Here is a 62548-nt window from a genome sequence, read left to right on the forward strand (position 1 = left end):
ACTAGTTCCAGGAGCAGGGTCGGTGTGTGTGTGCATACGTGTGTAGCCGTGTGTACTGGAGGCTCTTGTGTGTGTGTGTGTGTGTGTGTGTGTGTGTGCGTGTGTACTGGTGGCTCTTTGGTTCAAGCAGGAGTGTGTGCGTGTAACCCCGTGTCCTGAGCGCTAATGGGTTGTTCAAAAATGGGGGGCGGGTTGTAGCCGGGTGTACTGGGGGGCTGTTCAGCTGTGCGCTGAAGGGACGCGTACGCGTGTGCCTTCAGCTGTATACACAGGGCGGGGGGGCGGGGCGCTCGTCGGTTGCGCGGGGCGTGCCGGGGGCGGGGCGGGGCGAGGGGATCCCGCCCCTGAGCGCGGGCAGGGGGCGGGGCGGCACGGGCGGTGCCGGCGGCGCTGCCCCCGCGGGCGGGCGGGCCGGGCTGCGGCGGGGCTGGGCCGGGCTCGGTGTCGGTGCGAGCGGCGGGCGCGGAGCAGCGATGAGCGGGGCGGCAGCGGCGGGGGGCTGCGGCGGCGGGAAGAGCGAGAAGCGGGACGAGGCGCAGGCGCTGGCCCGCAGCTGTGCGGGGCGCCCCGACTTCCAGCCGTGCGACGGGCTGTCGCTCTGCGCCACGCACAGCCACGGCCGCTGCTTCCGCCTGCATTGGTGTTGCCACCTCGGCTGGTGCCACTGTGAGTGAGGGGCGCGGGGCGGGTGGGGGGTGCCGCGGGCCCCTCCCTGCCCCCAGCCCATGCCTGTCCGCCCAACGCCCCCCCGGCCGAGCCCATGGGGACGGGGACACCCCTCCCACCGCCCAAGGCAGGACCGTCCCTCTGCCACCTCCTCACCTGGCACAGGACTACACCCGCCTGCAGAGAAGCAGGGCTGCCAGGGACCTCGACCCCCTCCCCCAGGAAATCCTCGTCCAACCTGTCACTAAAACTACAGGGGCAGCCCTGTCACAGCCCCCCGAGTGGAAGAGAAGTGGGGCTGGGAGCCTGCATCCAGTGCAGCCCCCTGCCCAAGGCAGGATCAGCCCCATCCAAACCATCCCAGGAAATCCTTGGCAAGCCTCTTGCTAGGGCTACACCGGCAACCCTGTTGTAGGATCATAGAGAAGTCAGGCTGGAAGGGACCCCCACAGCTTCCATCCAACCCCTTGCCTGCGGCAGGACCTTGCCTATCCAGACCATCCCAGGCAAATCCTCATTTAACCTGTTCCTAAAACTATGCAGGCAACCCTGCTGTAGAATCGGAGAAGTCAGGCTAGAAGAGACCTCCCAGAGCTTGCATCCAGTCCAGCCCCTGCCTCAGGCAGGATCATCCCTATACAAATCTGTCATCTAAACTCTCTACAAGACTACCAGCAACCTTGACACAGCACAGCCCTAACACCTGGACCTGCCACAGAGAAAGCAGGGGAACAAGCTGCAAAGCTGGTTGAACGCAGCCCATATTAAGCATGCACAGAGAGCACCCAGCACAAAGCTGAGGTCCGCGCCTGTTGCCAGTGGGAGCCTGCCATAGCAGTAGGTGTGCACAGCCCCTCTGAATAAGACACAGTAGTACCCTGTGTGCTCCATCACCCTCAATGTCAACTTTTTCCAGTCATGGTGAACCACTATGTCAAGACCGCGGCAAGCTTCCCAGAAGGAGTTCGCCAACAAGTGAATGAATACCTTGAGTTGGACTGGTGCCTTCTGTCTGTGGAAAGCACCCTTGCTCTTATTTTAGGTTTTTGGCAGGATAATGTTGGGGTGCAGGGAGGTTGAATGTTGAGGAAAGGTGCCCCTTGGGGTCAAATGACTACTTTGCCATTCCTCCCCACCCTTGTTTTGATTGATGTAGCTGGTGCTTTTTCCCCTAGCACCTGCCTCTACACAAGGCTAGTCAAAAAGTTAATTTCACAGCAAGCTGTGATCATTCTTGTATCCTCAGCCAGGAAAAAAAAACCTATCACTGTTCTGGTCCTCCAGACCTGCAAATAGGTTTTTCTTACACCTACAGGAAATAGAGTAGGCTCATGACCCAGCTTATGCTATTAAAAGCCACTTTTGTGTTTTGCAGGGGGATTCATGATAGCTGTTTTCCTTTATCTAGCAACGTCTTGATATTTTCTTGCTTGGTACCATTGTGTACGTGATCCTCCTTTCCCTGAAACTACTAATGGGATCAGCCTCTTGGTCACGGCAAAACTGTTTCTCCTTCTGAGAACCTGTCTTATCAGAGAAATGTTGCAGGTTTCAGCTGTCATTCTGAAGGATTGTTTTTTCTCACAGTGGTTGTGCCCATGAGGGTTGATAAATTGCAGCATAAAAACCTTACCATTTGTCTGTAGCAGCGCTTCAGCTGCAGGCATTTTTCTAAATGGAGTAGCAAAAAAGTGGCCATCCTGAGAAGTATAGGCAATGGCTCCAGAAACAGATGTCTTCCTATAAACAACCTTTCAATTTCAAATTTGTCTTATGAAATCCAAGTGTTGTGGTCTGGACAAATGGTATTTTATTTTTTCTGGCTGTATATTTGCAGGATTTGTAATATTCTGATGATTATTCAGATCAGCATCTTTGGCATTTTCCAAATCTCTTTTGCTGAATGAACTTTAGTTAGCATTCCTCCTGTGCAGTTAGTTGTGCTATCCTCCTCCCCGACTCCTTCAAGTTGTCTTTTCCCATCCAGTTCTTATTTTTGGCTTGGTTTGAATGCTTTGGCTTTTTCTGCCCGTCATTGGCTCTCTCTTTTCTCTGCAGTAGGAATCCTTGGGATATTCAGTGGCATCTTAACACGCTAGTGTATGGAAATAAAGATTGAGCACTTGTGGGTTGGGAGCAATGTGAAGGCATTTCACTTTCCAGTGACAAGGGCTGGAGGTATCTTGCTGGCTTTCTCCCTCGAATTGTGGGCCTCGTTGTTTAATCTTCCTCTGTGGGACTCGGCTGCAGTTGAATGGAGGGCAAAAATCTTATTGGTGTTTTATGTGCCAGTGCTCACTAAAATCTTAATTTTTGGAAACTAGGCATGGTGCTGTAGAGGTTGGGATGGCAGAACATGTTGCTCTGCTATCACCATGGAGCAGAGTAGTGGTGCTGAAACAGAGGTGCGAGAGAGGTGATCTAGCAATGGCTCAGAGGTAACATGGAACAGGAGTGAATACTGGGTGATGCAGTGGGCACACGTGTGGGCACAGACGCTTCTCAAGTCTGTGTTGAAGCTGCTTGGGTTGCAGGGGAAAGCAGTTCTCTTGGCATTGGTAGCTGGCTGTGTATTTCCCCCCCCCTCATGTTTGCCTCATTCTTTTACGGGTTTTTTTTTTTTAGGCATATTTATCTAATCACCCTGAAGATCTGAGCTTGACATCTTGGCTAAGGTGATCACTGATCATGCACTATTAGGGTCATTATTATTTTACTCTTTACAAACAACACCTATGTAATTAAAGATACCTTGTACTAAGGAGTGGCTTGTATTTGGCAAAATGTCCATCGCAAGATGTAGTCAGAGGTTAGTTTTTAAATCAATATATAGGCACAGTATATTCTGAATCTGTGGTTTTTCATCGAACACACTAGTGAGCAACTGTATTGACAGAATTCTAGTTAGTGATGCCTACATCTATAGAGTGTCTTTTTTACCTTTTTTTAAAATATTTTCTAAATAAAGGTTTTATTTGAGCTATGCACTTTTAAAGTGAAGGATTCAAAGTATTTGTCAGTAAAAAAACCCAAAAACAAAATCCTACCATTATAATCAAAGGTTGAAACCCCCTCCCAACACATCCTTCATGTAGTTGTGCTTTTAGGAGTGTCTGACCAGACGCACACACTTGCAATATTCAAACTACTGACATATCTAAGCAATTAATTAATATGTATGGTGTATTAATTATATGTGGTAGTTTCATGCATCTTTAAGGACTGGACTTTTCAAACAAAATGTCTATAAGATCGCAAGTCAAAATAATACTATACTGCATTTATTTAGTGCTTTTCTGAAATCTCAGCAGGCCACAGCGTTGGATAAGAAACTAGAGGGTTGAGATGTTAAGTAACTAGACCAAATTGTCACAGAAAGTAAGTTACTGAGATGCGAACAATAGTTACAGCCTGAAATGAGAATGCCATGTCAAGGCTCACTCGAACATTGCTGCCTGCTCAGAGATGTCTCCTCTGCTCGTATTTGTTGCTCAACGTGATGTGTACCCCACTGTTCACAAAGTTGCTGCTTGGATTTGTTCTCCATGAGGGATGCCTATTTTAAAATCTCTGCTCCAAGAGTGGGGGGGTGGTGTTATATTTCCCCATCCATCCCATCCCATACAAAACTCTCATTTATTTCAAAATGTCTTGTTTCAGTTGGGCAAGTATTTAAAATTAAATATTGTAATATCTTATCATATACTTAGGGTCTGTATCATCATGTGTCTGGACAGGCAACCTTAATCTTATGTCCCCTAATTTTTGAGTGACAAACTTTGCAATCTTAAGTATTTATTTATTTATTTTTAAAACTGCCTTTCTTTTTTTCAACCTAACTTGCAAGTTAGGAACACTCTGGGCAGACAGATCGCATCATGTAGAACCATTTCACCTTTACGTGGGTAACCAGTAAAAGACCCTGAAGCTAAGTCGTGCCCAGAGGGATAGCTGTGACACTCCCTGGTGGATCCGCGACTGTACCTGCTCTGCCACAGGGCACCTTGATGGTATAATAATAAATAGGGGGGCTGCCCACAGGCTCTAGGCTTATATACCTCCAGCCTGAACCCTCTTCCGGTCAGGTGAGTCCCTCATTAGCTCCCCCCTGACACCTGTAAGCAGCCTCTCTTAAAGCAGCAACATCCCAGTGCCTTGCAACAGATCCTTAGATCCAGAGCAGAAATCTTTACCGCTTGGCTTAAACGACTGACTGGTGGTAGTAGTCAATGGTAGCAGTAGTAAGCTGTGATGGTCTACCTGGACCACCCCAGAGGGGTGGAGCAAAGGAATTTTTGCTGGTGATTTTCAGTTATATTCAGACAGTAGAGAAATATTGTTCCCTGGGAAGTGAGGTACAATTCCAGGTTGTGGACTGGAGTGTGTCTGGTGCAGTGATTCTCAACCAGGGTACCATAACACCCTGGGGCACCTTGCGAGCCTTTCAGTGGTGCCTCATGTTGCCATGCAATGTTAGCACTGCTAGCTGTGCAGACATGATTCACAAGAGAAACTCAGAAATTTCAACTTGGAGTCCATAGTATTAAAAACATTCTGGCCTGCTGTGGTCTTGTCAGGCCAGGTCTCTCTTGGTCTGCTATATGGTACCATGCCAACAACTAAACTGGGAGCCCCCACCTCTGTTAGCCTGGGTGAGGAGGGTGTGTGGACACCCAGTAGGACTAAAAACAAGACCTGTCAAAGGGCAGATGAGCTCTCTGGGAGCTAACGGCCTTCCGTACCTGGAGAGGAGATGGATGCCACCAGGTCACTGCCTGAAGAATCACCAGTGATTCAAAGCAACTCAGCTAACCTAGGGGGGTTGTTAAGCATCTAAGGTGCCCCAGCAGTCACAGCAGCCTCAGGATTGACTTGACTTGGCTTGTGGACTGTTTGAGTTCTTTCCAACAGAAGAATTGCTCTATTATTTTTCCAGAGTCAAAAAATGAGTGAAAACTAAGCTGGCATTTTCCAAGGGGTGCCTTGAGCCTAAAAGGGTTGAGAACCTTTGGTCTAGTGGTTACAAACTCTTCTGCCATGGCCCCCCCACCCCTTCTGATCCTGTTCCCAGCATGGTACTGTCATTTTATCTTTCTGCTCCTTGTGCTTTTCATCCTTCTGCATTTGAATTGAGCAACTGTCTCCTCTTCTGTGCTACTTGAGTGGGAGCAGGGAGCATGACGGGGAGGGAGAGAAGGGGCCGCATTGACGATACTAGCCTTCCCACCATTACTGTTCCTTCCCATGGCCAGGAAGACCAGTTTCAGGAAACATCCTGCTCAGTCCCTGCAGCACTGGAATGGGGCATGCTTGATCACTCTGTGGAAATGATGTAGAGGAGCTGTGTGACAAAGTGACATACCTAGACCATATGGAATCGCACAGAATCGAGCTGCCAGCTTGCAACTAACTTCTGCTTAGGATCATAAAAGGTCTGTCCTGGTAATGCCACCTGCCCTTCCCCATGTCCAGAGTGGATTAATTTAAAGCAAAGAGATTTAAATTACCATTTCTAATCATGATTTAAATCAGCTAGTAAGGAAGCTTTTATCTAAAAAATAGGTTTTATTTTTGTTCATGTTTGTACTTTTAAGCTATTTTCCTAAAGAAACGTTGGTTCTCATTAATAGGTAACTGTTAAACCACATTCATTTTTACTGAAAATTGCCTTTAGTGTAATTTAGCACTTCTTGCTGGTTAGGATTTTGCACAATATGCGCATTTATTTAGGCAGTTGCAGCTTTTCTTCAGATCAAATGTTACTTTTTGTATTATGTTAGAAAATTGTGAATGATAAACTGTTTTCCTAATTTTTTTATTTGTGGGTTTTAACAAGCTGTACTTGGATGGAAATTGAAATTTAACTGCAAATGCAGAAGGAATAGCATTTTAAAGGTGCTTATTTGTATATCACATCAAGTGTTTTGGATACTTAAGAAAGAAGTTATCAAAAAATGCTTTACCTTTAAAACTAACTAGTTGTTGTCATTATCGTTATTGAATTGAACAGATTATTTTTGCTTACCATGTCTTCCAAGATTTTAGAAGCAGTGGACATAGCATCTTGTACTTGTTTTCTTCCTTCAATCTAAGAATAAAAAATAAGATTGTCTACTTCAGCTTCCAGTCATTTTTTAAACTTTGATGAGCCAGTGATTGAATACAATGAAAGGATGAACATATATATTCTGTCGGACTTGAAGACCCTAAAACCCAGAATCTGTCTTTCTCGCCCCTGCAGAAGAATTTAGTGGTATCAAATGCTGATTTACTATTTCAGCAAACTGTATTTTAAGGTGCTAACACTTTGACTCCCCCCGTTCACTGCGTGATTTCATTTAAAAGACTGACCACAGATACAGTGGGGATATAACTTTTGATGGAACTTAAACTATTATAATAAAAATGTAATGTAGGTCTTAATGTAGATTGCATCCATTTCAAAATTAATTTTAATAGATTTTTTTCTCAAGTTTGAAAGCCTGAATCTCAAATTCCAGCTTTTTCCCTTGTTCTTAGAAATAGCCCAACTATTTTTTGTGAAAAATCAACAAACAAATTCAACTTGAGGCTGTCCTTGCCATGGTAGATTTCAGCCTGAGTTGCTTGTTTTCAGTTGTTTATAAATTTTGCCAATCTTAAAATAAAACAAGTTAAGCAACCTTAAATTATTGCTACTAGATGCAGCCATACTTGGAGAGATTTTTTTTTTCAAGAACGTGTGGCTGAAATGTTTCAGCTGTAGAAGGCATGACCTATAGAAGGTCTGTTACTTAACAGAGAGCGCAAATAACAGATTATGTAAGTAATATGCGGATTATGCATATTTAGTATCGCCTTTGCTTCAGTGTTTATAGAAAAAGGTAAAACCACATTCTTAACAAAATTAATTTCAACAAGCAGATGGGAGCTCGGGCTAGAATAGGGAAAAGCTATTTAGATAAAATATCTATTCAAGTTAGCAGGGCCTGATGAAATTTACCCTAGACTACTTGAGGAATGGCTTGCAGTTACTTCTGAACCATTAGAAACTCAGCTTTAAGAACTTGTGGATGATGGGAAATGCCCCAGGGGACCTGAGAAAGACAAACATAGTATGTGTCCTCAAAAAAAAGGAAAAAGGGGATCCAGGAAGTTAGAGCAATCAGCTGAATTTTGAGCCCCAAAAGGTCTTTGTAAATTTGTTTGAATAATTTTTTCCAGAATGTAAGGATGATGCAATGATGATAAGAACAGCTAACATTAATTTTTCAAAAATAGAACACATCAAACCATTCTAACTTCCTTTTTTGACAGGGCAGCTGACCTAGTGGAAAGTAGTACATGTGATGTATCTTGACGTAAGCATTTTGACACTGTCCCACATGACATCCTTATCAGCCAGTTGGGTCGTAAGGTCTAGCTGTAATTACCGTAGCGCAGGGTTCCAAGTGGAATTTTGACAGGGTCTATCCTGGGCCTAAGTCTATTCAATTAATGACTTGAATGAGGAAATAGAGCATATACACACAAGTCTGCAGATTACACAGAAGTGGGAGGGAGTTGCAAGCCCCTGAATGACAGGACTAGAATTTGAAATGATCTTTACAAGTTAGAAAGATCATCTAAGATAACCAAGATGAAACCCAATGAAGACAAGTGCAGAGAAGCACACTTGAGGGGATAAAAATCCTCTGAGCAAATACAAAATGGTGAATAACTGGCTAAGCAAAAGTACTGTAGAAACATATGCGGGTTATAATCTATCACAAATTATATCAATCCACAAATCGATGGTGTTGTCAAAATATGCCATATTTTAGTGGGATGTATTGAGGGCGTCTGTCACATGGTCAGATTTCAGGTGGAATATTAGGTGCAGCTTTGTTACCATGTTTCAAGAGGGAGGTAGATGGTTTGTAGGGATTCCAGAGAAAACCAACAAGAATGATAACAACTTTAAAAAATGTGGACCATGAGGAGAGGCTGAAAGATCTGGGTTTGTTGCGAGAGAGATGAATATAGCCTTCTGCTTTGTACAAGATTGTTTTGAAGAGGATGGTGATTACTTGTTCCCTGGGTGAAGGACAATATAAAAATCAGCTTGGTTTTCAGCAAAGATGATTTAGTTTAGATATGAGGAGACACTTTCTAACAATAAAAGTAGTAAAATATAGGAACAACTTTCCTTGTATGCATGTGTGTGGAATCCTCTTCACTGGAGGTCTTAAAAACTGGTTATACAAATATCCATTGGACATAATCTAGGTATATATGAACCTGCCTCATATATGGGCATCTCCTGTGCAGCCTGCAGGCCAAAAAGGTTGGGCACTGCTGGACTAAATGATTTCTCGAGGTTCCTTCCAGAGCAACGTTCCAGTGAGTCTGGAGACAGACTGATTGTTTTCCCCTACCCCCACCTATGTATTCTCCCCAGATAATGATCTTTATAGTAATCTAAACCTGCAAATACTTTGTTACTTTTCTTTCTAGAGAATGAGGCAACTTTGGGGTTTAATTCCAATTTGAAACAATAATTTAAAAAAAATTGCTTGCATAGCTTACAACTTTAGTTCATTTGAAACTGGATTTTATTAGACTTCTTATTTAAATTTTTTAACACAATTTTTAGTGCTAAGAATCTATCTTGCACTGCCAGCACAGTGCTCAAAATGGATTTGGGGAGCTGTGGCATATAATGGAGAGCTGTCTGAATCTTTAAAGAGAGGAAGGCACGTCTGCATTTGTTAGCAGGTTATACAGGGTGACTTAAAAAAATCCTTTTCGTATCTGATTCCTGGGACTATTAAACTTATTGCTGGATACGTGAAGGCTTTGGTTGATGAAAGCTCCTTTGAAATACTATTTTCTGTTACTGACACGCTCTCTCACCTGGGGCAACTCACTTAAAATGTACTTATACTCTGAAAAACAACATTACCATAATCAATAGGTTTATTCCCCGTGTGTTCAGAATCTTTATCTGCTTGCATTAGTGACAAAAATAATTTAGCATTGTGGAACCAGTTGGCTATAGAAATAATTGTTATAGAATGTACAAAAAACCCGATTCCCACAATACCACTTTTCTTAGTGTCTTTTTGGCTAGAATTGTACTCTAAGTTCTAGCTGGAAATATGTATGGTTTCCCAGCTCTAAACTGTAAGTGATAGCTGGCTTGCAACATTATAGATTATTTAATACCTGTAAAGCCTTCAGATCTTATATGAACAGTGCTATATAGCTGCAAAATATAACCGTTTGCAAGCTGAAAAGGTCCTTCAGGGGCTAGTCAGATTACTTGGAGTTTCATACATTTTAAGGAAGGTGCAACTAGTAATATGATCACCCAGTCTGGTCATAAACATAACCCAAGTGACAGAACTTGATAAAGTGGAAGAAATTATTCTTTCCTATCATGGAACTGAACGAAGTAGAGTCTACTAACTTGTAGATATACTAAAATGAATTGCAAATTAATAGTCTAAGGGACTTTATCCCTTGGCTAATCTGTTCTAATGGTTAAATACCTCTGTTATTTAAAAGTTAAATTTTCATTCCTAGTTTTTCAAACTTCATTTTTCAAATCTCTGGGTCTCCTTAAGCCCATTTTTTCTGTGTCTAAGAGCTTCCCCAAATAAATATCTTCTCCCTGTTTACATGCTTAAAAATTCTAGTCACCTCTTCCCCTTTGATATTCCAAGCACTATGATTGGCTAGTCTGACCACCTGCAAGGAATTTCATGGGATAATTTCTGTTTGAGCAAGAGCATATCTTTTTACAAAGCTATTCCCAGGCTTGACTGCAAGATTTCAAAGGATGGAGAATCTACCATACTCCTAAATTATTCCAATAGTTAATAGGGGTGTAGGTTGTAGCAGTGCTGGTCTAAGGACATAGGCAGACAAGGTTGTTTGGGTGATTCTGGTATTTTTTATTAGACCAACTTAAATAGTTGGAAAAAAAATTTTAAGAAGCTTTCGAGTTCAAAAACGCTTTGTCAGGCTGAGGGAGTTTCAGCAGTTAGTGTGTGCTCTTCTTGGATGGAATGAAAAGCAAAGCAGCCAACTATTTAAGTTGGCCTAATAAAAGATATTAGATTCACCCAAAGAACCTTGTTTCTAATAGTTAATTATGCTCCTGTTAAAAATTTTACTTATTTCTAGTCTGAATTTGTTTGGCTTCAACTTAAAGCCATTGGATCATGTTATGCTTTTCTCTGCTACACAATCTTCTCCTCACAGTCTTAAAGGCCATTGCCAGGTGCCTCTTAATCTTCCTTTTTGTGAGCTAAATAGATTTTGTTCCTTTACTGTCACTGTACGTTAGATTTTCCATACCCCAGGCCATTGTAGTTTTTCTTTGAAGTCTCTCCAATATTTCAACATAACATCCTTTTTAAATGTGGACATAGACCTGCACACCTTCTTCCAGCAATTTTGCTAATACCATCCAGAAAGTGGTGGACCCCTTACTTGGAGGAAGGATTAGGTAGTGCCTCATGGCAGAGGTATAGCTGTGCTGTGAGGTCATATGGACGGAACTGATCTTTTTGAGGCAAGGGAGGGGTATCATCTCTGTGACACGACTGGGATGCACTCACTTTCAACACTGTCCTTGAGCTCCAAACCTCTCTCACTACCATCTGCTGCTTGACCACCAAGAACAAGCTGAGATTTGCCATTGGGCCAATTTTTTAGTCCCACGAACCTCAGTAGCACCTGTCTCTTACTAGCTCTAGCAGAGGAGATTTTGCCAGCTTAAAGAATCATGCCCATGTCTGGCTTGTGTCAAATTAATATGGGCCCTCACTCCCATGGAGTGACTAGATGGAATTGTCACCTGCTCTTAAATCACACTTGTCACAGACAATCAGGTATAAGAAAAATTGCAAAAGGATTTATTACATAAAGAAGAAAAATTATAAAAATGGCAACCATATATTGAGACTGAAATATGAGAACCATCCTCCCCTCAACTCCCTCATAGGAATTAGTTATCATCATCATTTCCCTTAAAATGCAGCTTGTGCCTCTGACCTGTGTAAGAGGTTTCTGCAAGCAGCCTTTCAGCTTGCACTGTCCAGCTTTTGTAAGTTGGGGGACTAAGTCATCCAAAGCCCATGGATCCTTAGACAGTTATTTTCCTCTCAAGGCATGCCTTAAGCATCCAACTGTATCCATTCATCCACATTCTTCTCTTCAGTTTTGGGAGGCATGCAGATAACATCCTCCCCCAGGTGCGTATCTGTTTGACAGATCAGATATTATTCATCATCCAGTTACATCTAGAAAACATTGACATCCATTCAGACATATAGACAGCTAATCCAATATTCTTAGCTATCAATTATTCCAGAGAGCTATAGTCAGTCACTTACTCTCTCCAGTGATGAGAAACATGGGACTTGAATTAGACTTCTTTCCAGCTAATTCTTTCCTTTGAAATCTAAATCACCATTAGCAGGGACAGGATTCAGTTTACATATGCACCCATTTTCTTGGTTGACCAAATGAAGAGTCATCTCATATGCAAATTCTCAGAGTTTACTTTTCTTCAACCAGGTAGGCATTGTTTGTTCCTCTTAGGTGTGAATAGCTGTGGTTCAGCTTGAAGCTTAAACAGTAATTGACTAGCTAATAAAAATATATTATACATTGTGCATACTCTGCGGGTGTGGGGAGATCAGTGGATGTGGTATACCTTGACTTCAGCAAGGCTTTTGTTATGGTCTCCCACAACATTGTCACAGGCAAACTAAGGAAGTATGAGCTGGATGAACAGACTATAAGGTGGATAGAAAACTGGCTGGATCTCTGGGCACAAAGGGTAATAATCAGTGGCTCAATGTCTAGTTGGCAGTCAGGATTGAGTGGAGTGTCCCATGGGTTGCTCCTGGAGCTGGTTTTGTTCAGTAATTTCATCACTGACCTGGAAGATAGGATGGAGTACACGGTCAGCAAGTTTGCAGATGACACCAAGCTGGGGGGAAGAGTAAATACACTGGAGGGTAGGGGTAGGATTCAGAGAGATCTCGACAAATTGGAGGATTGGACCAAGAGAAATCAATCTCATGAGTTTCAACAAGGACAAGTGCAAAGTCCTGCACTTAGGATGGAACGGCGTGGGGTCTGACTGGCTGTGCAGCAGCTCTGCAGAAGAGGACCTGGGGGTTAAAGTGGAGAAGAAGATGAATATGAGCCAGCAGTGTGCCCTTATTGCAAAGAAGGCTAATGGCATACTGGGCTGCATTGGTAGGGGTGCTGCCAACAGATCGAGGGAAGTGATTCTTCCTCTCTTATATAGCACTGGTGAGGCCCCACCTGGATTATTGTGTTCAGTTTTGTGCCCCCCACTACAGAAAGGATGTGGACTAATTGGAGAGAGTCCAATGAAGGGTAATAAAAATTGTTAGGGAGCTGGGGCACATTACTTGTGAGGAGAGGCTGAGGGAACTAAGCTTTTTTTAGAGAAGTGAAGACTGGGAAGAGATTTAATAGCAGCCTTTAACTACCTGATGGGTGGTTCCAAAAAGGATAGAGCTAGGCTGTTCTCAGTGATGGCAGATGACAGGACAAGGAGCAATGGTCTCAAGTTGCAGCAAAGGAAGTTTAGGTTAGATATTAGGAAAAACTTCCCTACTAGGAGGGTTGTAAAGTACTGGAACAGGTTATCCAGAGAGGTGATGCACTTTCTATCCTTGAAGAGTTTTAAGAACCAGCTGGACAAAGCCTTGGCTGGGATGATCTAGTTGGTGCTGGTACTGTTTGAGCATGGGGTTGGACTAGATCAGGGGTAGGCAACTCCCCAGCACAGGTACCAGAGCATGGTACGCAAAAGCATTTTGTTTGGCATGCAGTAGGGCACAGGGATGTTTTTCCCCTGCACACCGTCAGCAGTCAGGTGGGAAGTGAATTAAGTCTGTTGGTTGAGTGGTGGGATGGGTGCCCAGTGAAACAGTAAAGGAAGAGTGGTTGACTGTATGGCAAATGCAAGCAGCTCCTATTCTCTACAGTTCAAACAGTGTGGTAATAAGTGCTAAATGCAAATTGGGAATTTCTCAAAGGCCCGAGTCATCATCTTCTGTAATCATTCACAGTCAAGGATGATAGTCTTCCATGATTATCTGATCTGTGGGTACGCCTAGGTATTCACTAATGTGCCTTAGATACTGCACATTTAGTTTAGTTAGTACTTTACTAAGCAAGTACTAAATGCTCAGTAACTAGAGTTACTGTGCAGTAGTGCCAACACACATTTAGTTTTGTGATGCTTACTGCGCATTAACCTAATAACACAGTAGGCTATTAGCACAGTTTTTTAACTGCCATACTACTGTGCAGTGTTATTAGCCTAATACGCAGTAAATGTTTCATGTAGATGCACCCTGCATATCCAAACTGATGAGACCTATCCAGGATTGATAGACCCTACTGCAGACCTGAGTAAAGGCTGTGTGAGTGTGTACCTTAGAGGTCTTGGTTTTCTTCATTTTGGAAGTCTGAATGCCAGGCTCCTAAAAGGTGTGAAGTACAGAAGAGCAACTTTAAACCCATGTTAAACGTGTCTTTTAGTCAACAAATACTTTAGTTTTTCTGAGCAGAAAGAAGAATGCTATTTACTGGAACTAGGCACTATTTGCTTAGAGCAGTGAAGTGTGTCTGTAGCCGAGATGCTGCTGTGGTGGGTGAAGATAAAGGACACTGGTGGTTTCTTGAGTGCTTCTCTTGTTCCTGTATGCTTGGGGAACTATAGCGTTTTGGCTGTGGTTTGAAGTGTTTGAGTGCATAGTGGCTTACAGGAGCAGTGAGTGGTATGACAGCCTTAGTTGGTGCCCCAGAATCTTGACCATGTGGGGATTACAGTGATTTTAAGCAATCAGAACCCCTGGTGTTAGTCTCCTTCTCCACTCTTAACTGAATCCCACAATACAGGCACCCAACTGTCACCGTTTCCTGCCCTTGCTCCCCTTCCCACATCACATGGAACACCTTGCATGCAGGCCATGCATTTCCTTGGGACCTAGTTTCAGGTATCACTTGGAGTAATAACCATGTCCCTCTGGCCCCTCCAGGTTTCCCTGTCCCTACCTAGCCAGGTCCCCTTGCCTATGTCAGCAGGCCTCCCCTACTTCCAGACAGTTCTCCCAGCACACAGTGATGTCACAAGCCTTTTTACATATGTTGCTTTATAAAAAGCTTAAATTTTCCTCTGCTTCCCCTTGCCCCCTTATTATGATCCCTTCCCTCCTACCCCTTGCCTGGAGCATACATGGCTGAGACAGAGACACTCACCAGCTTCTCCCTTCCTCCAAATAGCAAGGCTTCCTATAACAGGGGGCCTTCTCAGGGTGACTTCCCTGTGGCCCACCCACCTGTTTTTGGGCTAAGTGCCTGCCTTCTTGCCCACCATGCCTTGTTGGTAATTGATTAATTACTGTTAGTTGAGCAGGAGGCTGCCCATTTCTTGCCCCGATGCCAGAGGGCGCTATCTGCAGCTTGGTTCCTCCCCTGCACCAGAGCCCAAGCCTCGCAGATGGCATCCAGATGTTTTCACAATTGGCAGCCCCACACTGGGCCCCGTAATCCTAGTGTTGAGCCCCTCTATGATCCCTCCATTCCAGTGGCCTAATCTGCCTTCATCCTGGGCAACATAGCTCCCTGAGCTGCTTCCCCTTTGGGTGTGGTCTCCCCAGGGCCTTTGGCTCACTAGCCTTGGCCTCGCCTCCAGGCCAGTTGGGACCCCAAGCCCTCAGGTCTTGGGCATCCCTCGTAGTGGGCCCCCGGCCCTTCAACCCTTCTGGCCCTGGCCCCAGCATGGGCCAGTCAGGGGAAGTCCAGACAGGAGTGAGTCTGTGGCCTTTTCACCCTCCTTCTCTGGGGGTCCACCCTCCAGACCCTACAAAGGGGTAACCCACCCAGTTGTGTGAACTGGGATTAAGGCACCCCAACCTGCCTTTCACCAGGGTGATAACTGGCCTGACATTTACTGGGGGCTCCTGCACCACTGGGAGCCCCACCAGGCTACCCACTCCCAGCAGGGTGCAGTTTTAGGTCATACCCAGGACCAGGAGCCTCCTGACCACCCTACAGCTCCTCCCTTACCTCCAGTTGATATCAACAGCTCTACAACTAGGCAATGTTGTTACCTGGCCTCCCAGCAGCAAACTGACCTGTTTATATGGGCAGCCCTAGGTTCAAAATGGCTGCCCTCATCAGGCACCTGGTGGCTGCTGCCTTCAGGCCCTTAAAGTGGCGGCACAAGCAGTGCCCTGCCACACTCCCACACAGATGAAGGAGAGGATGCAATGCCTCCATGAAGGAAGTGGCCACCAGATCCTGGTCTACTTGGAGGAAGAGAGACAGGGGCTCAGACCAACCTTGGGAGTCGCAGGTTTCCCAGGTCCTGACACTGATGTGGGGGTGATTCGCACACCACTCCTCATTTGCCCTTAGGTTCTTCCCAGCCCGAGGACCCAAACTCCTCTCCCTCCACTCTGCTTTCTCTTAATCCCACTCCCCTCCCAGCACACATTCACATGTGTAATTTATTTTCTTTTCAAAAGCTCGCCGAGAGCCTTCCAAACTTCCTTTTGTGCTCAGATTACTTTCTTTCCTGTACCTTTTTTTTGATGGAGGCAGATTGTTGCAACGTATGTCTCTTTTTTCAGATTTCTGCCAAGGGTTGGATTCAACCTGATGCTGGCTTCTGTGCATCCCTTTAAGCTACATAGCTTATGTGAAAACTTGCAGACTACCAAGGCTTTTGGCTCATCTGTCTGTGCACTCACTGTTTAGCTTATAAGCATTTGGCTTCAAGGACAGGCACAGGCTTCATTTATTTATTTATTTTGTTCCAAATACCATTTTCAGTGTTGCTTCCCTGAATGAATGGTGCATACCAGGTGCTGTCTAGGGGGGAAAGTCAAGCTACAAAACCATTTGGGGCACAGTCAGGGCTCTAGGTTTGGTTACCAAGTGTGTGAGACATGCTTGGTAGAATTTATCAGCTTTAAGCAAAGCTGATTGTGGGGAGGTGAGCTTCAAGGTTTCAAGGGACCTGCTCATTGGACCCCCAGCATTAGTTTGCTAGCCCAAAAGACAGGCCAAATGTCAAAGCCGTGTGGGTAAGCATGTGGTTTTCAGAGCACTCAGGGAAGTTGGCCGCTTAAAGAGGAAAGGTTTCTCAGCCTTAGTTACAGCTGAGCTGGCATTCCACTATCATGACTTCATATTCAACTCTAATAAATTGCATGTTTGGATGCACCCAGCTTAGCATCCAGATTGTGGTAGCATGGGTCTTTCCTTCTTTACCACCCCATAAGACATGTCAAATGCAGACTTGTTTTCTCTGTTTTCGTCTAGATCATTGCTAGTGTTGCCGTATTTACTCAAATCTAAGATGATCCTGAATTTAAGATGACCCCCACCAACAATTAGATTCTATATATGGAAAATTTCTAATTTTGTTATAATTTTTCAGGTATAGGATGATAATCTTAAGTATCAGAGAGTTTTCTTAAATTTGTACCCCCCCACCTTGCCCTCTGCCCCTTCTGCTTCTTCCCCCCTGCAGCCTTCCTGTCTGCTTGCCATCTATATATGGAAAATTTCTAATTTTGTTATAATTTTTAAGGTATAGGATGATAATCTTAAGTATCAGAGAGTTTTCTTAAATTTGTACCCCCCCACCTTGCCCTCTGCCCCTTCTGCTTCTTCCCCCCTGCAGCCTTCCTGTCTGCTTGCCATCTGCTCCGCAAGCCCAGCTCCCCACAGCCTCTGCCGTTTCCCTCCCAATCCTCCTGTCTCTGCCTTTTCCCCACCTGACTACCCAGTTTCTGCCTCTCCGCCCATCCTCCCTTTACTGTCAGACGCTGCTTAGGCTCTGTTCCTTCCTGGAGCATGGCACATAGAAGCATAGCCCCTGCCGGCCGTGCATCAGTGTCAGCTTTGATGGGCTGGGTAGAGGTTGGAGTTCCACGTGCTTCATGCCAGGGAGGGAATCCAGCCTGAGCTGGAGCCAAGCTGCACCTGACAGTAAGGGAGGGAGGGGGCCAGGGGCTCAGAAGCTGCAGAGGGAGTGTGGAGTTGCGGGGCAGGAGGCTGCTGTAGGTTCGGCCCCAACCTGGGTTCAGAGTCAGAGCTGCAGCAGCTGCCTGCCACCGCCCTTGCTTTGTACGGAAATCTGAGACAAGCCCCGCCCCCAAGCTGGTGGTGGTGGGAGGGAGGACACCTCATCTTAGATTTGAGTAAATATGGTAACGTGAGCCCAGGTTATCTGATCTGTGCAGAGTAACACCCTACATCTAAGGGGGATTTTCCACTCACACTTGCTTTGTGAGATCTATCAGTTTGGCAAGTTTTAATTCATTTAATGTGTTGCGCTAACTGGTATTAGAGTATGCTAAATTTTAATGAGACTGCTATGCCATCTACTAACTGCCTGACAGAATTCCTAGTGTATTATGCCTTTATCAGCTAACCTTATTGTTTGTGTTATTGCAAGACCTATGTTCCATAAAACCAGACTGATTGGCACCAATTATGCTGCCATTCTTTACCCAATTTCATCTTGTATCTGCCTTCATCCAGGATCAATGTCAGGTTCACCAGTCTGTAGCTATTAAGGTCATCCGCCTTACCTTTTTGAACTACTGATACAACAGCCAGATTAAGGTCACATCACTCATGCCAGCTAGCTGTCTGGGGAGTTGACAATGTTCAGTACAGAAAATGGTGAAAGTAGGACGTAACAATTGGGGGTGAAAGCTCTGAAATCTGCTTTGGGTTAGTCGTAGGAACTTTAACATATCAGAAGGGAAAAGGAGGGGCTGGGTTTTGTTCTACAACAACAGCAATCATAGCAAGCACTTATATAATACGTTTTTTATTAGAGATCAGGGCTGGCCAACTTCTAAGTAGCCAGGGACCACAGCCCTAGGTTGGGCTCCAGGCCATGCACCCACATGGCCCCAGGTTCACCCTCAAGTGAGCAGGCTGGGGTGTTCCACATCACACTTCCCCATCCCCTTGGGCAGGTGCAGGAAGCAGAGGAGAGAGGGGGAACCTGGAGATTCAGTCTGCTATTGCAGCCGGAGCAATGTGGGGAGTGGTGGCAGCTGAGTGTGAGCCCAGGGGTCATAACTTAACCCCTCATGATCCATGTGCAGCCAGAAGGCCATCAGTTGGACAGCCCTGCTGGAGATCATTAATGCAATATTGGTCAAAATCACCAAGCCACGTGCTGCGCTGGCTGGGGTTTCACATTCACAGATGGGGTTCTAATAGATCCCTGCTCCTCATTAAGATAATAGGCAGGAGCAACCATAAATTTCTAGCCCCAGGATAAGTTGGAATAGCAAGCGGGAGTTCTGAAGCCAAATGCTGGCATGATGACCCAGAGCTGGCGGCTTCTGCATGAGGTCTGGCAGATTGGCAGGAAGCACTCGGCAGTTGGCAGAAGACTTGCAGAGATGGCATTCTGCCAACAAAGATAGACTGGGTTTGTAGGAATGCCAGCAATTCGAACTGGGTGACGCGTCTCCAGGCACCTCGAGGGAGTGCAGCTTCTGTGAAGGAGTCTGCATACATTTCCTTACAGTCAGTGCATTTCCTGCAGTTCCCCATTTGTGAGAATGTCTGCCCCTCTGCTGGTGACAGCCCTCTCCCAGTCTCCAGAGCAAAGTGCTTCACTCCCTGCCTCCCCATGTCCACATTGCAGCTGGTGTAAGCTATCAGCAGAAGTGGATGAGCTGGTTCCCAATATGGAGCCCTTATGCAATGCCTCCCATGCTGCTTGGGCCATGGTGAGTTACTGCACGTGCCCCATCTCCCATGTGCTCTCAGAAGCTGCTGGGTTTCCCTTTTCTTCTGTATCCTGCACACCAGCATTTTTTAAAATACAATATATATTTTCTTTACAAAAACAGCCTTGTGCACCACTCAGAGTGCGAGAAGCCTCTGAGGCTATTGCTCGCTGCTGTCCCTTCTGCAGAACTAATGGGGTAGCTGCAGGTGTGCTACTGGGCCTTCATTTCTTTCACAGCCTCCAGCTCTGGCACATCATCCACCTGAGGCTGAGATGCAGCCTTACAGAGAATGCAGCAAGCAATCGGTGTGCAAAGGTTTTATAGCTGTAGAGTAGAGTCTCATGTGTCTGAGGGAACCATCTTAGCGCTGTAGGACGCCAGAGGTCCCTGCTAAGGGCTCAGAGAACTGCTGAGCCCTTTGGGAAACCAGGGTCTGGCTATGATGGCTGGAAGTCCAAGATGGCAGCGGCGGTGGGAGAGGACCTGCTTCTTTTTCCTTTAACAGGACAGTGGTCATTTAACTAGAACAGGGGTTGGCAGTGTATGGGCCATGGGCCCAATCCATCCTTTGGAGCTGCTGAGTCTGGCCTACAGAGCTGTGCAGCTGTGTCTGTGCTATGGCTAGGTAATGGGTAGGTGGAAGCTATGCTTGCACTGCTGCCATTTCTCCTGGTTTCTGCTCTCCAGCAGCAGCACAGGCACAGCTTCCATCTGATGGGGAACTGAGTTGGCACTGGGCAGCTTCCAGCTGTGCCCACACTGCCCCTGGTGGGTGGGGAGCTGGGGAGAAGGGACAGCAGCAGCCTAGGCAGGTCCCAGCTGCCTGATCCCAGCACAGCTTCTCACCAGCTGGAAGCTGCACTTATGCCCCAGCCAGGGAGCAGGGGCCTGGGAAAAGTAGTAATGGCACAGCTTCCAGCCACAGGCAAACCCCTCTTGCTGCAAACACACCGGCAAAGCCACCTGACCCACGCCAGTCTGGAGCCAGGTGGTTCCAACTTCAAAAGGTTGCTGGCCTTATTAAGCAGAGGCAGTGTTTTAAAGTGCACACGTCATGCCAGTGATGTTACCTGGAGCCTACTCCAGTGGAGCTCTGTGCTAGAGTACCTGCGACTGCCACAGACATGGCCATCATGGCAAGACTCTGGTGATGGTCCATGATGACTGCTGCAGCATTCATACTGCCATGATGTTCATGCAGAAATAGTGTTGGAGGCCTGCAGTACTTGTCCTTGGTGTTTTTAAAGGTCTTTGTGCCATGCCCAGGTTGGAAACAAAATGGGCAGTGGTACCAAAGTCCCTCATGACCATCTGCTGAGTTTGCCTGTCTCTGGGAAAGGGGACATATTCCCTGAACTTGTTGACCAGAGCCTACTGGAAGCAGTCAACCTGCCAGGACTTTTTTACTTAAATTCGTAGCAGCTCTGGTTGAGGAGACAAATAGAGATACTAAACCTTAATACCCCATATGATGTGTCTGAGGTCAGGATGCAGTGTCTTTCAGAATCCTACCCTAAATGAACAGGGGGTAAAGCGAAGACAGCTTGAGATTCCTTTGCTGATCTGCTTATCACAAAATTCCAGATGCTTCAAAATCTACAAGAAAAGCAGTCTTGTCATTTATGATCTAAAACATCTCGGTGTTTCACAAGCAGAGTCCTTGGGCTTCTGGGCCAGATGGGGTTTTGGGGATTTGCTTGTCAAATGAGTATAAAAGGAGGGAGCTGCAAAATGCCTGCATTTTAATTCTGACACAGAAATCAGAGCAACTCACAGGCTCTGAAAGACTTGACTAACTAGATGGGGAATTTTCAGGACAAGCACTCTCAATTGGATGTTTTCTGGAAAGGTGCCTGGTCTTAGTTGGAAAATGATCTGGAAAGGATGAATGAACAAAGTCCTTGGGGATTAAAGCATGCAAAGATTTCACATGATAGGCATTTGACTATGACTCCTATTTCAGGTGGTCTCTCTGGAAGTACTGGAACTGCAGGAACATTCAAAGCAGTGATTATGAGCAGTATACAGGACCCTAGCAGACAGGGGAGGGCTGATTTTCCAGCTGCTATCACAGAAGTGCTTGTAAAGGTAATTTGCTGCTCAGGCAACACAAAAGGAGCTTCTCTCTTCATATTGACTTTGCACATCTATAGCTCACTTCACTGGTGGGCATACAAACAGAATAAAGAATAGCATCTTTTCTTCTACTTTAAACTATAACTCCTAGGGCTAATAGTGGTCTCCTTTTTTTCTGTAACAAACCTTTTGATCTCCATTTGCCATTCTGCATTGGAAGTTATCTCTCAGCTGCTTTGAAAGTTTTTGTTTTGGTCCCAAAATAACCATCTGAACAAAATGCTAAATCTGTCTAGCTGAAAGATGACCCAAATATGCAGATTTTGCCCAGCCCCAGAGGAATATTGATGAATTAAAAAAAACAAAAAACCCTTCTGGCATGAGCTTTGGAATCTTTATCCAAACTTAAAATATTATGTTTGAATCCTAGTAAGTCTGTTGTTTTATACAAGTCCAAATATTGTTGCATAAGACTGGACAGTAAACAGGCTTTACATTCAAATCAGCTACTGCATACATCTCTTGCAGAGCTAATTCTTCTGTGTCAAAGACAGTAGTGAATAGAAATCATTCTGCTTCTTCTTCCAAACTTCCTGAGAAAGGGAGCCTTATGCACCAAAATGCTGCTTACTAGCCAAAATCTGTTATTTACCTTGCATGAAAATGAAGCTACATTATTTGATCTTTCCCTGCCAGATAGGAACACCAACTCACAAAAACTGTCGCCCTTTGCCTTTCATTCAGTGGTTTGTTGGAAATGGGCTTTAAGAGATCTTGAAAAACTACTTATCCCTTGTGTATCTGCAGTTAAAAAATGAAAAAGCTGTTTTAATGTGTCCAGTCTATAGGACAGGCAGGCACCATTTCTTGTTGGATAATCTGAAGAAAAATCGGAGGGCTGTGGAGTGTGGATTTGCCAAGAGGCAGTGTGCACTTCTATATCCTGGAGTGAACTTTAAATTATTCAGGCAGAAGGCAGAGCAAGGTGGCACCTTAGAGATGAGCTGGTTCAGAGAGGCATACACTTTTGGAGATGACAGCCAACTTCAGCGCTTATGCAAATATATGCTGCTATGAACCAGTTAATCTCTGTAGGTGCAAGCACACATGACAATTGAACCTTTCCATAATTGTGTGAAGTGCTGGGGGGGCATGGTGAGGGGCCGTGGTTACGTAGGGAGTTAGGACACTGCTGATTGTTAGAAAGATCACTTTGATAGAACAAGCAGTGCAAGGGGGCTCATTGATTTAAAAAAAATAGACAAAAGCGGGGCGTAGAGTTGAATTCTGGCAGTGTGCCAGAGTGGCCAGTTGCAGCAGTTTGTTGGGGGGAGTGAGGAGCTATGCAGTGTGGGACGCCTGGAGGACCAACCAGACCTGTGTCCCAGAACACTTGATGGCCACACAAAGCACTAAACCAGCTCACAGTGAACAGGTTCAAAAAAGTAGGAAGAGCACACACCAACTGCTGAAACTTCCTTAGCCTGACGAAGGGTTTTTGAACCTGAAAGCTTGCTTAATAATTGTTTTCCAACTATTTAAGTTGGTCTAATAAAAGATATCAGATTCACGCAAAGAACCTTGTCTGCTTTTCAAGGTACACTTTTGAAATGGCCCAGGGAAGTGTAAACCAGTTTAACAGGCTCAGTTTAGTTTGTTTATTTATTATTCAGTTTAACAGACTAGTGTGTCTAGTCTGCATCCAAGTTAAACCTTTCTAAGTGTTGTGGATGTCCATTCCCTAGGGCAGCGATGTTCACTGGCCCCATGGGTGGGATAAGTGGTATAGGGTTGACCTGCGGACTGGGGCCAGATCCAGCACACCAGGGCCCTATTGCTGCTTGCTAGGTTGGGTCCAAGCTCTGGTCCTGGCCCCACATGCCAGATTGGGCCTCATCTGTAGGGAGCCCCTCAGGCTGGATGACTGGCTCTCCCATGGGCTGGAGATTGAGCACCACTGCCCTAAAGTGCTACCCTTCCCTGCCCTGCCTTCTGCCTGACTTCAGACTAACAGGGCTAACTACCTCTTTGTTTTAGGAAGTTTTAGAAATATTAACTGATGGAGACAGAGCCCATGCATCTAGAAAGGACTTGGAAGTGCAAAAGCCATGCTTCTAGCAAAAGACCCTGTACGCCACCCTGGAGAGAGGCATCAGGGAAAGCAGCTGATATGGTACAGCTGGGGAAGTATGTGACTCCCCGCTACTGCAACCTGCTGATTTAGACATGTGATTGCTATTTTGCCCCAGTGTCGCTTCTGGCACATAGACGCAGGAGCGGACGATTTCCTCATGCCCTGACACATCCTGCCATCTCTGAGTCTTGTCGTCCGTTGGAAGCTTTGTGGGTGTTAAACTGCAGCTACAGGGCATGTCATAGTTGGACATGTGCCACAAAGCGCTCTGCACTGACAAAGAAACAGCTGGGAGTCTTGAGGCCATTGTCCTCCAGGCTTCTGTCTCTGAGGCCCGCAGAACTGACTTTGCTTTAGACTGACAGGAAGCACTGTGGGGGGCTTTTCAGTGCTCACCGGAGGATCTGACAGTCTTGGCAACATCAGCTCTACCTGTAAAGACCACCCAGAAATGCAACAAAACAGAATTGGGTTTGCCCATGAGGGACAATTTCTTAACGTGTTTTAATTTAATTTCCCCTATTTTTGAAATGCTGACTTCAGGCTTAAGTATTAATACAATCTTCTGATGTAACACAGGTAAGATTGTACTACTATTTTGCGGGTTTTTTGCCTCTTCTGAAAGATGAAATGCATGTTAACAAGCTTAGCAGCTGTAATTCTGAAAAGGGGATTAGAAATAATATTTCTGATACTAATACATATTCTGAGTTCATCTAAATTCATGTAGGAAAGTGCTACTGCTGTATCTGTTTTCAGCATAGGCTAAAAATGTGACTGAGCTGTAGTAGTTATATGTAGTAGCCCATTTTTATAGCATTTCCTTCCATTGCCTTCATTAACGTATCTTATTCACAGGTTACAAAATACACATTCTCACTACCTTTATTTACATTCTTGATCTAACCAAAAATAATGCCAGTGAAACAATCAGGCCTTATATTGCAAAAGATGGCTGTAAGTACATTGAGAATGCATGGTAGGTTTATGTTCCTGGTGTTTTTGCCAATACTCCAGTTTGTTTAGCGTACTCATACATTTAAGTAAATCCTAAAAAATAATTTTTAAATCTTTCTTGTGTGGCAACTGGAACTTGCTTTTAGTGTATCCACTCTCTTATTTAGGCAGCTTAAAAGGTGCTAATGTCTGTATAATGAAATGTTTTATTTTTCATGGAGATTACATTCACAACCCCAGAGCTAAGTGGGTTTAACATAGGATGAACAGTTGATTGCTTTAAGGTTTTCCTTGGCTTCTTTTCTTGAATTTGGAATTTATTTGTGGCTGTCACATGTTTGTTGGCATACCTATCAAACAACCCTCGATATCTACACAAAAATTAGTCGAGTTCAGCTTAAGCATATGTGGTGGCAAGCTTTTTTTGTGAACAAAATATTTTGGGGATAATTGTTGTGCACATGGAATTATTTGTCAAAGCCAAACATTTTAAACGTCGTGCAGAGGCTGGAGTTTCCTACAGAGAAATGCACAAAGAATGACAGCTCTTTCCAATGGGTAGTCTAGTAGAGGCCCCTCGGAAGGCTGGCTTGCCCCAGACTCAGAGTTGGGGATGGTAGACAGGCAGGTGCTAGCAAGCTGCATACCTGTGGGTAGAATTAGATACCAGGTACTGTTAGATAACTTAACTTTTTATTTCTTGTTCTTGTCGTTGTATGTCAGGGATGCTGTGTGCAACATGTGACCGTTTCATAGCAATGGTTGTTGAGCACTGATACTGTTGGCATGACACCCAGCATTTGTTGGGCTGCTGTGAGAGTCTGTTTGTGTTGTCTGCTCCTTGTCATGGTCCATCTGGATAGTCAGTTTATGCTCGCTTTTGGATTTTAAGGGATGCCAGGACTCACTGTATGCTCGCAGCACTTCTAAAAAGGTCCGGACTGCTTTTCTGTCAATACAAGTGAGACAAGGGAGGAAAAGAGAGACACGTATACAGGGAAAGGTGTGTGTTCTGATTTCTTTCCACCATTAGGTGAAAGTGCAGAGAAGCACCAAGACACTTTGCCCTCCTCTCAGGCTCTCCAAGCAGGTACCAATAATCATACCTAAGATGTAGGCAGCTGCCTTACTTTATTCCCAGAATAACAGCCCCTCAGTAGCACAGCAGCAGTAGCAGGAAGCAAGCCATCTGATTGTGATGAATTGTGGATGATTGTGTATGTGGATGAATTCACTACAGCAGTGCTAGGTGCAATCTACTTTATAAGACTAGCTAGCTGAGCTCCTGCGTCTTCTGTGCTCGGACTATGGGCTGCTATTCTAACGTGGGCGCTTTGTGATTTACGGTGTGCAGTGTTCAAACAATGCTGTTTTTGGTGCTGTTGCTGCTGTTTATTGATATGTTGAGCTGGCAGTATGGCCATATTTCATGACTTTTTCTGTTTCAAATGATAATACTAGGGCAGTGGGTGTTTCTTTGTATTCTTCGGGCTCTCCTTTGGAAGTATTTTCATGGCCGTTTTTGATCCTGGGTCCTTGCAAGTGGGAGGTTTTTGGTATGTTGCATTTGTGTTCTCTGCAGTAGAAATGTGTTTTGACAACGTCATTATGTTTTTTCAAAGAGCTGTTTGGGAGGCTTTGGCAATATTTCATACAGTTTATCAGACTCTTTCAGAGGTACGCACTTTAACTAACATTTTAATTATAGCGCTTCCTCCTAGACCCCCAGTAACCCACTATACCTAAGTGCAGACATTCAGGGCAGTTAGGAGGAAGTTAAATCAGGTTCAAAATGACCACCCACTGTAAGGTAAGTCGGGATGGGGGGACTAGTGGGGATGTTGGGGGGACTGAGAGGAAAGCAGGTTTGGTGGGGATTGGGGGTCGATGGGGGAATGGGGGGCAGATGGCATACACAGGGGGGTTCCTGGGTGTCCAGAAGGGTTTGGTGGGATCGGGGGCTTGGGGGGGTTTGGGGGGCAGGGGCTATTTCAGTGCCCCCCTCCCCCCCCCCCCCGGCAAACTTATCTTCCCATCCCTCTTCCCCCTAACCCCCACTGGGAATTAATTGCTTGTCTCCTGGCAGCAGCAAATGCTGATAAATCTGGCACCCAAAGCAGTGTGGAGGATGGGGGCTTGGGGAAGGTGGCTGGTCTGCAGCAAGCAGAGGAGAGCGAGGGGTCAGTGGATTAAAAATAGCCTGGTGCTAAGCAGGGGGTTTGAAAAGTGCAGCCCCAGGACTGGGGCTGGTGAGTAGGCTTTCCCGTTCCTGGGACTGCAGACAGCTGTACAGAAGTCCCATGCTGTGGTCTAACCTAGATCAAAACTGCCACTTGACTAGATCTAATCTGAGACTACATTGATCCAGGTCTATCTCAGACCGGGGTTCTGCAATTTTTATATTGGTCTGTGTGCATGGAACATCTCTACAGTTACGTGTTTAGACTGATTTCTGATCACAAACCAGGCCCAAGTGTAAGGTCTGCACCGGGGCAAGCTAAGTTATATAGGGTGGCTGTTTTGAACCCTGATTTAACCTCCTGTTAACCCCCACCTGAAATGTCTGCACCTAGCCTATGACTCCAGTCTTTCTATAACTAACTTGGTATAAAACTGAGACTGCCACGTTCAGAGAGCCTCACACCACTTGTCACCCACATCAGTTGGAGATCCACTTGAATCTATGTGGCCCCTCAGGCCAGCATGGTTAACACCTGACAATTTTTAGAGCCAGTGGCACACTTGGGACTGATGTGGCAATTATCATGCGCTAGCCAGCTTTCTCCCCCCCAGCCTTGAAGACCGGGTACAGTTGAATCACCTGGGGACACAGCACTTGGCACAAGCCTGGAGCAGATCTCAAGCTCCTACATCTGGATCTATAGCAAGCTCTGATGCTGTGTCTCCATTCCACGCTGGTCCGGGGGGGTGTTACTGTGTTGACAACTAATGCACTCTTACAGGCTGATAGTCAGTGTTCCTCCTCATCTTCTAGCCTCCAAAAATATGCCATTGATTTATCTTATCACTGGCTTAAACCCTAGTGTAATTTGAAGTCATTTTTATTCTAGGTGGGTTTTCTCTGGAAAGCTAGATAGCCTTTCAGTCCCAGGGCATAGATGCCGCTTTTTGTTTGCTGTCCTATTATGTAGGATACGGAAAGGCTTAGTTCCTAGGTGGCTACCAAAATATGGAGCCAGATTTATCAAGGGCTTAACATCCAGCATGCTCAGCTGTTCTGCAGACCCATGTGTAAGGATGACAAGGGCAGGTATCTCAAGCTGTAGCTCATGGCCCTTCTCCAGATCTGCACAAAAATAAAGTTATGGATAAAGTGACAGCTACAAAGCAGACCCTCCATGGAGCTACTTTCTCTTCCATGATGAAGTAGTGCCAGAGGCTCCTTCAATAGGTTCAACAGGAAAATTCTGCTTTCTCTTTCTGGTAGTGTCACTCCCCAGCCCAGTTTGATAAACCTTACTTTGTAAGATACATTGGTAAATGAGCAGATTTTGAGTTTCTGGTAGACTAGGGCTCTTAGAACATCAGTCCAGCACTATTTTTTTATATCAACCAAGGTGACAGCATGCTTGATCACAGCTGAATGTGCCCACACCATCCACGCACAAGACAGAGAGTTTCTTTCAGATGTGAGCTGCAGCCAGGTGCGTTTGCAATTCCTCTCATTTCAGCAATGCTTACTTCTCTGTTGTGATGGAAGTAGCTGTGCAGACCATCTGCCAGTTCTGCACAGGGTCTGAAAGCCTGTGTTTGGCAGTGGGGTTTCTGGGCACCTTTTGTGCCTTCAAGGCATTAGAAAAGACCCTGCTAGCCCATATGGACAGAGTTCTAACTAACCTATTTTGAATTTTTTCATACAGTAAATAGCGTTCAAAAACATGTGTTAACTACTTTTCTTGTATATTCCTCTTGCTATAGTGCCAGGTTCCTATTCATCTGTACACAAAACACTCTGACTTCCTTGTCATCTGCTAAAGGGTAATTAGTTATTTCCAAACATACACACATACTAAATCACAATGGTATTTACTTTTGATAACTGGTTAGCACTGGTCAAACTAGCAGAGGCTCACAGAACATTGGATACTCTTCAGCTTTTCTTTACTCAACAAGTCATAGATTATTTTGCAGAATTATCTTTGATTTTTGGCAGCAAGTACATGTGAATGCACAAAGTAAACATTTTTGACTGATTCTTTCACTTCATCACATCCCCGTTAGCTGTATATAATGAACACTCTGACTTTTTAGTAAGAAGGCAGGGTAGATATTCACCTTTATAGGCAGAAATTTGCTCTAAGCATTTATCTCTAAAATCATAGGTTTCTCACACAGCAAGCCAGAGTGTGCATGGTATGTACTTGGAAGTTTTGCAATACTTTTTTCTTTCATCCTTCTGAGTGTCAAAAATCATTTGTTGCTGTGTCTTGATGTGATATGCACAATACATCTCTCCAAAGCTGTAAATGGCTAACTGCTCATAATTAGTCATTCATGGATTATTTGTCATCAGTCATAACTACATCCAACCCAGTGCCCTTGGAGTGACAAATTACCCAGGTTTTACTGTAATTGCATTAAGATCTGATAATGTTCATAGTTGGCTTCTCTGAAGCTGTCTGAATAACTCCTTTGGTCCTGGTAGTAGGCAGTTATTTGATGAACACTTCTTAAATTGATGTTTAATGTAAAGGTGTCCTATGGCTTAAAGGTCAAGGAATTTATGCTTATCATTTCCTTTGTATTCATGCCTAAAAGCCATGTGCTGAGTTTTGTATGTTATTTGACAGTGTACTTTTATAGAGGGTTTGATTTGCTTTGCGGAATTCCAATTTTTTAAATTAATTAATTGTTTGTTTACAGATATGGAATAGCTTTGGGTAAACCTATGAAGGATAGTGTGTGAACTCTTATTGTAAGAGACTGGAGAGTAAAAACAAATGTTGAAAAAGGAAGAGTCTGAAGTCATGGGGCTGTAATTTTAAAATCTCAACAGACGGGCAGCTCCAAAATTCACTTATATTCACTGTATGCATGCATGTTCGAAACCTTGGCAAGGGATGCCATGTGCTGTGATGTATAAACGTTCAGCAAGTGCTGCTTCTTTTTTTCTCAGCCTTGTTGCATCAGGGTCTGCTATAGCTGGAGAAAAGGGCATTATTTCTTTTATTTGGTAACATCTTGAATTGTGAAATGTTAGGAAAATGGTGCAGTATTTGCGCTAAAGTTTTAGGTGTGATCAGTGGAATACTCTATTTCCTTGTATGAGACGCAGCCCCAAGTAAGACACTCAACTTGTTTAGCTGGAATGAAGAAAAAAAAATCTTTCCTTTTTTGCAGAGAAAACACAGGCAGCTGCAATAAGGGTGGAGGAGGGGATCCTGTGGCTGTTCTGTTAACTCCCTAGTTGCAGTAGTCACTACTGACTATTCACTTGGCTCAACAAGAAGGGCTGGGCAGTTTGGCTCTAGCAGGATCAATTCTCTGCTGACTTGGCAGGTGCTACTGACTTTCCACCTGGCTAAATAAGAGGGTACAGGCAGCTTGGGTCTCATGTGATCAGGCCTTCTGCTTCCTGTATTTCCTTGTTTAAGATGCACATCCCAATTTCCAGTAGTTATTGGGGAATATACATGTCGTATGTGAGTAAATATGGTATTGTACCATGCTGGTCTAGTACAAAGGTTTTGTAGAGTTTGCAGATGCATTGCATTAATGAAGTTGCTTACTCGGCACAAGGAGTATAATTTTCAAAAGCACCATGGTCCCTTCTCTAATTAGCTCAGGCCTAGTGTCCATATCATAGAGTGGCTTCATTAGCTACTTGAATGTCAATGCACACTTGCCTTAGCCCATACCTCTTTATGGATCAGTTAGGTAGGACGCAGAGTAGTGCCGCACTTGGGGTACAGATCGTTGTGTGTTGACAAAACATGGGTTATACTCAGGTAAGAACTGAAGACATGCGATGAAGACATGTCCTGAGCCTCAGTGACTTTTGGGGGCCCTCCATCACTTAAGCTTCAAAATCATGTGGGTGAAGCTTTTGCAAAATGCCAAAGACTTTCTGAAAAACCAAACATTATATTTCACCAGCATACCCCCGACACATCTGTTCACAGGGAGCTCTACACACCTCCTTACACACAAACAGATTTCCCATTAATAGAGCACACAGTTTAATATCCTCATAATCTTTAGGCATTTTCTAAATTGCAGTGTAGTTCACGTTGTTCTAGTCTTGTCTTATCATTAAGAAAATCCTTAGAGCTAGTCTTCTGAGAGGCCGTGAATTAGGGAGTTACTCTGAGAAACCCAACGGCTGAAAGGCAGGTTTTCATATGCATGCCACGTTATCGACTGTCAAAGGTAAATTGCAATGCTGGGACCAATACAAGTAGAGAAGAGAATGTTTAAGCAGCACCTCTGCTTATTTCATGGTTAGATTACTCCAAATTAGCAACAGAAATTGCTGCTGTGTATGTTGTGGGGGGGTAAGGTTGGTGGGGGGAAGGATGCCTATAGACTGCTCAATTAACAAACAGATCAGTAAAAGCCTGACCTACTGGCTTAATTCCAGTGGGGTTTTGTTGAGTAATTTTTCTGCGTGTGCAGAAGTAACTGCTGTGATATGCCTTCCAATAGCGCTTGCACGCAATTTCAGTAATATAGCCAGAGAGGGCATGCGTGCTTTTATTAAACATAATGATTTAAAAAAATCTTATGTGCTTGTGTGACCTCAAAATGCAAAATGTGAGCCTGACAGTGAAACGTGTTAACCTATTGGGTCTGCTTAAAATCATAGAGAGGTAGGGGCTGGAAGGGACCTCTGGAGGTCATCTAATACAGGCCCCTGCTCAAGGCAGGATCGTCCATGTCCAAACCACCTTATACATCCTTGTCTGGACCTTCTGGGCATACTACATACAGCACCTAGTTTTCCTCCCAGGAATTTGTGAACAAAGTGGAAAGAGGGTTAGAGGGACTTCAGTACTGCTGCGCCTGCTAGAGAGTGAGGTTTATTTTATGTTTTCTGGGGACATTTGTATGTCTGTTTTGGAATGAGTTGCACTGTCTATTAAAAGTATCTTTTGTGAAAGTAAATGGTTCTGTAAAGGTACTAAGAGCACATGAGGGGCACCCATGTTATGCATCTAAATAACTGCATTAAGAAAACAGTTATCCTCCCGTCCAGATCCTTAGAGAGTCCTCATCGCAGTATGCAAGTGCCATGTTATTTGCAGTTACAGTCTAATATTACAGGCTCGAAATCAGCACACTCGCACTGCAAATCATTGCTGCTGCCATGGTATTTTTCAAGGTGCCCTCCTGGGCTGTGGTGGAATCCTCCCCCCTCCTGCTGGCTTGTTCAGAGAGCTCTCATGACTGTCCAGAAGCCAAAAGGCCCAGGCAATAGCATTCCTGTAGAGGCAATGTGCAGTGGATGCTGCCTCTGCATCTTTCCGTCTTCCTGCCTGCACAGACCCTGCAGGCAGCCAGGCAAGGAGCCCTTTGGAACTGGTTTCTTTGCAGAATTTGCAAGCCTGCATCTTGAAATCCTGTTTACCCATTGTACCAGTTGGGCTTAGCACTCACAAAGACCCGTTCAGGAAATGTCCCCTTGTACTAAAGACCCTGTTAGCATTTTCCACTAGCTCTGTTGGCGCCTCTGTTTCTGCTGGCCTTGTTACAGTCCCATAGATCTTGAAGTACAGCTGTTTAAAATGGGGGCAAGACTAATTGTCCGATATCCAGAGGTACTAAAGCGCCCTTGGTCTGCATTAAACTTGATGGAAGCTCCAGCTGCTCCATGTTCCCAAACATCAGGCTGTATTAACAAAATTGCATGTTGGGCTGCAGTTTAAATTCCACACCAGAAGGCTTCTTATAGGACATATGGCAATGGTATTTTTCAATCGGGAGGGAAACTGCAGAATGGAGTGGTCATTTTTGTACTCTGCTCTGCTTAATAACGTTGCTGCATGATCTCCTTTACTTTTAAGAAGCATCCTGTTAAAATATGAGGCCTGTAACGAGGTGCTAATAATCTTGCCACCAATAGTGGCTGATTTGGTCATTTATAGGTACAACTTTTCACCGCTTTTTTTTTCTTTGCTTGGAATAAAAGTTAGCATTAGGATAATTAGTCTGTTAGTTGTTTCTCTTTTTAAATGCTACCAATTTTTTGAATGACTCTACCCTCCAGTTATGAACATTGAATGTTATAAGCATTGTATGCTCAACAGTGATACTCTTCGCTTATTTTTTTCACTTAGCTTGGTCAACAGGAAAAGAAAGGTCATGCTTGTATTCTGTGTCAAATTTACTAGAAAGGTCTGAGTCTGCAGCATTGCCAGGGTCTGGTCACACAAGCTGCCTTCAGTTCAAGACAGTCAAGATAACATCTAGTTATATGTTGTGAAGTCCTTTTGCAGAAGCCATGTCTATCAACCCTGGCCTCAGGCCCTGTTTCTTCATCGTGAAACCTTCAGGGGGGCTGGGTCCCAAGGGCACCTTCCATTAGGCACACAGTTAGTTGTCTCTATTTAATGCTGCTTAATAAGGCAGTGTGTTGCCATTCCATTGGAAACAGCATGTTTCAGCAGGGCCTTTCTCCAATGCCAGTGACTGTTTGTGGAGAAGGTTGATTTTAATTTATAAACCCAGCATATTCTGTCCTTGCTGCATATGAGCACATATTTTGTCCCCTAACACATGAGCAGCATGACCATCATGTATGGGGTAACCCCATATAGAAGGGAGTCTCTGCAAATGTCCAGGCATAGGCAGATGCAGGAGATAGCTGCATCTCTCTCCCAGTGCCTCACGCTTGCTGTCTGACTTGGGCTAAATTTGGGCAGACTCAGCAGTCCAGGTTCAAGTGGCAGCTCATAGCGAGTCTCCAGATGGAGGGCTGAGATATGATTTGCCTTAAAATGAAGATAGAACTGAGAATGAATGTGAAAAAAGAAAGAAATCCCCAACCCCAAGGAAAAAGAGAGAGCTCTTCTGCAAGCGTGTTTGACACAGACATAAATCTGGGGAATGAATTTATAGGAGGAGGGCAGTGAGAGGCAGAGCAAGTGCAGCAAGGCGCTTGCTGGAGCAGAGGAAAAACTAAAATTATTGAAAGGGTAGAAAATACAGTGGGAGGAAGAAGAGGCAATGAAATAAAAGGAGAGCATTTGTGGGAGGAATGCCATGCTCCGTGAAGAGCCAAGGATGATGCACTGCACTTTTAATAAAGATTTTTCCAAAAGAGGAGGTAAAGAAAGAGTATACAGAAAGAGAGCTCAGATGGGAGCAAAACCCAGGGCCCATGGTTTGTTTATATCAAAGTAATTAAAAATCTATTCCCCTGAATGTTGTTGGTGGGAAAGGTCCTGTTTTAAGGCATCTTAGAGGCAGGGTGGGGGTATTAAAAAGAGCATGCAGTCATGATATACTTTCTCTCTGCTCCTGACAGCAGAGCATGGGCCACAGTCTCGCCCAGGGCAGGGTCTGTCACATGCAGTTTTCTTGTTCCAGCAGGAAAATAGCCATCCTTTTCCTTTTTGAAAGCAGCGTGCAGTGGAGCTGCCCTCAGTACCATACCAGACAGATGAAGTTGTTAACACAAATGGAGGTACCATCCCAGAGTGTTCGGGAGATGTACATGTACGCGTAGTGCACAGCACCACAGCATAAAGACACTTCTCGATGAAGCTCTAGACTATCTTTCCAGCCACACACAGCAAGTTTTCATGAGCCGTGAAGTGGCTTCTTCCTCTGCCGTGTGTCCTGCATGGAAGCTCTCATGTCAGCAAACCTCCATTCAGCCCCTAGGTAAAAGTTATCATTCCTGTCAAAGGAATATTTCTGGTAGCAATTAACTCAGCTAGAAGAGTGTCAGAGCCGGGAGCATTGTCAATAGAGCAGTCACAGTCTGTTTCATTAATACAGAACATGAGTAGTTTGTGCTGAAGCAGTTTGGGCTGCTACACAAACCACCTATCTGGGGCTACGTTAAATTGCACTAGCAAAGAAATGAACAACTCAGCCACCTGCCTGCATGGGTCCTGTCCTCCTCCTCCCACGGGCACAGTCCACCATATACCACAGACCAGACACCATGACTCTGCCCTTCCCTGCACGCTGCCTTTTCCCAGCACTAGTCACTATGCAGGGGAGGCTTGGTGCTCTGGGGCATTGGCAGGGAGTACTTTGGTACAGGAGTTGATGGAAAACCAGCATCCCAGCACAATTCAGGTTGCAGCGTGTTGTCTGGTGTGTATCGGTTGTGGCTGTAAAGCTGTCTGTCTGCAGGTGGAGGGGAATGGACTGCTCCATGGATTAACTGTCAGGCATTTTGTGTGGAGCAACCTGAACTGTTTCACAATGAACAGCAGTTTTCCATGCATTTAATTTTTCACACGTTTTAAAGCTTAAGCCGGGCGAGGTGAACGCGTGAAGGAGTTGAAATGCAGCTGGTGTCTTATCAGCGGTGCACAAATGCACCTCTGTTGTGGGATTAAAGTCTGGCTGAGAAAAGTAGCATGTGGTGGAGATCTCCAATGTTGTGTGTTCGTGGCTGGTTGCACACTTTAAGGTGTAACATAACACAGCTAAAAAATTGTCCTGAGTCTGAATGGAAAACCCTGCCTCTCTTACCTCATCTCAGCATTCCCCTCTCGGCCAGCTTGGGACAGTCGTGTACAGTTTAGTCAGCCACGGATGAGCTTCAGCCACAACCAAGTTTCAAAAACTTCATAGGACAAGCCTCAGATTTTAAGTGCTTTTTAGTATGCAAGCTGAACTACAGCGCCAGTTTGGGACTTCACCACAACCCTGCTGGTGCAGGGTTGAAACAGTGAATTCTGTATTCCACTGAATGTAGGAATTGCATTTTTTTGGTCCAAAACGTGCATGTCCACAAGGGAAGACCAAGCACATTAGATACAGGCTATGCATTTGACTTGCAGATCTACATCTTTTAGGTATGCAGAAGTGACAAGGGTCCCAGTGGGCCATTTGCTGTGTGTTCACCTGGCCTAGTATTTGTTTTTGTACAAACCATTAATGTTACAGCACGGCTGTGCCACATGGGTCCACATCATTTTTGTTCTCCTCAGCCATGGAGAGGTTTGACATTGCCAAAGCATATAGAGGAAGAGGCTCAGTCCACAGAAGAGCCAAGGAGTGGCTGTAATTCAGGGGCAAAGCTTGTGTACCACTGGACCATGTCAGTGCCCCATGCAGCGCCATATAGTACCCCTGTGCCCCCAGCCATGCGGTCAGGTGGGGTCAGGCAGCAGAAGACAGAAGGGAAGAGGAGTGCGGAGACTCCAGTAGCAACAGCTGCCAGCGGTGGGGGGAACGGTGCTCGGACTGGGAGCCCAGGGGCCACGTGCAGCCCCCAGGCCCTCAGTTGAACAGCCCTGCAGTAACTGAGTAAAAGTAGACAATGAATGTGTAAAAAGATAAATAGTTAAAAAGCCAGGTGCTGAGGAAAAACATATCTCGGTAAGGGTTTGCTTCAACTCTAAGCACAGTGGAAAAGCTACTTTGTGATTCAGTGGCAGTTGACTCAGCTCCGTGTCCTTGATAATGGAACTGGTGGATGTGGCCTTTGAGAGAGAAGAGAAATGAGGTTTTGCCTGATTTCTTTCCTATGAAAAGACTGTACCCACCAGTCCCAAAAAGCTGCAATGGTTGGAAGATTTTATCTTCACTAAGTTGAAGGTTATCCCATTTAAAATTCCAATCAGTTTTTCTTCGCAAAGGCACACAGCAGGGCTGGTTACATTTCCATTCATTATTGAGATTAAGGAGTTTAACTTCTATTATTTTGTTATTGCAGCTTTTGTCCATAATTCATTCTTCAACCCTCCTTCTGGGCATCCCCCTTTTTAGCACATCCACCCTGATGGATCGGTCCAGCTGCTGCGATTGGTGCCTTGATTTTTTTTAATGGTAACCAATCATAAAAAAAAAACCCCAATCTTTTCATATTGTTTTTCTTGTTTTATTTTAAACACATCTTCAGTGGGTGCCTAAAACATAACTACTGGCTTCTTTTTTTTCTTTTTTAAATAAAAGATAGCATTTTTTTGCTTTTTAAAGGGAAGCTAGAGGTGGCACTGACAGTGGCAGAAATCAGTTAAGGCACAAGCTTTTTAAATTATTTTTTGTTGCGTATGATGCTTGTTCAGGGCTGCAAACCTTTTGTTGAGAGCCTTTCTTGCTCACCATTGTGCTGTGCTTTATGGCTCGCCCTTGGAATGTTTGAACATATTTTCAGCTCCTCTGAGGTCAAACAACTCAGCTGGTAATCCTCTGTTCATAGAATAGCCACTGTTTTCCTCTCCTCCGAAATTAGTGCCAGCGCGGCAGTTTTCAGAGACACGTTGTGAATTATGCCATCGCTAGCAACCTGCAGCAGCAAACAGCAGATCCCTCAGACAACACCTGATCTCTCCCCACCCCCATTTTGATATCTCAGCTTTTCTGCCAGAAGAGTAATTTTAGACTCTCTTTCAGAGAATCACAGACAATGAGGGTTGGAAGGGACCTCAGGAGGTCACATCTAGTCCAGCCCCCTGCAGGATCATCCCCAGCTAGATCATCCCAGGCAAGGCTTTGTCTAGCTGGGTCTTAAAAACCTCCAAGGATGGAGAGTCCACCACCTCTCTGGGTAGCCTGTTCCAGTGTTTTACTACCCTCCTTGTGAGAGAGTTGCATCTAACCTAAGCTTCCCTTATGGGAATTTTTCAATGTGCATCTAGAAAAGTGGGCTTTCCCGGTTTAAAATGCAAACAGAAATTCTAGACTTTCTCCTTGTGTTTATGCTCCGATTACATGTCATAATATATAATGATGTACCATCAAGTGCACACTCCTTCTGATTCCATTCAAGTCCAAAGACTCCAAGTCCCAGCACTATAATTTGAATACGCTAGGTTTGGTCTCTTACCCACAGATGTTGCATTTGCTAAACTTAAGGTTCACAGTATATTTTCCATGGATTTTTCCCTACTTGGCCACCAGTGTGTATAGTGCTGAAGACATTCTTCCATCTAACATCTATGCATTTGTTCAAGTGGCAGTGATTGTTTTTCCCATGCAAACTAAATGTTCCAGCTTGCTCTAAGTGGTATTATATACTCTTCAAATTTACTCTTAGTGACCCAGGGCTAAAAGCCTCCTCTTCTTTCCCCTCACTAGCTCCTATGACCCTCTCCACCAGTAGCAGCCATTTAAAAAAAATGTAAGTGAAAAATGAGCTCCCGTTTCATCATTTCGTCATGTTCATTTAAAAATTTTCCCTTCACCAAGGCTTTCCCCAAGCATGCCTCCTGGCGTCTAGGCCTACTTCAAGGACTGGATTCGATGTCACTGTTAAAAAGTGTTTTTCTTGCTCTTCATTTTGTATAAAAGAGCAAGCAGAGGCACCTCAAATATGTGACTAAATATGGCATGAATGTCAGGGTTTCAAACATCGGGGTTTGGTTCCAAATATGCAGCCTCATTGGGGCTTGTGTACTGAGTGTTACCAAAAGCTACCACAGCCAGTGGCCCGGGTGTGCCTCCCCCGGGGCCCGAGGGGGGCCAGCTGGGAGGTGGCTGTTCTGGTCCCTACTTAGGAAGACGGAGGCAAAGAAATCGTTAAACATGTTAGCTTTGCCGTCTGGTGTGACGACCAAGTTTCCCATCTCGTCCTGCAAGGGCCCCACATTACCCGGGACCTTCTTTTTACCCCCTACGTATTTAAAAAAGGACTTCTTATTGTCCTTAATCTGGGAAGCTAGTCCCAGTTCCATCTCTGCCTTGGCCTTCCTAACTACCCGCCTACATCCCCGAGCAACTACAGAATAGTCCTCCCTGGTGAAGACCCCTTCTTTCCATTGGGTGTAAGCCTCCTTTTTAGCAAGGAGACATTCCCAGATGCTTTTGGTGAGCCATGGAGGCTTGTGTGCTCTCCTGCTCCCTTTGATCCTCGTTGGGATTACCTTCCTTTGGGCTTGGAGGATCGTCTCCTTAAGGAGCGACCACTCTCCTTGGACACCTGGCTCCCCTCCCCTCCAGGACCTCAGCACTTCTCCAACTATCCTCCTTAGCTCGTTGAAGTCTGCCCTCCTAAAATCTAGGGCCGCTGCCTTACTGCATGCCTTTGCCACCTTGCGCTGGATGGTGAATTCCAGCAGGTGGTGATCGCTGTCGCCCAGGTGGTCGAGCACCCGCAGCCCCCTCACCAGGTCATCACCTGTGGCCAGCACTAGGTCCAACAAGGCGTCTCCCCTGGTGGGGCTGTGCACCTCCTGGGTTAGATGGAGGTCCTGCACTCTGGCTAAGAACCTACGTGAGCGGTCAGACCTGGCTGACTGCTCTTCCCAGCAGATGTCTGGGAAGTTCAGGGCCCCCATGACTACCACATCCTTAGCCTTCACTACCTCTGTGAGCTGACCCAAGAATTCCTGGTCAAGCTCTTCTCCCTGGTTGGGAGGTCTGTAGTAGACTCCCACCATTAAGTTTCTCTCCCCTCAACTGCCTAGTACTCTAACCCAAAGCACTTCAGAGTGCCCCTCCCCTGGCTCCTTGCTAATTGATGAGGATGTGTATTCCTCCTTAATATAGAGTGCCACGCCCCCACCTCTCTTTCCTATCCTGTCCCTCCTGTACAGCCTGTAGCCCTTGACATTGATCGCCCAGTCATGTGTTGAGTCCCACCACGTTTCCGTGATCCCCACTATGTCTGGGCTGGTGTCAGCCAGCAGGAGGGTGAGTTCCTCCTGCTTGTTGCCCATACTACGAGGGTTTGTGTAGAGGCATTTGAGGCCTCCTGTGGATGTGTGTACTGACCCCCTAGTCCCAGCGTTACCCTGGCCCCTGTCTCTTACCTGTTCGTTCGTTTCGCTCGTTGGGCTGGGCTGGGCTGTAGTTGTGGGTGCTGTTTGGTCTGGCAGTCTGATGTTTCCTCCGCCCTTGTCTTCCCCTTCCCCCGATGAGTTGGGCTGGTGCAGACTTACAAGAGGCCAAGCTCTTCTTGGAGCTCTTCAGGACCTCCCTCCTGTTCTGGCTGCCACAAGAGTTTGCTAGAAACATAGGACCTGTTAGGCCAGAACTAAACTGTCCCACGACTCCTCTGCCCCAAAGCACTGTAAAGACTAAGAGCCCTGTTCTGCTTGTATGTACTATATTTAATTGTACCTTAATGGCAGTTAACTCTAATGGAGTACAACAAATGTAACAAAGTAGTAGGGACCATCAGATGTGGAGGGTGCTGACCATTTCTCTTAAAATAGAAATTGGCAAATGAAGGGGGTGGTTTCTTTGCTTTCCAGCCAGCTCTCATGAAATTGGAGGAAAAATATTTTCCCAGTGTATCTGAATTTCACTGGATTTTTTCCAACCACACATTTAGTATTTGACTGAAAAAAGTATTTGACTGAAGTGTTCAGTGAATACAAGTGAAATGAATCCAACCTATTTGCCAAATGCTGTCTCGCCAGACCTCCTTTTTGCAGCTTTCCTACTTTTTCTCCTATTTTGGCTTTGCTCAGCCTTCTCTGTCCTGTAACAGAACTCAATGGCCTCATTCAGACGAGTGCGGATGTGCGGTATGTGGAACTGCAGACCTGTCTACAGCGCCACATGCTGAATCTGCAGGCATTCCCCATGCTGCTACCTTTCAGCATTGGGGGGCGGGGGGGGAGGTTGACCCCAGGAGATCCTGGGGTCAAAAAAAGCCACACCTTAAAATGGCAGCAGCATATGCTGCTCAAAACCAGAGCCTGGCCTCCCGAAGCCATGCCCGGCTGCAGGAGCATTGTGACCACAGCTCCCCAAGCCCACCAGGACTCCAGGTAAGCCTGCTGGGGCCCCAGCCTCCCTTACCACACTCAGGGTAACTTGCCATGCACTAGAGGGCACATGGCATAGGCATTCCCCAGGGACAAGTAGCAGCAGCACAAGGTGTGCCGCTGCTTCTTGTCCCTGGGGAACCAGACATCCATGCTCATGTGGATGCAGCCAATGTGTCCATTTCCCTGAACTGTCTTCTATGTTTCTTTTTGGGTAATTTTTCCCCTTTCCCTTCCCCTGTACTGTGTTCCTTTTCCCTTTCTTTCTATTTCTTTCTCTTGGTTTTTTTCCTCCCGCTGCTCCCTGTCTGCAGCACACCTCTTTTTATTACTGATTCCTTCAGTGACTCCCTCTCTCTCCTTCCTACTCCTCAGATCCACCCATAGGAATAGAAAATTCTACCTAACACATAATAATCAAAAGCATAGCCTGAGTCAGTAAACAGCAAAAAGGAAAATTAGAATAACATTCAGCAAGACTCAGAAATCCAAGTAAGGGAAGGGATGTCAGGAGGGACAGAAAGGCCAAGCTTTCTGGTGGAACATAGAAATCATTGAGGCAAGTTGTCTCGTGGTTTAGGATATATTCCAACTTTGTGTATTCCTTATCAGAGCAGACAGAGCTTGGTCAGAAAGAATATTCCTACCTTAATTTCAGCGTAACTCCTTTGGTGACAGAGAAGCCCTTCCCAGAAGGCTTTATTTTATGTTTGACATAAATCTATTGTGGCAGGTATGTCCCTTCACCATCATGCAACCCAGCTCATTAACGCACAGAGAAACTGGCAGAGACTTTTTAGTCTCTTGCATAGAAAGATGGTGGCATCTGAAGTATTCCACCTTTGTTATTTTAATGTATTTTCTGCTCTTGTCAAAGATTTTTTGATTTTTAAGGAATCCTACTAAAATGTGATACCCAAGCCACAGACAGACATGCTGCTCGAGTACCTTTGAGGCACTCCAATCTGCAAAGGTACAGGTGGGCACAGCCAAAGAACCATTTAGAAGATGGCCCTTGTAAGATGAGGAACATATCTGAAGGATTTCCTGAAATATCAGCACCCTTCAGTCATCCTCCAGCATCCTACAATGCTCTGCTCCCAAGTCTGTCTGGGGGCGAAGGAGAGGGTTGCCTCTCCTTTCTACTCAGCTGTCCTCAGGAGCAGAGGCATGCAGGAATTGCATGCATCCCCGTAGCTGGAGAGCAGTGCCACTGCATGCCTTCATGGCCATTTTGAAGTGCTGACGGTCACGGGGAAGGGGAGAGGTGGCACTGCATGTCTGCATGGTGCTGAAGTGTTCCAAATTGGAAGCACATCAAGGTTCAGAGTGTTTCAAATGCACGTTTGTATGCGGTCGCCAGCAGTGCCTTGCAACGCAGTCTTCCCTTCGAAATGTCAAGAGGTGGAAGGACGAGGAATAGGTTCTACTGTACCACTTCCAGTCTTTAAAATAAACCCTAAAGAACAAAACAGAACTGCAAAACTAAGGAACTTGACAGGCTATAGACAAGGCTGGAGCATTGACACCCTTTTAACTATTAATGCCCAGCTGCCCTCATGGGAATAATATGTTTGTAAGTAGCATGTGTGTGTGCCTGTGTGTATATATACATGTAGTTTCTAGGGTCGGAAGGGACCTGAGCAGATCATCGAGTCCGACCCCCTGCCATGGCAGGAAAGAGTACTGGGGTCAAACGATCCCAGCGAGGTGTACATCTAGCCTCCTCTTAAAGACCCCCAGGGTAGGAGCCGGCACCACTTCTCTTTGCACATATGCAGGATCAATGGAAAGTAAGGCTGGAAGGGACATCACAAGGTCCAGATCCCTGCTCAAAGTGTGATCATCCCTAACTAAACCATCCCAGCCAAGTGTCTATCCAGCTTGCTCTTGAAAACTGAGGTGCCACAGTTTCTCCACCTGCATAAATATAAAAATACTGCACATATAAACATACTTACAATGTAAAGCTCTCAAAGGCCTTACCAGCAGGTGGGTGTCACGGTACCTATGTTTCAGAGAGGGAGAAATTGTGCTACAGGTGCAGTCAGGAATGCAGCCAGTCTTCTGGTGTTCCTGATTTCTGCTCCTGGATTATGACCCCCTTTTAGAAACCCCACACACCTGGGTTTCTAAAAGGTTTTATGTTATAGACCAGCTAGGTCTATACTCTCTGGCTAGGCTTATTCAACACTATTTTAATCTTTTCCTCAAACAAAAAGAGAACATATAGTTCAAAATACACAGCGAATGGAGCAGGGCCCTTTTACCAGCTTATGTGTGGGCATTGTCCAGGGACACCAAGAGACAGTCCAAAAGGTATACTGGCTGACAGAAGAGGGAACAGTTGTCACGCTCCATGAGTACCACACGTCCCAAGAGTATCCCTACTTTCCTGCCGCCAGTGTTGTGGCAAGATGCTTGTATTCAGGAGATTGTCTGCTAGTTTCTCTGGAGTCCCACTTTCATCATGAGAGCCTATGTTCACTTTGAAACAGTCTCCTTCCCCCAAAGCCCTTCTTAGTGGGCAGCTTTACATAGGAACGGCCCATCATCACCTAAGGAATGGCTGCGTGGTTCTGGCACTGGGCTGTGAGCCGGGAGATCTGAGAGATAGCAGGAGAGACTTCCTGCATGACTTCAGGGGTCTGTCACCATCTGCTCCCCACGTGTAAGATGGAGGGGAGGAGGCACTTCCCTGCCTCCCAAAGGCAGCGTAAGGATAGTTTATTACTGTGTACGAAGTATGCAGATGCCGCAGTGAGAAACGCCAGAGGGAAGCTGGTACATGCATGAAAAGGCAGTTTGCTTTGCAGAAAGGTCATGCGTTTCGATAAGCAAAAAGGTTCCAAAAGCAGGTCTGGAAATCAGACTGAATGTGGCCAGATGCCAGCTCCATGGAAAGTCCCCCCTAAATGAGAGACAGTTTTGAGCTTTAAATTAAATACCTCCTGCAACATGTTTGGTATGAGTTTCAACTAGTCGAGTCAGGAGAGGGAATGTAGGATGAGGACAGCAAAGGAGCATAACCTTACAGGATTTTTGGAGAGCGCTGCTCTTGTGGATGTGGAGCTTTCCTGTGGGTAGTTTTGATCATCAGGTTTAAAAGTCCTGTGAGCAGTGGTTCTGTCGTAAGGTCGGGAATGGCAAACTTCTGGACAGGTGAAGAGAGAGATGCAAAGGAAGGGAATTGCAGCCTAGATCGGTATCTTTGCTTCGATATCAAATTGCTTTCCTAGTTGTAACGGTTTGGTGAATGACAATATGCTACTATGGTACTTACCTCTGGATCAGATGGCTGTGATTTCAAATTGTGTGCACAGCCTTGGCAGCACAGTCACCACCCATTACTCAGGATAGGGAGCCCATGTGCATCTGTATGATCTGAGTCTAGGTGCTTTAGCACCAGCAATCCTTCCAGCTAAAGTGGATGCAACTTCCAGGGTGTGCGGCGTGTGTGCCAAGCTGTCATTAGGCACGTAATGGCTATTTTGTTTGCCTACACAAAGGCTTTACTGCTGCTTATCTAACTCATTATTCTGGGTACCCAGACTACAGAAACAGACTATACAGAAACAGATTCTATTAGATGCATACAGGAAGGATTTTTCTTCACTGTTTATGGCTCTGGTATTAGATATTAAAATGAATTTACATCTTGATTTTTCTTTTCTGTTTGGAACCCCATGCTTTTAGCTATTCTGTAATTAGAGTTTTTATAGCTTGTGAAATTCATATTAAGACTTAAATCTTTTTGGAAGGTTAGTTTATGAAATTCATACTGAGACTTAGAAGGTTATTATGGAAGCAAAATGCTGCATTTTATGGCTTTTGAAGGATTCTTAGGTTTCTCAGGCTGTCATTAAAAAGGTGCTGATTTTTCTTCTTTCTCCTTATTCCTTTCTGTGGCATAGAGTTGCAGGCTCCCTATTCAGTTCAGCCTCTGAGTCCTCGATTCAGCCAACAAAATCCTATTTTCCTATTAGTTACCTAGACAATCAAATTGCCAAAGGCACTCCTACAGTTTGGGAGTTCCCTTACTTGCTGCCTGTGAATACACTTGCACTGTGCTTGAATCTGGGAGATGCAGTGCTGTGCTGAGATTTACCAAAAGGAAAATGCAAATATGCTCAGAAAATGAATGCACTCAAACATTGAACAAATTAACAAGTAGGTGAGAAGAATTTGGTTAATTAAAATAAACACCTTGCTCAGAACTCATCCCTATTTATAAGGAAGGAAATAGCCTACAATTTTTTTTATGGGCATTTTCTACATGTTTTGAGTTCTTAAGCAGTTTGAAACATCATGTGTGTTTGTTCTTTGTCAGTGAATCAGTAATGGTGTGATAATATAGTCTGTGCAAGGCAATTGTGGCTTTTACATATCGCTTTTGTGTTTCCTGCAGGTAAATATGTCTATCAGCCCATGACTCCTGTAGAGCAGCTTCCAAGCACTGAAATACCTGTCCGACCCCGGGAGTCCACAAACACCATTCAGATCTCTGTTTCTCTCACTGAACACTTCTTGAAATTTGCACCTGTCTTCCAGCCACCACTGCCCCCAGACTCTCCACGGTACTGCACAATCTCAGACCTTTTTATTGACAATTACCGCGTGAAATGCATCAATGGGAAGATGTGTTATGTCCAGAGGCAGCCTCCCCCCGCCCCCCATAAAATGAAGCCTGAGGAGGTCCCTGTTCGCAATGCCTTAATCTCAAAAGAGAGCAATACACCAAAAATAGATCACTGCTCTTCCCCTTCCAGCTCTGAAGACTCTGGGATCAATGCGGTGGGGGCTCATTATATGGAGTCATGTGATGAGGACACTGAGGAAGGGGCAGAGCTAAGTTCAGAAGAAGATTATAGTCCAGACAGCAGTTGGGAACCAGATGAATGCCCGCTTCTGTCTCCCTCCCAGTGTGAACTGGAAGTGATTGAGACGATAGAAACCACCGTGTGACACTCCACATTGGCGCCCATCTGACACATGCTATTGATTGTTGCTTTTGTGGCATTTATATTTGCTTTCTTTTGGATGAGTCCTTTTCTCTAGCGCCCTTGAGGCTCCTCAAACTCCTCACAGAAGAGTAGCACCGAGACTTGCACATCAGTGAGTTAGCTGCTTGAATAACTGATTCTACCAATTAATTTTAATGAGCTCCCTCACTAATCAGATCTCCCACTCCTACATTTTGGCAATGATAACAAATTACACGGCTCTTGTAACAGGCAGTGGGCCTGATCTCAGTCTGGGTCACTTCATTTACAGTTATTTATAACAGGAATCTTGAACCATGCTTGATACTCATCCACCAGGATGTTTGCGATGCATTTGCACAATGTGGGGATTGTTGCAAAGCATCATGGGGAGGCACTTGCACAAGTGCTTAGGCACTTTGTCTGAAGAGTGAGAAAGCCAAGTAGACTTTCTTCTCTCATACAAACGTGCGCACCCAGGATGGAGATGCGAGGTACTTCTCCATCTCCTCTTGCCAAAGGCTCACACATTGGCACATCCTCTTGTCTAGGGCTGGATGTGACTCCTCTCCAACCCTGTTGATAACCTCCTTTCAGCGGGGTAGAGAGAAATGCAAAGTGCCTCCAATGCTCCTCCAGGTTACACATAACACATCTGCAGACTCAGAAGCCAGGGAGTGGTTGCGAGGCCTGAGCGGATGTTCTCTTGCAGCCAAGAGGACGCTTAGCCCGATCCAACCATTCTCTCTTCTGATCAAAAGAAAGAGCACTGTTGGGTTTTGGGGGAGGTGATCTGTAAAAATGGAGATCGTTCTGGGGCCAGCTGTAAAGTAATAGCTTAAAGTGAGAGAGAGACCCATCAGAAGCAGCCCCAAATTGCCATGAATGCACTGTACAGAACAATCTTGCATTGAACTGAGGTTTTGTCCCGTCTTTGGCTGGGAGGATCTAGATGGGGCTGGTCCTGCTTGGAGCAGGGGGTTGGACTAGATGTGACCTCCTAAGGTCCCTTCCAACCCTCAGTTTCTATGATTTCTATGATTTATGCCTCTGACCATCTGAATTACCTTTGGTTTGATTAGGAGTTTAGTTTAAGGTTGGGAGGTATGCTAACCTGTCGCTCCAGAGCTGAACGTGTCCAGCTGGTGTTAACTTCAGCTAATTCCAGAGGCACATGATTCAGTGACGAGTTGCAGGACAGAAATCAGTGACTTGATTTCTCACTTTCCCACCACCCTAACCTCTTCGTATTTTATGTAATTTCCTTCAAATTTACACCACCTACATGCAAGCGCCCATGTACGTGTTTCAGTTAGAGGGGTTACCGATAACAACAGTATTAATACCATGCACGTGCTGTGACACCTCTAGTTTCATGTTTTGTACAGTAATTGGGATATCACAAAGATTCAGTCCCGTGGTCTCTCTGGTCAGTTCAGCCATCAGATATGGGTGGCTTTGAAATGAGATTTTCCTAGACAAGGACGTAAAATAGGAACTACTTTTTTGTCCTTATGGTTTAGTCCTATTTGACAATAGGGAAGTGTTCTCGGAAAAGTTCTGTATGACTGAATTGCTTGGGGTCTGTTACAATAATATTTTGCTTCTGACAGTAAATACAGCCTTATCGTATGTCTTTTGTTTGCTGTTTACCTTTCAAAAAGCATCGGCAAGAATAAGAATGAATGACCATGTACAGTTTTAGCTACCACTGCTAGACTCTTTTATTCTGTGTTGTAGACTGGAACATCTTTACCACTGTATCCTCACAATATATTCTGAATTTTATACACTTTGTAATCAACACCTTTAGAAAATGTTTAGACTACGGTACATGTGTGCTAGGAATTTAACATGAATTGTTATATAAAGTAATACTGTACTTTTTAGACTAAAAATAACACTTTGAGAGGAAAAATAATAGGTTTTCTAATTTTGATGAATTACAGTGCAATGCTTGTTAAACACATGAGGAATTTGGGCCTTGGACGTGAACAGATAAATTCTTACCAGGCACTTATGCCGTTTTGCTGACATTTAAAGGATGACTGCATTAAAGTTATTTAAATAGGACTTTTTTAAAATATGGGGCTTATCTTTCTTGGGTAACCAAGGTTTTTATCTTAGTATTGTACTATCTTGAGCATTCTCCTGAGTTTTATAGGTAGAAGAAAACATTATATGCAATGAAAACACTAATTTTATCTTTCAAATGTATTACGACTCTCTCAAGAATCGGGCAAGTCTGTCATCATGTGCCCTGCCTGGCTGACTTAAGCTCCTGGAAGTGGCTTTTCAACTGGTGGGCAAGAAGAAGTGTCCTTTCAGGAATCCAGCAGCAGAGAGGCCTTGCTGAAGAAAACTACTAGAAGTAATTACAAATTCTGTTTCACGATAGGGACAGAAAATGGAAGGGGCAGCTTGAGAACTTGGTAACCTAAATGGAGACCTCACCATCTTCCTTTGAATTCAAGCAAGAAGCCCTGCTTATCAGCAGAGTCGTCGTGGCGTCTAGTGAAAATTATTTGGGTAGTTATGACTAAGGTTACCCTAACCTCCTCGACCATCATTGGTCCCATACCATCATTGTATCGGGAAGCATTTGTTCTGAACTGTCAGTAATTAGCAATATTAATAAATTGCGTGTCTGTCTTATCCAGGATCTGTTCAAGTCTTAAGCACAATGAGCTAAATCCCAGCCAGTGTTGCACCCTGTAGCATTGTAGTGCAGTTTCTTGGATGCAAGGCAGGCTGAGATTTGGGCAAATGTTTTAACAGGTAATTCTGTAAAACCTTTCTCCACTAATTTATATTCCATTTTCCAGCCTGCTTTTTGTGTATCCTATTTCCTGCTCAAACAAACATGATTTTTTTTTTCTTTTGCACAAGTATGGACTTAGGTCAGTCTCTTTTACAGAATACCTAAGTCAGTCTTTCTAATGCAGGTAACTAAGGAGTGTCCTCTTTCAAGTGTAGGTGTATATGTATTTCCTCTTTAATAAAATACTAAGCAACTGAAGCACTGATTGTCATTAATACCTCTACATCATCCTTGTCAGATGGAAGTGTTTCAAGGTTCGTTGAATTATAGAGATGGGCTAGAAGGGACCTCTGGAGGTCCTCAGGTCCAGTCCCTTGCCTGAGACGGGATCATCTGTATTCAAACCATCCATAATTTAAACTCTACAGAAGCCTACTGTCAACCAGGACATAGTGTAGACCTAACACCCAAACCTGTCACAGATATTTCAGGGGAACCACAACAGCCAATGTCCTGCTTCTGTTTGGTAAAGTAACAGTCACTCCAGCATCAGCTCTTCATGGTGTGGAACCCTGTGAATAAGAAGATGGGGTAGGCTAATTATGGACCAACAAAATCAGAGGTGTGTAGCATGAACTTCCCTGAGCCCAAGCCGGTGAGTGAGTGAGCACAAACCCTGGGCGCTGCTTGGGAGTGAGGGTTGGACCAGAATGGACCATCCCTACCTTGCACTTCCCTGCAGCATCTCAGCTCTGACTCTGGATTCAGCTGTGGAGAGACCAAAGCAGCAGTGGCGATATGGAGGTTTGCTGCTGTGGGAGAAAATTGCACCTCCTTTTTTTCTCCTGTGTGTTTTGGGCTGCGTGATGCACTCCACTGCCTCTGCACTGTGTACCATCATTACCTATGGTGCAGTACTGGTTGGTTATGCCTCTGACCTCCGTAGAGCTGCAAAGGATTCTCCATCACTTTCTTTTTAAGTGATGTGCAGCATCACTGGCCGAAGCTGTAGGCTCGTTGCTGGAGTCCAAGGGTGGAATTTCCTGGACTGTGCTCCACAAGAGGGTCTGGCTAGATTGGGGGGCAGCACATGGGTCCCAAGTGACATATAAAACATCCATGTGTGGCATGCAGCGCATGGGGAGGGAGTAGAAGGCAGAGCAGCAGATCAGGCAGAGGAAGGGAGGCAGCATGGACCTGGAAGAGGGTATGGAGCATCATTTGTAGCACCTTCTGCAATGGTTGGGCTGCACTGAGCTAGATGATCAGAATGACCCCTACTTGCCTTGAATATGGAGCTGTTCAGTGAGTCAAGAGTCAAGATGTACTGGTCACTTTCTGCTTCAGCCATTATTTTTTCCAGTTGTTGGCTGTCCAGAGGAAGGAAGGAGTTAAAAGAATGATGTGATTCGTCAGTCTTTGCACCCTCTATGTTCCTTTAGCATGGGTGTGAAGTGCTTTGGTCTAGTGATGCTGCCTGCATGTCAGAGGCGAGTGCTGTTAAAATTTAATTCTTGACACAAAGGCCAACTCAAGCAAAGTGGGGAATGGCAGAGCAGAAAGCCCAAGGTGGAAGTGGAGCAGTCTTCACTCCCGTTGCCGATACTTGCAATTCAGTGCCTGGAAGATAGCATAAGGAGCAGCCGGCATATGATGTCTGTGATGCCTGGCCCCATGTTCTTTCCTAATTACGTTGTGTCTTTTTTCTCAACTGTGTACATCACCCCTTCTGCCAGTTTTGGACCTGCCTTCACTGAGCTGAAGCTGTGCAATATTTGCTTGTTGCTCATCAGAGTTCAGTGAGCTGAAGTCTATCCTGACTGGCTGTGCTGGCCCCTTTCTATAGAGGTGAAAAAAGAGAAGAGGGAGTCAGGGTGTAAGGTGCGGCTTGGGAACGGTAATGGCAGGACTCTCACTCTTCCATCCTGCCTGTTACTTGCAACCAGCTCAATGGGGTGTTGATAGATCCATGTGGTTGAGCTGGTGGGGGTGGGCATCACAGCCCTGCAGATTTTTGTCAATGTGTTTCAGTCTCCAAGGTGCAAGCAAGTGGGCAAAATAACCCTTGCTCCTCCAGAGAGAAATCACCCACCTGCAAATGCCTGGCAGCTTTCTCCCCTCAAAGCTGAGCCATGAAAGCAAGTTCCCGCTGCTCCTTGGATGGACACTTCGGTTCAGATCAGGGAGGCTCCAGTTCAGCACTGGGGCAGTTCTGTCACCTGCCATCCTTGTCATGCAGGCAGACTTCGTTCTCATCAGTGGCTGCTTTTGTGCTTTGCTTCGACAGGATGAGACAGAAAATGATTTGGTGAAAGTGGAAGCTGAACCCCCATCAATAATGGGTGTCCCTATCGCCCTAAGATGTGAGGCTGCCAATCAACGTCACCTCTGTTTTGTCTGGATTCAGCCTCAAATGGATCACCTACCTCCATCGCAGGACTTGCGTTGGATGAAAAAGGGAGGGAGGTAGCACCAGCATGTATATAATACCTCACTCCACACCCTTCCCCAGTCGCTACTGATAAATACTAAATAGGAGTGGGTCAAGGGAAAGCCCTGGGTGATCTCACAGGAAAGGCCCCAAAGAGACAACAAGCACTCACCTTATGTGCACTGTTACTAGTGGTCCCTGAGCTCTGCATAGCTGGTGTGGGGGGACACGGGTGCTCTCCAACAAGCCATGCCATGCTGTGCCACCTTGGCTGCTAGGGCTGCTTTTGGGCCAAGCTGGTCCTCAGCACAAGTTTTCATACAGATGAAAGGGAAGAGTGGAACAGGGCAGCCCCCACCCAAGCTGCTGGGATGGGAATGGGGGCCCTGCTCCTGCACGAGTGGGGAGATGAGAGCACGGAGGGTTGTAGGATGATGTGACAAGGCCCCCTATGACCTGGATGTGCTCTCTCTCCCTCTCTCACTCATGCTTGAAGAAGGATGCTGGTGCCTGAAAGCTTGCAAAGAACAATTCTTCCAAGTTGTTACCCAAATAACCTTTTCTCTCTGTCCTCCGGAGTGTGGCTGTGCACTCCCTGCCTAGTCTGTTCCCAGGCAAGACAGTGGCTGGAGCAAGCCCCCAACACGGATCATATGCTAATGAATAAAGCCCTCCATATCCCTCCAAGAGGAAAGAATGAGACAGAGCCCATGGCTGAGCTCAGGAGACGAGCGTGGTGCTGTTTCTGCTGGACTGACAACCTGCAGCACGCTCTGTGTCTGTAGCACTGTGCACTGAACAGCGCCCCAGCCAAAGAACTGCTCAGCAGACAAAACATATGTACAAAATTGCCATTCCCATATTAATATTTAATTCCTCAAGAACCAGCAGGATTCTGTAGCAATGGAGGAAGGTGGTGGCCTAGTTATTATGGTGCACTGAAAGACTGCTTCTCTTGAACCCTATTTCCTTGTGCTCTCTGGGAGAACCAGGCCTGCGAAGCAGGGGTGAAGCAATCTTTCTTCCCCACGTTACTGCTGCTCTCTAACTGTAGCACCTGGGATGCTCTCTTGGGCACCAGCTCTGCTTTCTGTCCTGCTCTGCAACGCCGTCCTGGTTCTGGCACTGTAAAGAGGGTGAGTGCCTGAGCAACGGTAGCAAGCATGCCAGGAGGGACTCAGCACTTGGTGTAATTTATTACATTCAACAATAAAAGAGAAATTAAAACCAGAGGAAGACTAAGCTTAAATAATTAATCTGAAAAGGCTGTGGGAAAATGCTGTTTAGCCAAGGATAGTTTTCTTGTCCGTCCTGAACACACTCCAGGTACAATACCAGCAGCAGCACAGGGAGTGGTGACCTGAGACCAAACCAGTCTCACTGCAAGTCTTTGTACAGCCCCATAAGACAGCCCAAATGCTATAGACAGATGTATCAAGTCAGCCAGGCCAAAGACATAGTACGGTGTGGGCCCTCAATTACTGATTCCTGAGCATGAAAATTATGGCAGTGCCCTTATTGCGAGGCTCCTTGAGATTACTAAAAAATCATGTCATCCCAAAATGTATGTGCCTCCTTTAGCAAAGGCTGCACTGTGGATTTAGGATCGAGCTAGCAGTTGTTTTTCCTGTGCCAATGACATGCATAGCAAATAATCTATATCTTTAACCCAACGCACGTCCTAGAAAGAGCTGCAGAATACAGGAGTGTTGACTAGCTGCTCCCCAAAGAAACCTTCTTTTTAATTTAGAAAGCAAAGCTAACCTTATCTCTGTCTCCTTCCACACATGCTTTCATGGCAGTGATGGCTTCTGGGTAATTAGGACACAAACAAACAATACACCCCCTAATTTATGCGAGTCTTTGCAGGGCAGTTTCCTAACAAAATGTAGTCCCTGTTTGAGACATTGGGTGAATGATTTGGACCAGCACATTAACCTTTGGCATTTAACTTTATCTTGAGAGGGAGGGAGCGGGGGAAGAGATGCAGCATATGTGGTAAAAGAAAGCGTTTCTATGGTACCCCTCTCCAGTCAGGTTATAGAGCGAGTGAATGAGAAATTGTGGTGAGAAAGAAGAGTTTCTTTCCATGGTGGATCCAGTATAAGGAAGTGAATCACAGCCAACGATTACAAATAGTTACTGGTTTCTTAGCAAGCAATCTTCCCCAGGGCATTTGGCAAAAAAATGTTCATATTCAAAGAAACGAAGGATTAACCTCTCATAGCTGCCGAGGCATTAATAGCCTCCCACTGGGCAAAGACAATAGCCCCAACCCAGGCACTTGTTTTAAGAACTACAGGCAATCATTGTCCTGGAATAGTGAATGCATTAATTATATGACCAGCAAAATAGAGGACAAACAGATGTGGTGCTACATGGACATAAGGCACATCACTGCTGTTGAGAGTTGAGAGCTTGGGGGCACTGCAATTGCCCAGCAGAGAGATGCAAGTGAGTGATGAAGGTAGGTCTTCTGGCCACTTCTTCAAGCAGTCCAATGAGCTCAGAGGTGCAATGATTAGCACTTTCTTTCCCACCTTTCTGTGGCCATGAGTTGTCCAGCTCTGCTGGGCCTTGCGTTTGACCTGTGTAGCAGGTAAAAAAAAAAAAAAAAAGCCAAGATGTGTAAACAAAGAATGGGTGAGGAAGGGCTGAGCCACTTGTATCTCTGTTGGCAAGGGAGGCAACATCATCTCTTGGACCAGCTTGGGTGCAGACTTCAAGGGCTGCTTTTAGTGCTGTCATTTCCTGTACAAAGCAAGCTCTGCTTTATCCATTTCAAAGACCCATCTCAATTTCCAGGTGCAACCCAGACTTCACAATGCACCAGAGAGAAGTAAAACTGCCTCCTGTTGTGCTGGGTAAGGGGCGTGCTGTGGTGCGGTCACTGAGCATGGGCAGCACACTGCAGGGATACTGCGACTGGAAAAAGGAATGCCTTGTTCAGCTCCTAGAGAGGGCCCCAAATTTTCCAGCCTGAGGGCCTCCTCCCAACTTTTGACTTGGGTTAAGCTGGGACCACACACCTTTCGAGCACCATGAAACATTCAGGCTGGTTGCGGTCTCCCTGGCTGTTTCGGCCTTTTTCTAACTGGTTTATGGCCTGAAGATGGAGATGCTAGGCAACATTTCTCACAAGGACAGGTTGGCGGAGAATGTGGGCTTAAGGTTTTTTAAAAAAGTCCCTTGTCAAAATGAAACTCTGAGTGATTCATTGTTGACTTGGCTTCAATTTTCTTTTTCTTGCAACAAAGTTTTCCACAAAGTACCGGGATTTTAACCACCGTTAAAAGATTCTTAAACTTTTCTTTCAAAATTATTATTGCATGATATGTGCTTACTAAAAAGCCTTACTTGATTTTTTTGCCAAGTGCCCTGGGAAGATTACTTTTTAAGGCAAACAGGACATTCCTAAACGATTTTGACAATGATAAAAACAGTGATAAAAATGTCAGTTAAAATTGTAACCAGCAAATGGAAAAGTAAGTCTATTTGCAATTCTGTGAACTGGAAACAATTTCATATGCACATTGAATTTCCTGCGGGGGTACATCTCTTTCCTGACTGGCTGTACCAGAAGCAAAACCTTTAAGATGAAAGGGGAAAGAAGGAGATGCGTTGCTATGACGACTCCCCAGCCACAGCTGCATAAATGGACAAATGCGTTGGCCTTGGAATGCATCCTCCAGGGAAATCTCTTGTTGCCCGAGCAGATGGGGGCAAACAGCAGGTGATAGGGAGCTGGTGATTTCTAATGCACCATATGGAAATGATAAACATAAGTGAATGCCATTTGGAAATAGTTCTGCCCCCATGATATTTCAAGACGTAACGGGTCTGATCTCTACAGGGTTACAAGCTGTTGTCATTAACATCAACGGTATTTTCATCTGAGCTAAGGAACACACTGACGTCTACCAGACATCTTTTAAGAACAGACTAAACAAACGTTCAGCTGGGATGATTCATGCAGGGATGCTTCTGTCTTGAGCAGGGGAGGTGGACTAGATGACCTGGTAGTCCAGCTCGGCTCCCTGTCTGATCCAGCACCTAGTGCTGACCATGGAAAACCTTCCCTTGGCCTATGCAGACACTAGGCTGGAAGCTGGTGAGCTGGGCCTCTTGGTACAGACATCCCCCTTGAGAAACTGAATTTTCTCCTTCAACCCACAAGACATCTAGGGTACATCAAATGTGTCTCAAGTCCAACTTGCTTTGCGGGTCCTCTTGGCTGCCCATTTCCCTAGCATACTGCTAGACTATAGCTCTCATTAGCAGGTGGGGATCTGTGTGGGCTCCCAGCTAGTATTGCTCACTCTCCAGTAGGCTGGTTGCTCTGCTAGTATCTCAAAGGGCGCTTTTGTATAGCTGCCACTATGACAGTTGCTGGTCCTTTATTCCAGGTGAATTTTCAAGTTGGGTATTTGCCCAGCCTGAATGAAGCCTGATGCTGTGGGAAGCCCTTGCTCCTCATCCACTGGTATGTGTGCTAAGAACAGTGCCTGGCAGGGTTAGATACAGATCTGTGCTGTCGCACGTGGCTTTCAGACTTTACTAGGCTCTCTTGGGCAGCTGTTACCTGGCAAGCTAGGAGGTGCTCACACTGGCATACTTGAGCAAATCCCTGAAGTTCTGCACTATTTGAACTGACTTAGGGCAGAAATCTATTTCACCTAGACCAGCGTTTCTCAACTTGTGGGTCACAACCCAAAAGTGGGTCACAAGAATATATGAAAAGGCTGCAAACAAACTTTAAAAATGGATTCTAATCCTTTAAAGGAGAAAAATGTGGGAAACTGTGGCTTTTCCCTTGCAAGCTGGCAGGCTTGCAGCCTGTGAGGAGCTGCTTGGGGCCCCCTGCCCCACATGGTGGAGGGCTGGGGCTTGGGGGTGGAGGGCAGTGGGTCAGGAGTGAGGGGCACTGTGCCAGGACTGGCCATTGATGTTTACAGATGGGTCCTGGTACAAAAAAGGTTGAGAACCACTGACCTTGACCAAAAGGTTACCCAAGTTACCCAACTGAAGTGTAGGAGCAATTCCATTACTCTTGATTCATAAATGCCCCCATTGTAGACATAGGCTCCCCTTCCAGATATACACAGAAGTCTCCCTAGTCCTATAATGGAAGCACTTACACACCCAGGAGGGGTAAGAAACTTCTTTCTACACTTTAAGTAGAGTTGGTCATGAACCACACTTCCATCATCCACCGGGAGAAACAGACGGCTGCCTTGGTGAGCATGCAGGGTGACAGACCTTACTCCATGTTCAAATGAGAATAATTTATCCGGCACAAAGGCACTCCTTCAGCAGGGGGCCAACCACAGTCCATATGCTCAGGGGTCAGCCAGCCAGTGGTAGTCCAGAAAGGAACAGTCATGTGTCATAAATCCCTTGCCTCAAGCACCTAGCCCAGGGCTGTGGCCAGGCATCTCTCCACCAGGAACCCTAAGGCCTGGACCGGCTCTTCAGCACAGAAGGCCTACACCCCCTTGTCAAAGAGCTCAGCCGAGCTCGCACTTCTCTCACTATGCACTGGGGGCTGCTGACACAAAGCTCATAATTATATAATATGATTGCCTAGTTGTTATCAACCTTGTCTAGGAAGTGGGAAACTCAGGTTCAGTTCTCTCACCTACCACCTGCCTGTAATCACTAAGCTATCAGCTAGGGGTTGCAGGGAGGAGTGCTATGCTCCCATGCAGAAAAGCATACCCAATTCGTGAGGCCAAGAACATTGGGGACTACCAGAGAGAGAGGGAGTACCGCTCTCTGGCTTAGTGGCTAGAGTGTGCAATTGGCAATGGGGGAAATGCTGGGTTCTAGCTCCTGATCCCCAGAATCTTTTTGTATTTCCCATTGGATTAAATACAGAAAACAGTCCTGGGAATAGGGCCCAGAAACCATGTCTCTCCCCTGCATCCGATGAGAGTGTCTGAACCACCTGGTCAGACAGCCAAGCTTCCCCTTATGTGGACCCCTCTGATCCCATGTCTTCCCTGCTCCATAGCTTCAATGGGGAAGATACAGAGGTCTCCCATGGCCTAAATGGTTGGGCTGCTTTCTTGGGAGGTGGAGGAAGTGGGTTTGAATTTCCTCAGGCTGAGGAGGCCCTTGAACCTGGATCTTCTACTTCCTGGGCAAATGGTCTAACCAGTAGGTGAGCATATAAAGGGTGGATAATGGTCCTACTAATACCACCTTGGCTTTAAAAGAGAACAGCATAGACCTTCGTTTAGTGAAATATTGTCAGTGGGCCTAAGGAACACTTGGTGGATTGCTGGATTCAAAAGATGGCTTTTGATGAGACCATGTGATACATCCTCCCCTTGACCAACTGCTTAATGTCCACCTTCAGAAAGCATTTCAGTAGATGCTAAGGCCAAACGTCCAGCTCAGTAAGAGAGCCTAATCTTACATCTCTCTCTCTCCCTAGTTATGTCTACATATTTAATATAGATTCCCCTCCCCACACATACACAAATTTTCTTTGTTTTCAGCCAGGTCACAAGCTTTCAAAGACCCTTGTATCAGTTTGTGGAGCCCACACGCTACTCTCCCCACTGGACGGTACAGCAGTAATCAGCATTGCAACGCACTAGAGCTCTCAGAACAAGGCAGCTGCACCCACAGCGAAATACACTGCAGTCATCTGGAAGCCAAATGAGCAATCATGCAGTCTGGTTTCCAGAGTCTCTGAAAGGAACTGCTTTAATATTTTATATATGGTACAGTTTACACACACACATGCATGCGTGTACACTTGCGCACACACACACACACACGTGTGTATGCTTATCTATAAATAGATATAGAGATGCCCATAGATACAGATACATATGCATGCCAACAGACAGACAGAGGCTCAGGAACTTGTATTTTTCTTTATAGCTATAAGAATTCCAACAGCAAATAGCCATGCAGTAGGAAAAGGCAGCACTGGCTTGGTCAAAGCCTCATAATAAAGGGGTTTGGGCCCAAGCCATTTTTAACTAATTATTTTGAGCTTGTCAGCTCACATGTGATTGTCCCTGTATGATGCCGTCTGATGTCTGTCTTCCCAAACCTAAAGTCCCAGACGTTCTTTGGCATGAAGAGAGAAGAAAAACTCTCTTGAAAGTTGCTCTGAGCCACAGCAAACTTCTTGTCATGACCATGGCTTGAGGTAGCCAGTAGCAGCAGCTCTGGCTCACTGGCCTAGCAGAGGAATAAGAGGAAAGAGGAAGACACAAGGCTGTCAGTAGCTCAGATGGTTAGAGCATGGTGCTAGTACCAAGGCCACTGGTTAGACTGATGATGTCTTGAGGTCCCTTCCAGCCTTACTTCTCTATGCATCGACCTAAACTGGCTGCAAGAAGCAGGGGAAAGGGACAGAGGCATGTTGGGATGTGAAGAGAGAGATCCTGGGAAGGGAACAATGTTCTTCACTCTTGTATTTACTGAGCTCCCAAACTTTCTAAGACTCCTTGTTGATGGTTGCAGATGACAAACCAAGGGGACTAGAGATTACCTGTAACAGAGGATTATAGGGCAGATTGAGGGGAGTGTGGCTGGGCAGTCATCCCCCACTTCCATCCCCTCCAATCTTCCACTGTGTGGCTCGTATGCTGGCTCCGGTTCAATCCCCAGCAAGTTGGGCAGGAACTGACCTCAGACCATGAACGGGGATGGGGGTGAGGCATGGCTGGAGCCCTCCAGTTGGTGGGGGACACCTGGCAAGGGGACCAAGCAGGGAGCAGACCCAGGAAGTGGGGACCTGCCCTCTGCTGCTGCTGTCCCTTGCCCAGCTGAGCACCTCATGCAGCTGCTCCCCAAAGCCCCCACCTGGAGCTGTGCAGGAGCAGCTCAGATCAGCCAGGCAAGCTCCCCCCATTCCTGCTCCCAGGGGCTCCAGCTGCAGGGAGGTCCTGTGCTCGGCTGCACACAGTGCTGCATTTGGCCAGCGATGTGGGCAGTGGCAAGAAGATTTTACTTTCTTGCACCCTGGGGAGAGTGGGGGACAAGGAGGGAGGGAGGGGAGATGTTGCTGAACTCTGGAGGGGAGGGGCTGCCAAAACCCAGGAGTGGGGGGAGTCTTACCTGCTTTGGGGAACCCAAAAATCCCTAGCTGCTGCCACCTCTACCACCATCTGGTCAACCTACCCAGGTAAGGGGAGGCCTGTACTGGGAGCAGGGGGTTACATCCACAACCTGGGGCACTCATCATATCTCTTGCACTCCCACCCCCTTCCAAAATCCTAGATCCACCCATGAGCAGTCTTCTCTCCCTCCCCACCTCCCCCCACAGTTACGTCTGGAGATTGGAATGGGGGAGTCCCTTGCAGGATCCAAACCAAGTGCTAGAGCCACACAAAGGGACATCAGTTTTGCCATACTGCTTGGTGTACCAGACTCCCTGACTTCTTGCTGCCTGGCGGGATACAGGCCCCCAAGTTAGGTGCCTGGGTTTTCTACACTAGTGAGTCTCAACCAGGGCACCATGGCTGCAAACATGTGAAGCTTACACACCTGACTTATAAGTTAAACCCAGAGATTTCACATAGGAATCCATAGCGTCAAAAACATTCGGACCAGCTGTGGTCTCTCTGAGCTCTTTGCAGCACAGAATTGATCTAGTAGTTTTCTGCAGTCAAAAAAAGAGAGTGAAAACTAAACTGGCATTTTTCGAGGGGTGCATCAAGTCTAATGAGGGCTGCCTCGAGCCTGAAAAGGTTGAGAACCAAAAGTTGACAATCCACGGGGAGAGCCAGGGCCTAAAGATGGAATCCGCAAAAGCAGGATTGACAGAGCAGGGGGCTAAGACAGCCAGCAGGAACTGCGGCAGAGGAGGTGGCTTAAACATCACCTCAGAAAGAGATTCAAAGTCCTAACAGCAGAGTTGGAGAAGTGCCTCAGAAGTCAGCTGCCCAGATCCTCTCCAAGAATGAGGTGCCTGAGCCATTCCTTATACATAAAATACATCTGCCAGGAAGGCGAGCTCTCCCCTGTACCTGAGAGAACATGACCCTGTATCTCTCACAAGAACACTAACCAACAAGGCTGTGAGTTGTGATAGGGGATAGGCGTGGGAAACTTTTGATTGCAATTAAAATTGTATTCTGATTAAAATATAACAAAGAAGCTTGTGGTTTTTCAGCCAGAAGCCATTAAGGCAGGTTGCGAATTTACCTTAATCAGTTCCCCTCCTAGTGAAAATCCACAATATTTTTAGAGTTGTTGTGAACACTGAAGTAAATGCCACGAGCAGCACACATGCAGGGCAAGGCGGCACTGATTAGGTCATTAGTTATTTTCAATAAACGCTGATTTGTGCTGATTGTCAGGATCACATCCATTATCTCAGCAGGAAAGTCGATCTCATGAACTTCCCAACAAAGACACTTCCTTCCCATCTCCTGGTTTTGTATTTCTAGAAGATCATCAGACTGGAGAAGTCACGGCCCATTCAGCAATGGACCCTTCTTCCATGACGTGAAGCTTGAAGACTGCCCATCGTGAGAGGATGGGGCCCCGTTTCCTATCCAGCACTGGTGGGTCTACTTGGGTGTCCCCAGAGCCACAAAGACTGCTGCCTGAAGCACAGCAAATGGGAAATCATCTCCATTAAAGCAAAGTGCCCTGAGCAGAAAAGCTGTTCTCTTGTGCCACCATCACTGCCTAAAGCCACATGCATCCCCCCCATCCTAGACAGGTCAGCCAGAGGAAGAGGAGGTGAAAGAGCTGAGTCAACAGCAAGGCCATCAGCAGGAAGAGAGCCTGACAAAAGACCCCCCATTTGCATAACGAGCACAAATCCAGCCCCCTCTACCAACCTCCAGCTAACAAACAACCACCATGTGGGTGACCAGTCTGAAAAAGTTCAACTGCTTTAGAGTTGCCTTTGTTTTAATGGTGGCATGTTTCATAGATTTCATAGACATTAGGGCTGGAAGGGACCTCAGGAGATCATCGAGTCCAGCCCCCTGCCCAAAGGGCAGGAAGTCAGCTGCGGTCATAGGATCCCAGCAAGATAAGCATCCAATTTACTCTTGAAGGTGTTCAATGTAGGTGCTTGAACCACCTCCGCTGGCAGACTGTTCCAGACCTTGGGGGCTCGGACAGTAAAGAAATTCTTCCTTATGTCCAGGCTGAAACGGTCTTGCAGGAGTTTGTGACCGTTCGACCTCGTCATCCCTTGGGGCGCTCTGGTGAACAAACGTTCCCCCAGATGCTGGTGGTCACCCCTGATAAACTTATAGGTGGCCATCAGATCACCCCTGAGCCTATGCTTTTCCAGGCTAAAGAGTCCCATGGCTCTCAGCCTGTCATCGTAAGATCTGTTTTCCTGACCTCTGATCATGCGCGTGGCTCTCCTCTGGACTCTCTCAAGCTTCTCCACATCCTTTTTGAATTGTGGAGCCCAAAACTGGACGCAGTACTCCAGCTGCGGCCTCACCAAGGCTGAGTACAAGGGGAGAATGACGTCCCGGGATTTGCTCGAGAAGCATCTATGGATGCACGCCAGCATTTTGGTTGCTTTACTAGCTGCAGCATCGCATTGGAGGCTCATGTTCATGTTGTGGTCAATGATGACCCCCAAGTCTCTTTCTTCTGTAGTGCTATCCAACGTAGCACTGCCGAGCCTATAAGGATGCTGCAGGTTTTCCCTCCCATGGTGGAGAACCTTGCATTTTTCGGTGTTAAACACCATGAGGTTCTTGTCTGCCCATTTGCTGAGCTTGTCCAGGTCAGCCTGGATCACCCTACCTTCTGACGTGGATGCTTTGCCCCAAAGTTTGTTGTCAGCTCTTGCTACCTTTTGTCATTAGTGTGCGTGTGTGTGCATGTGTGTGTGTGCACATGTGTGTGGGTGGAACCGGCATCTTTAATAACTTCCTCAGAGTAAGCACCAGTCATCAAATTAGTCAGTAGATTTTTTATTTCTGAGTCAAAACACTGCGCCAGACAAAGACTGCTCTTGTTTCTGATTTAGCCAGGGCCTCTGCATGAAGTCTATGGAAAGATTCAGCGTTACAGTGTGAAGGGAGAAACTATGAATACCAACTATGTACTATGGGTGAGAGCAAAGGGGGAAGTGCTGAAAGGGAGTCACTGGGGCACTTGGATCGCTATACTTCCTAAAGCCACACCATGACAAAAATAACCCCAGCTTGGGTGATTTAGGTTGGTAGAGGTCTAAGACCACAATGAACACTGGTCCTGTAGCCGCCTACCTCTTAGGCATCTGTGTCCTTCACCAGTGGGGATAGTATGCCTGACTTGCTGGGGTCTTGACTGACATGGGTTCCTGTGAGTTTTTGTTTGTTTGGGGTTCTTTTGGGAGATGGACTAAATGATTCCTTCTAGCATCAGCCTCTTAATTGTATTTGATTACCTACTGTATTAATTTGGTGATTGGTTTAATTGAACTTGTTGATACATTTATGCAACCTCAACGATGACCCTAATTTCATCATTGGGTTATTCTAGCTTTAATTAGTAGAGGGAAATAGGAGTAAATTAGCTTAATAATATGTGTAGGTGTATCTCTGCCTACCTTTTTAAATGAAATCCACAACAAGCACAAAGGTCTGGTTTAGTCCACCCAATGCAACATGGGTGCTGCAGTCCGAAGGCACATTGACCCTCAGGTAAGAAATCTGCAAACCAATTCATCTGCTTCCCAATGAACATGCAAGTCCGCCTGAAGGGTGTTCCAGGGTAGTGTTCTCACAGTTCCTTCTGATGAAGTTGTTCCACTTTGTATGGAATAATTACATATTCATTTGGTGGCCTGTAGGGGAGAAAGTGCGTCATTTGTCTACTGGATCAAGCACAGAGAAGACCAAAGGCTTAGTCCTTGCTCCAATGAATATTTTAAAATGTTATATTAAATGTTCATTGAAGC

General features: G+C 45.7%; 1 protein-coding gene across 1 annotated transcript; it reads left to right on the top strand.

Moving 5' to 3' along the window:
* The first annotated feature begins 365 nt into the window (after positions 1-365).
* Positions 366-48498, top strand: C6H3orf70 (chromosome 6 C3orf70 homolog). Its single transcript, XM_090053130.1, has 2 exons — positions 366-666; positions 44893-48498. The coding sequence occupies exons 1-2, from the start codon at positions 474-476 to the stop codon at positions 45447-45449; spliced, it is 750 nt and encodes a 249-aa protein (XP_089909256.1). The 5' UTR covers positions 366-473; the 3' UTR covers positions 45450-48498.
* Positions 48499-62548: the final 14050 nt, after the last annotated feature.

Source organism: Crocodylus siamensis, chromosome 6, assembly GCF_052110815.1.
Source record: "Crocodylus siamensis isolate JL-2025a chromosome 6, ASM5211081v1, whole genome shotgun sequence".
Taxonomy (NCBI): Eukaryota; Metazoa; Chordata; order Crocodylia; family Crocodylidae; genus Crocodylus; species Crocodylus siamensis.

Coding starts and splice junctions, on each gene's coding strand:
- C6H3orf70 (XM_090053130.1), top strand. CDS start 474: ATGAGCGGGGCGGCAGCGGCGGGGGGCTGCGGCGGCGGGAAGAGCGAG. Junction 667..44,892: donor CCACCTCGGCTGGTGCCACT/GTGAGTGAGGGG, acceptor TGTTTCCTGCAG/GTAAATATGTCTATCAGCCC.